Here is a 72,089-nt window from a genome sequence, read left to right as displayed (position 1 = left end):
ATGCATACCTGGTGCGACGAGGGATTAAGATAGCGATGCTCCAAGAGACTCATCTTACCAAGCAGGAATGTGCGACGCTACAGAAGCGCTGGAGGGGCCAGGTGTTCGGCACAGCATACTCTGCATTTGCAAGGGGGGTACTGATATGGGTGAGGGCAGGGATTCCCTTTCAGGTGACGAGTCAGGTGATTGACCCAGATGGTAGATATGTGGGGGTAGCGGGGAGGCTGTATGGCCGGGAGGTGGCGCTTTGTTGCATCTATGCCCCGAACACAGATCAACCCAGCTTCTTTGGCACCATCTCAGGACTCTTAGCGCATTATCTGGCTGGGCCGGTAATACTGGGAGGCGATTTTAATTCCATTACTGATGTCGCCTTGGACAGATACCATCCGCCACTGATTGAGTCTCCGGTGCGTAGGATAGCGAAACAGAGGAGGGACTGGCAGAATGAGTGGGGGCTGATAGATGTGTGGCGAGGGCAGCATCCCAAGGATAGGGACTACTACTTCTTTTCTGCACTCCATGAGCTACATGTTAGGATTGATACGATTCTTTGTGACCCCGCCACTGCTGTCATGGCAAAACACACTGAGTACTTAGCTAGGACCATCTCAGATCACAATCCCCAGCTGCTTTCCCTTCAATGGCAACGAGTGAGGACAGCGATTCCTAATTGGAGATTGAACCCGGACACGCTAGAGGATCAGGTCTTTCACGCTGAGGTCCGGGAAGGAGTGGAGTCATACTTTGAGGTTAATAAGGGAACGGCCTCCACTAGAGGGCTTGAGTGGGACGCATTTAAGGTGGTGGTGAGAGGCTTGTGTATTGGTAAGCATTCTGGGGAACGGAAGGAGGTGCTGGAAGAGGTCAGGAAGGCGGAGGAGGCACTGAGAGGGCTAGAGAAGCGGAGACCGGAGCAGGGAGCGCTGCAGCCACAGCTTTTGGAGGCTAAGGAACAGGTAGCATCGAAGACCGAAAGGTTACGATGTTATGATTACAGGCAGTACACGGCGAAGGTCCATGCAGAGGGCGATAAGGTCGGCACGCTGCTGGCAAGACTGGCAAACCCGGAGCCTAGGGGGAGTTCGATACTGAGTGTGAAGATGGAGTTGGGGGATATAGTCTACTCCCAGTCGGCGATCCTGTCACGTTTTAATGAGTATTACCCGACCCTATACCAGAGTCAGTTAGAGACAGGGGATGGGAGCTTGTCAGATTATATGGTGGAGGTCACTCTCCCGCAGCTGGAGGAGGAGGAGGCCAAGGTCCTGGGTGCTGCGATCACATTGGCTGAGGTTAGGGGGGCGGTTAAGCATATGGCGCGGAGGAAGACTCTTGGGGTGGACGGCCTCCCGGTGGAGTTTTATGCTAAATACATTGATTTATTGGCGCCTCAGTTGTTGGAAGTCTATAACGAAGCGTTGAAACAGGGCCGCCTACCCAGTTCAATGAGGGAAGCTCTGGTTGTGCCCCTACTTAAACCTGGGAAAGACAGCACGGACGTGACCTCCTATAGACCACTATCTATGTTGACAGTGGACTATAAAATTCTGAGTCGCATCCTGGCCACTAGATTGCTGCCGCACATGACGACGTTGATCCATGAGGATCAGGCTGGCTTTATCCCTACCCGGAATACTTCGACTAACATCCGCCGCCTGGTTCAAGTTTTAGGGAGCGAGCAGGACCAGGGTGACTGGCCTGCAGTGTTATCTATTGACATAGAAAAAGCATTTGATAGTCTAGAGTGGGATTATCTGGATGAGGTGTTGAAGAGGTTTGGCCTGGGGACCAGGTTCAGGCGCTGGACGAGAGTCTTGTACTCTTCGGCTACTGCCAGGGTGCGGCTGGGCTCGGTGATATCGTCCGCATATCCGGTTCAGAGAGGCACACGGCAAGGATGCTCACTGTCACCTCTATTGTTCGCTTTAACGATAGAACCCCTGGCAGTACGCGCGAGGTCGGGGACGGTGTACGGTGGGGTTGTCTGCCGGGGTGAGCAGCATTATATCTCGCTCTACGCGGATGATCTACTGATGTTTCTGGAGGACACAGCTGAAGCGCTGAGGGGGGCGATGAATGCGCTCATCGAGTTTGGAGCCCTGTCGGGGCTCAGAGTAAATTGGCGTAAGACTTGTCTCTTTCCATTGAAGGCGGGGACACCTCAGCCGCCGTTGCCTGAGGATGTGGTTTGGGAGGACTCCTGTTTCACGTACCTGGGTGTGAGGATCTACCATAGTGCTAAAGATTTGTTGGAAGGGAACATAGGTCGGTGTGTGAGAGCCTTGAGGGGTTCAGTGGCATTTTGGGCCACGCTCCCGCTATCGGTGGTTGGAAGTGTGGCGCTTCTCAAAATGGTGGCCTTGCCGCGCCTCCTGTATTATTTTAGAACCTTACCGCTATGGATCCCGCCTAGGTTCTTTAAGGACCTGCGGACCCTCACCATTGGGTTCCTTTGGGGGATCGGAAGGAGACGGGTGGCGTTGGATACGCTGCGATGGCCGAAACTCGAGGGGGGAATGGCGGTGCCAGATTTCGAATTGTATTATTTGGCGGCGCAGTTACAGATCCTTACGCAACATGTGGCTAGGGTATTTCGGGGACCAGACTTGCACCGAGGAGGGGGGATCCCGAGACATGTATTGTCCTACATCATTATGCACCAACAGCTTGATGTACGGGACCTGACGCTCGAGGAAAAAACGTTGCGACAATGCTGGAATAGAAGTCGGAAGCGAGCGGGAGTGGTACACCCGTATGCCCCGGAAATACCTCTGGGCATGTTAACAGTGCTACCGCATGGAGGAGACTGGTCCCCCCTCATGGACTGGGAGGAGATGGGGCTCCACGTGGTAGGGGATCTGTATGCAGATGGGGTACTGCTGCCCTTCCAAGCGGTGCAAGACCAGTTTGGATTACCAGCTGGGCACTTCCTCTTGTATATGGCCGTCACAGCAGCAGTAAAGAAGCACTGGGGAGAAGGGCAGTTGGAGCCAACGACTACGATGGCGTGCCAATATGTCGTGATGTCCGCGGGGTCGGTTAAGGCCGTTACATGTTTGCACTCACGAATGCTCCACAGGGGACTGACACCCCTTACCGGGTTGAAACTGAAATGGGAGGAGAGTGTGGGGAAACCCATACCAGATGAAACGTGGGGTCAGCTCTTGAGGAGGGTGGGGAAGGGCTGTAGAAATGCTCGCTTTCAACAAGTGCACTTCTTTGTAGTTCATAGGGCGTATTTAACCCCGGACAAGATACGGAGGCATTTCAATGTCGAGGGGGCGGCCTGCCCGAGGTGCTTCCTCCCGGGGGCGGAGTTGGACCACATGCTTTGGGATTGCCCGAAACTGGGATTGTATTGGACGGAAGTGGGAGAGCTCTTGAATGAGGTGACAGAGAAGCAGGTGACCTTCGATAAGGCGGCCTGCCTGTTGCTATGGTTCCCCCACACGAAGAACACGAAGGTTACCAGCAAATTTGTGGATCTAGGTCTTATTTTAGCTCAGAGGGAGATCACCTGGCGCTGGAAGTCGACGGAGGGCCCATCCAGTAGGCGCTGGGCGGTAGAATTGAGCAAGTGGGCCAACAGTGAAAGTATGATCCGGATTCGACCGGCAACGCGCGCAGCTGATGAGAGAGGATTGGAGGTGGCGCGGGCGTGGGAGAGCTTGGTGCAGGCGCTGACTGAGTACCTGGAACAGGAGGGGGACCAAACAGAATGAGGCCGACAGTGCGATTCCAGGTGACGCAAGATTGTGTGAGTGTTGCTCCCCTGGCTCCTGAGTGACAGAACGTAATCCTGCAGTTGGCCCACACCAGTGACAGTTCAGGGAGTCGGTGGAGGGTGGGGGGTTAGGGGGCCCCGAGGGAGGCATGAGGACGTGTACTGAGTAATCAGAAGATTGTGGCAGATGGGTGAATTTCCTAGTTAAGTCTACTTGGATAGATTGAGGGTTGGCCTAGCTCATTATTCCTCAAGGCTACCCGGGAGGGCTAGTTGTTGGTTGGGGGTTTTGGGGGGGGGGGTAGGTTTGAAAAAAGCAGATTCATTTGACAAGCCCGCATGTACTGGAGTTGAGTAATTGTTCACACTGTTGTCTTATCACCTGACTTGCTCCCGTATCCTTAGCTCTCGCCGCCCTGCCTCCGGGATGTGGGCTAAAAGGCTGTGTGATGTTGTGGTAACCATAGGGGGAAGATGATAAGCAGAGACGAGCTGGACTGTACAAATGGCTGCACATTTCTGATTCTGCAATAAAAATTGAATTAAAAAAAAAAAAAAAATGAGAAAATACTCGAGTGCAGATAAACTACTCAGTAACACCCTACGTAGAAGCGGTGGGCTGTACATCAATACTTACATGATTGATGGCGATATACGTCCGCAAGAGGTGCCGCCAGGTTAGGGATACAATCGGGGTGAGCGTGCGAAACCGCCATATTTAAACAGAGTGGGGGCGTGGTGGATAAAGTGACGTGACGCAATGACGTCTAGATCCAAAGCGTGTCGACAAGACGGAGATAGGAGAATGTACTTCCGTGGTTGCCGGGTAACTAAGGTCACGCCCTAATAAACATTAAAGTATTACTCGGCAAGGATTATCCGCATCCGATAAAGACAGACTGGATTGGATTAAAATTAGTAGCACACCTCGTGTTAAAATATCGAGGCGCGAAGGATGATAACTATAATAACTTATATTCCGATGCTTCGTGCTCATTTTTAGTTTTATAAAGGTGAATAGATAAACATTCTAAAAAAAGAAGAAGGAAAACGTGTGTGTTAATGGTACCTAAATGATAGTTAGACTTGGACTGAAAGAAAGTAGAGTTGAAAATGAACAGGAGAAAACGGTACTTGGAATAGATTGGACAAAAGGGAGAGCTGACCTGGCCCTATGTAATACAGTTTTATAGTTTGGATCAACCATAGTGCCAGACTCTTCCCTAATGCTAGAATATGAGTCTCATGAAAGTAGTGTAGGGGAGAATATAGTGTACTGACATTATCTGATATTGTATTTGATCGCATTTTCCCAAGGAATCTCATCATTCAACCCCTTGGTGTTTGCAGATAAGGTAAAGATCCAAAATACTTCTCGTTTTTTTCTATAGTCATCTTTATTGGTGAAAGAGCCACCATTCAGATTTTCCAAAATATACCACTTAAAATCATTCGGTTTGTGGTTATGGTCAATGCAATGTTGTACTAATGGTGCATTGATTTTCGATGTGTGTATAGCCGAGCGATGCTCAGTGAAGCGAGTCCCGAAGGTTCTCGCAGTCTCACCCACGTAACCGAGGCCACATGGACAGATTAACATTAAATGACATTTTTGGATTTACAGTTAGAGAACATGCGTGGCCGGATGGTAAAACCTTGATAGGTGTAACTTTTACCTACAATGGCCATGTCACAGGCTATACAGGTGTTGCATTTATATGTGCCTGGGATTGGTGCAGCGCCATCTATAGTTTTTTGGATAAACACAATAGTTTCTAAAAATCTAGACCGGGTGATTCAGATTCTTATTCCTACGATGTGCGAAAATAGGTTTTGGAATTTTGTCCTCATCTTCCAAGTTACTATTCAGGATATGCCAATTTGAATTAATAATATGGCGTATCTGATTGTTCATGGTAGTAAATCTGCGGATACCTTTTGGGAGATCATGACCGTAACCCAGGAGAGCAAAGAGTGGGGCACGTGAAATAATGACCCCTAGCATGTCGAAATTAGGGAGAATATTTTGGCCCTGCATTGTTCTATGTGTGGGCATGTCCAGGTTAAGAGAGCAAAATCAGCATCCGTGGCATTGGGATGAGCGCATGGGATCAATTTGCGCTAAGTTCTCTAGGTGTAGTATTGGCCCTGGTGTAAGAATTTGAAATGAAGAAGCTTGTGGTTGGGATTGATAAAAATGAGTTTAGTCTGATTGCAGCAGTAATAGCAGACTTTTTCAGGTAGCAGCTGCCCAATATCGGTTACCGAGGCATCCCTAGTGTGCCTGGAGGATTCAAATTTCATGGCTATGCAAGCGTGGTATAATCTAGAAACCAGTCACCCCTGTCAGTGTCAGAGGTAATAAACGTCAAGGGGGGAAAGTCATCAGGAGCCAAGGAAAATGAAGGTGGTTGAGAGCGTTGAGGTATTGTAGAGGTGCCTACGTTTGAAGTGGTCCATATACAAGAGTCACTAAAAAGGGTGTCATAGGAATAGGCAAGTATGTGCCGATCAAGAAACAGGTCCCCTATAGTAAGTAGGTAATGACATTGCTAGGTGGGTTGAACTAGCCTTTCGTGTGTAAGGGGGAGCCAGGGGTTATTATTAATTAAGTGCATGGATGGTGAATAAAAGATGTCTTCCCCCCAAAGAGTTTCAGTCAAGCCCAGTTGGTATTTAAAAGGGTTTGTATGTCGTATGGATCCATAGGGATAACCTTTGGCAGTATGGGAGACAGGGGGAGCCTCCCTGCTTGCGCTCTCTCTGGCATTAGATAGAGGTCTGGGAGTTCAAATAATAGCAGTAGTAGAGACACTGGCATTGTGCAGCGAGGTAATGTAACTGGTGGTCAGGCACACCAAAGCCTCCACGCTCATTGGGAAATACCAACATGTCCCACCTGGTACGAGGTCTGCACCCAGTCCATATGCTACATAAATTGGTTACAAATTAGGAGTTGCCGGGATCTGTTTATTGAGGAAAAGGTATAGGAAGCGAGGCAGACCAACCAGTATTATGCTTGCCACACATCCTGCTATTGATAGGGGAAGTTTGATTCAGCGTTCAACTTGTGTAGATAGTTTATGAATGTTAGGTCTACAGTTGAGATGGACAATCTTGGCCTTCACCCTATGTAGGTGAATGCCAAGGTATATGTAGTATCCTGCATATTATATTGTAAGGTGTTTTACCAGCCCTGCTCAGCTAGTGTCTGTGCTCTGACTCATTGGAATGTTGGAGTCTGTAAATGCCTCGGAATGTTGGGACTGAGAGAGGCAGAGTGACAGTTGGTCATGGGCTGAGCAGCTGACATGCAGCTCCTGGTGGGGCTCTGATCTACCACATATCTACTTGATGTCCTATACCTTACTACTTTTTATCTTCATGAAATTAAGACTTCATGTCTTACATCCTCTCTGCGTGGACCTCCATCACTACATATTTTGGCGGCAAGGTGACGAACCTGCAGCTACAAGCAGATCCAAGGTACCTGACTTACAAGTGGACCTGGAGATGGCAAAATCTACTGCAACTACAACAAAAAGTACAAATCCGCAGGAAAGGGTCAACAAAGAAAAAGAAACATGTGTGTTCCTCACAGGACAACCAAGAATCTACCAAGGAAGAAACAAGCTTCTCACAGAAAACAAAAGAAGACATCATTAAACAAGTAAGCATGAAGCACTACGCCTTTAAGGCCCACCAGTGTCCTTACCACTGGACAGCCCTTTCCCAGGCGTGCTGTTCTCTTCTACATTACGTACTTTGGACTTTGTTTACATCTACTGCTTGCTCTTTCATACTCATCAACTTTATATGCAGAAAATTAATCTCTACCACAACGGTACACTCTGTGGCACACACTCCACGACCCTGATTTTCACAACCACAAGCGGCAGTTTGGAGTTTTTTCACTGCCTACGCTGTTTGACCTTGTCCACATCTATGCTACATTTGGTGGAAGAATGATCTTTCTACATGTGGTTCTGTCTGTGGGACCACCATAATTCTGCTGAAAAACAATGTGCACATAATCATTGTCTTCCGTCATTTTACAGTGAGTAAGCTATGGGTGTTCTTTTACAATTTCTCTTTTCTCTCTCTGAAAAAATGAAATCTTGATATGCGGCACATATTTGGAGTCATTTCACTGCTGTGGTGCCAATCTTCACTGAACAGTATGCTTACTCTTACTACATATGCATCGCAAGTACTGTGGTGGCGATGTACCTTGGCGACAACATGATGTTTCTTTAACATTGACTGTGGTGAGTTTCTAAAAACAGTTTGCTCTTCTCAACCCACCTTGTGGCCGTTACACCTGCCATTACAATCGTTAAACGGTTGTTTGTCTTCACGCGCGCCGTTTACCTCAGGTGGAGCCGCGGTGATCTCCTCATTGCCAAGAAGCCTCTGTGACTTCATCGGTGCTCTTGAGGCACAATTTGAGTGCAAGAATGCACCGGGAGCCATCCGGCGCTACGTGTAGTGCTGGCCGCCTTCTAAGGAATTTGGCGTCTACACAGATGCGGCTGGCTTTTTTATCACCTGCTTCTGCCTTCCATTTACTGCTCCACACAACCTCCAGGGGTACGTTTCCCCTATTGTTTCTGGTTTTGGTGGACCCTTTGCGGCATCCTCCTATGTCGGTAATTTACTGGCTTTGTTGTGTCATCATGTGGATGCGCCATGGGAGACGTTCCCCTTTCATTTCAACACATTGCCGCTTTTGTCATACTGTGAAGGGCTCTGCACAACAATGTCTAGGTAGGAATGTTCTACTGGATGATGTCACACCATAGGATTTTGTAACTTACTTTTACAGATGTGTTGAGCCGTTTTTCAATGCAACGTGTGGGTGCCAGTTCTGTTATCATCCACTTCCTCTCTTCTATCAGCATCAACTTATTCGTTGTGTGAGCAAACCACTTGCTCGTCTCGCTCACCACTTTTATGAAAGAGAAATGTTTTTCAGCTTGAGAGTAAAGGTGTACTGTCTCCAAGGATTTTGAGCACACAGGGCACCGTAGTATGGGTCACTGTCCATTTACTTTTACAATAGTACCCTCGCACAGGGCACCGTCTTATGGGTTACAGTCCCATTTACTTTTACATTGTCACCCTCACACAGGGCATCTCATGGGTCACAGTCCCATTTACATTTACACTGTCACCCTCACACAGGACATCTTATGAGTCACAGTCCCATTTTACATTTACATAGTACCCTTACACAGGGCACAATTGTATGGGTCTTATACCCATTTACATTTACCCAGTCTCCCTACATAGGGTGTCACATGGGTTACAGTCCCATTCACAGTGCTCCTCACACTCTTGAACAGGAGTAGAGGACGGTCATCGGTTTAAGTCCCTTTGGCTGATATTGTTTATTTACATTCTGTAATTTTGCTGTTTTGTATATTGCAATGTTATACTTACATCGTATTGTTATTGTTTATTGAAAATAGGGGGAAGTATTAGTTATACTGTATGTATCTACTTTGCCTCTTCTCTGTTTTCCTTTTCGTCCAGCTTTCCTCGTGGTGTCATTCATATTGTCATCCTTGTTTTCTGGGTCTACACTTCTTGTTGTCGTCTTTGGTCTCCAGCCTTTTCTCATTCGCATCTTCATTATTTTCCTTCCCTGTTAAGGAGGAGATCGGTTAATTCCTCTTTCCTGTGTCTGTGTGGAGGCTGGTGTCCGTTTTCCATCATGCCTTGTTCTTTCTTCCCTTCCTGCCTGCCTGGCCAGTGGGTGCGTTCGGGGGTTAGTCTTTGGTGCGTCTGTGCCCTTTTGCCCCTTGTTCTTTCCATGTTCTGGTTACTTGTTGTTTCCTCTCACCTTTTCTATGTCCATGAGTCTGGGTTATCTCTATCGGTTTCCGCTTAACTCTTCTCTTCCTCGTCTTCTTCTTCGTCCTTGTTTTCTTCCACCTGTCTCTTCGCGCTACTTTGCTTACTCCTTTCCCTGATGTTGTTTCTGTTCCTCTGCTGTTCTTTGTTATCTCTTCCTTGGTTCTCTCTCGCTATTTGTTGAGTCCTTATTGTGTTGCCACATATGTTACACTGTAAATTGAATTGTTCGAATGATGTTAACTTCCCTTTATCTCTCAGGCAACAACCAAAGGTCTATCGCAGGACAAATGCTAGGAAAGGCCCAGTGCTCCATCACAGCCCAGCATGTTAGAATGAATTACAAAAAAAGGACCAAATATCAAAGGAAATGTTTATTTATATGGCTGCCGCCCAAACAGTATATAGCCCCTGCTATTTACCCAGTGATCACATGCTAAATAGTAGAGTTGATGCACAGTGTGACTAAGGGGCTGGATAAATATTGTGAAGAAGATGTTTATTTAGCCAGCCATGAAGAAAAATGGGACTCCAGGCAACAGAAGGAAGGTGCCCATCTTATAATGGGGATGCAGCATATTTGAAGCATTTGAGAGTAAGTGCATATACATATGTAAAATAGTTTGTACAAAGGTAAGTGTATGAATTAAGCTAAGATGTTTACAGATGAAAAATTTTGAATAAAATAGTATGTTATTTTAAAATTTAAATAAGGCATGCAGGAATCAAACTTCTGTTTCAGGAGCTTCAGGATATGGCGCATAGATATTTAGCACTGCAGTCTAGGAGTATTTGGCTGTCTGTAATAAATAAAGAGTATCATTTTAAAGCATGCTACATCAATGTTTAGGCCACACATGTGAATACATTGTTTTTTACGGTTCACAAACCTTCTGTTGATGATTTTTGAGGGATGGCTCTTTTTGGGCTTTTTATGGAAGGCCTTGTGAGAGCTTTAGGCTTTTTTAAAGGAAGATTGTGCTTGCTTCATTTATTAGACCTGCCAATACTGCAGCAGTCGACAAGGGAAGCTAACAGGGAATGCAGACAGATAGGTGGTATCTGGGCCCCAGAGGGAGGGAAAAATACTGTAGGCAATTGGTGCTTGGAGAACCAATGCTATGGGACACTTGCAGGAGGTCAGGTCAGTAGGACATAGTAATGGGGATTCTCTGAAATGGGGACGTGAAAGCAGCAGCAGGTAAGTAATGCAGCTGGGAAATTCACAGGAGGAGTTCATTCTGCTGCCCTTGATAAAATACACTTTATCATACTAATGCCCAGCAGAGTGGGTTGATATTTTGGTCACCTGCACAAGGTATATTATGAATGGTAGTTTTGATTTTTATCATGCTAAGCAGTGTTTTTGGTGGGCAGGGTCCTGTCCCTATTGAGCCCTCATTTCTGTCCTCGACTGTGTTGTTTCCACAAAATAAACCTGGAAGCCAAAAAAGAAAATCTGAATGTCAGGCTTGGAGGCTGTACCAGACCAAAGTCATTGTGGAGGGGGGCTGGCGAAGGAAGGAATAAGACAAGTAGAAGGAGGATGATGACAAGTAGGAGAATAAGTGTGAGGTAATCAACCACTTGAAATTCTAAGGCTACAAGAGCCACGAGGACAGGACAAGAGGAATTACGCTCAGGGAGGCAAAATCTACAAGGGCCAGAATTACCAATGCCAGAACCAAATACCAATGCTAGTGGGTGCAAGAAACAAATAGACAATGAGGAAAGGGACAGGGCCGAAAAAACAGGACTGGGGTTACTGGGACCAGGGTGAAATGGATCAGGGGATCAGGAGAATGTGGACCAAGGATTTGGACTCAATGAACAAAGGCCTGAAGGTTTCAGGTTTTTCATGTTTTCAGGTTTTTATTGGATTAGCGCAGTTAATTAAAACCATAGCTATAAAATATCAACATTAGCACAATTTAAAAAAGCAAAAACTGAAAAAGACAATCAGGATTTGAAGTCCTGTACAAGTAAAGTCAATCTTGTAGGTGCCCGTATAGTGGAGAAAACAATGCAGGATTTAAAGTAAAATAGATTAGTATAGGAATGCTAAGTAAGAGGACAGAAAAAGTCTGTGATAAGTTGTTTTGGGGGGGGACTGGAAGCACGGGGGCCAAAGAGGGTAAAAAAAGGTTGTCCAAGAGTCTCACAAATTTTCCAGTCCTTGCAAGTACTTGAGTGTCTGAGGAAGTGAAGCACATGGCAGATGCTTCCCAGCACGACCTGATGCCCCATTTTAAATATAAGGGTTTTAAAAGAATTCTTCTGGGGGCGTCCAGGGCAGGACAGCAGCACAGGAGATGCAGCCATGATTCAGTCTGGTAATTGCACAGTCTGCATGCCCCCCCTCACTTATTGGAGCCCATCGGTGGAAGGCAGTTGAACGCAGGCCTAGGAGACGCATGAACATTATATTCTTCCGAGCCACTGTATTTAAGTTTTCCTAGAGGTAAGATTGGGGTGCCCCGGGGAGGTATGAGTTGTTCAGGGGGAGCAGAACTGTTGATGTTTTTAAAGCCTGGAAGTCCATCCGATGGGAGATTTGTTGGACCTGCTTATTGATAACCTTTTTCCAGACTGTGTATGGAATGGTGTTTGAGGTTAGTAATGAGTTATCAATCTCTAGCGATTGTATAGCCTTTGTAACTTGACAATTCCATGGATTTCCTGTGCTAGCAAAGGTTTCTTTTAGCCGGGCTTTTAAAGTGTTGTCAGCGGCTTTTAATGTCCTTATAAAGTATTTCAGGGTGTCAGCCTCAACAATGAATAGATTGTCTTTGAAGACCCAGCTCTAGTCGTAATCTTGCCCTATGAATGAAGTTTGGAAGATGAAACTTTTTTTTATAAATGGCAACTTGGGCAAGGTCAAGGCTGGCATTGCGTGCGCCGGGGAAGGCCTGGTGCCCGTAATTTAAGGCGGGGAGAAGAGTAGCTTTAATCACCTTCAGGATGGGTTCTGCAGAAGGACTACTCAGGGACTGATTGAATCGTATCAGGGAGTATGTTATAGCTCCTGCTCTCTTTTTCAAGGCGGCTAGATGGGCTGCTGGTCTAGAGGACTCGCTAAACCATACCCCCAGGTAATTATATTTTGTCGTTGTCTTGATCTTTGCAGGCCCAATGTACCACCTTAAGCTTTTATTGTTCTTACAGCTGCCGAATATCAAAACCTTAGTCTTTTCCTGATTGATAATTAAGGTATTGGCAGTATTATATTTGTGGAGGCTGCTTAACGCTCTTTGGAGTCCCGATTTTGCCTGGTCCATTATTACAATATCATCGGCATATTGTAAAATGTGCAAGTTCCTTTTTGCAGAGCCCAATTTTGGCGGGAGAAGGTTACTTTTCTCCAAGAATGTTCCCAGGTCAGCAGTGTAGAGATTGAACAAGAGGGGGGCGAGAACGCAACCTTGCTTTAGACCGTCTCCGGTGACAATTTTTGCAGAGACTGTCTTTGGCCAGTTTTATTCAAACCCATGTGTTCTTATGCAAGGAGATAAGAGCACCTAGCAAACTCTGTGGAATCCCCCAATTTTCCAGTTTACTCCATAAGGTGTTGCGCAACACTTTATCAAAGGGGGCACTGTAGTCTATAAAGCAGCAGTAGAGAGGAAGATGATTTTTTTGTGCTGCTTGTTGGCTCAGAATAGCTAGAGTCGTGATGTTATCTATTGTAGAGGCCGAAGATCGGAACCCTGTTTGGAAATATGGTAGAATGTTGTTTTCTGCTACCCATTTTTCTAATAACCTAAGAAGACATGTACCTTGGCCTCAAGATCTAATAGGGCAATGAGTCGGTAATGAGCTGGTAGCGAGGGATCTCCTTTCTTAAAAATTGGGCATAGGATCGATCCCAGCCATGAGTCTGGTAGCCGACAGGTCATAAACGCGTTGTTATATAGGGGGACCAAAAGCTTGGCCCACTCTTCCGGGGCACATTTAAATACCACTGCTGGAAGGCCGTTGGGCCCGGGAGCACCGTCGTTTTTCATGGCTTTCAAATACTTGGAGACCTCGGCTGAGGTAGTCAGCTCCTCTGTTTCTGTCTGGGTGGTATCAACACGATCTCTTAATTCGATCGCCACAGGATCCGGGGTGTCACAGCAGTATAGATGAGTCACATGCTGGGCCCAATCGGCTTCACGAACCGTGTTCCCTCTGCTCTTATTGGAGGAGCGGAGCTTATTCATGTAGTTCCAGAACTGGGACAGATTTTTTTCCTTTAGCAAGGCAAATATTTTTAGCCACTCGTTCTGTTCTTTTTGTCTCTTGACCAACGGTAAAAGGAAAGAGGGCTCTGAAACATAACTACAAGGAGTCTGGACTGTGGTGGCCAGAAGAATCAGAACTAAAAGGACCAGAGTCAGGGGTATTTGAGCAAGGAACAATCAAATCAAGAGGTCCAGGATCAATTGCTACAGTACCTGTAGGTTTAAGAGGAAAAGGACAACCCACACCGGGAGGACAAAGACTAGGAGGACCAAGACACTAGCAGGGCCAGGGTTTCCCATTCCAGAGCTGGGAGGTTTAGGGTGAGGAGAACTAGGACTAAGAGATACAAGAGAATCAGAGCAAATTGCCACATAATTTCTAAAAGGACAAAAATTAAGAAGAACAAAAATAGCTCAACAATGGATAGGAATACCAGGGAGGTGAGACCAGTAACACAGGCAACCAAAGCTAAAAAAAAAAAACATAAGAGGACCAGGAAACAACGGTCTATGGGAACCAGGAATATCAGGGCAAAGGGGAGCAGGACCCGTACTATGGTCAGGAGCCCCTGAAAGAGGAGGAGAAAGAAGACGAAGCCATATCAGGACCAGGATGACCACACTCTGGAGCACCAGGCCACAAGGCTAGGAACAAGATGGTCAGGAAGATGACAGACTGACAGTCAGGCCCAGGACAATTAGAGCAAGGAGGACATAGTATGGTGGTGTAGAAGCACCACGACAAAAAGCAGGAGGTTAAGGACCAGATCCTTACAAAACTAAGAATATTGGAGGCTTGAGGATTATGGTCAATAGAACTAGGTGACCAGAATAAGGAAGGATAATGAGGGGGGGCAGAACCAAAGATATCAGCAGGACCACAGCCAGGAGGACAAGGACGACATCAAAAAAGATAAGAAGGTTCAGCACCAAGAGGACTCAGAACAGGCCTACGAGTGCCAGAGGGACCATTCCAGTAGTACCAGGGACTATAAACCTATATGGAGCAGAAAGACGAGGACCTGGGGGGTATCAGGGCATGGTTGAGGAACATCAAGAGGACCAGAACAACCAGATCCAGGAAACTGAGCCTGTATGTCTAGGAGAACCAAAAAAATGAGGCTCAGAAAGACCCAGAAAAGTGAACCAGGACCAAGAGGGCCCAGGCCATTAGGTGCAGTGCCAGAAGGATCATGAAGATAAGGTACAGAGCCAAGAGGACCAGGATGATCCAAGCCAGGAAGATAAAGACTAAGAAGGCAAGGCATAACGGTTTCTGTACACAAGAAGCAGGGGGGACTGAGGCGACCAACAGGACCAGGAACTGATGTACTAGGAATGGCATAGGGTGAGAAGTAGTACAATAACCAAGCCAAGTAAGGTCAAAAAGATCAGGAAGAAAGAGGAAGAGCTTAGAGAAGAGTGCTGGAAGGCCAGGATGGCCATAGGGACTAGGATAAAAAGGATTAGGCATACAGAGACCAACAAGGAAGACTAGAAACAAAAGAAAAAAGTCTAATTGGCACAGACCAGGAAAAGAACACATACTGCAATGACCGGGAATAGCAAGACTAGTGCCAGCCAAACCAGACTGAGAGTGAGGAAAACTAGGAGAAGAGAGATGGGAGATGGTCAGGCAATTAGCCAGCAGGACAGGAGCCAAGAAGACCAGGATGAGGCGGGCCAGCGGGACCACAGACAAGGGGAAAGGAAGATCAATTCAGAGAAGCCCAGGAGTATCATGACCTAGTATACCAGGGCAAGGAGGAGCTGGATGAGGAGGTAAAGAAGGAGAAGTATAGGAAGACCAGAATGACTAGAGCCAAGATGGGTGGCTAAGAACAGGATGATCTGAACATGGAAGCGCAGGACTTAGTGGCAGAATGAAGATGGCAAGGATCAGGAGAACCTAGGGCCAAGAGTATCATGACAAATTGGAAGAGCAACAGGAGAACTAATCAGGGCAAGAGCGTGTAGACTAGGGTCATTCAGACCACATACCAGATTGGAGAGGATTAGCTGGATTAAAAGGATCAGAAAAGCAGGAATAGGGCCAGGAACCAGAGGGTCGCAAACAATGGGGCCAAGACCTGAAGTACCAAGTGGAGAGAAGGACCAGGAACTGGGGTATCAGGGTGAGTCCAGCGAGGATCAAGTGGGCCAGGACACCCAGAGTCAAATGGACCACTGGGACCATACCAGGGCTAAAACGATCTGGCCCAACCCGAGAGGACCTAATAAGGATGATCAGGACCTGTGGACACAGTACCCGGTGGGCCAAGAAGGCAAGGACCCAGGCCAAGAGAAGCAGGATGACCTAAACCTGGAAGACTAGGAGTGACTGATCTAGTAGAAACAGGACAACCGAGTTGAGGGAGAAGGATCCAGCAGACCAAGGGAATCAGGGTGAGGATAAGAAGTGCTAGGATTAGGGGGCCCAGTAAGTGGAAACGGTCAGGAGCAGGTCCAGAAAGACAATGGTCAGGAAAGACTAGACCCAGGAGCTCCAACATCAGGACACCAGCATTAGGGTTGACTAGAACTAGCTGGACCAGTGCCAGGAAGAAGATCAGGAGGAGCAAAACAACTCAGAAAAGGATAAACAGGACAAGAAGGAGGATGGCGAACTACAGAAGGCACAGATGGACCTGAGAAGAAAGAAGAAGATTGGCAGTAGCAGGTCACCTATGTGATTTTATGTTGCATGTATTAGGATATACAGTTAGAAAATTGTTCTTATTCACCATACCTATGCTTTCAATCCCAAGAAACCTCTGCCTGCTTTAGCCCGCATATAGCTGGTATTTGCTGAATCAGAGCATGCAAAGGGAATAAAAAGCCAAGGCTGAAGCACCTCTGAGTGATAGTAGGTGCTGTCTGATGCTGGCACAGTAGTCTGAGGTTGGATCCGAGGGAAGAGGGACTGAAACTTAGAAGAGGGATCTAAAGGTTAATGGGTAAAAATGAGTGCAGTCGTGAAGTATGTCTAGGCTATGGGGTTTTAGGTTTAAACCTATAATAACTGATAAAACCCCACTGAAAGAAAAATAGCCCTCACCGGTGAAAACATATAAACACTGAAAAAACACCTGCACAACCACAAACTAAATGCCATTCAAAGAAAGGAAAAAGAAAGTGAAAGAGTCATTTTGTTCTTACTGAAGCGGTCAATAAAATAAACTGTAGAGAATCCGGACATATCAAACTCACATTTGATATTTTGGCTGCATTATATTCTTTCACTGATAGGTAAAATGGCTAGTTTCAAAAAAATCTTTCCTAATATGTGTCATCACATTTGCCCACAGAGAATGGGTAAAAACCCTTAATACATCAGACCATAGTTTCTAGGGGGTCAGTATTGATAGTAGGTGAATTGCCAACACCTCAGGCTTTAAACATTAAATGCAAGGTATATTGACAAGTATATATATCACCAAGCATCTGGGATAGTGGTGAAAACGTGACACCAGACTTTTGGAAAACATGGAACACAGTGTCACTTGTTATGCTCTGCAAAAAAGGTTCTTTCCAAGTTCAGCAAAGATTGGAGTGATATTGTTTGTATTTGTAGTGATTCAGCTACGTATATAAAAAATTTGTGTGATGACCTGTCAAAATTGATACCCGAGCTGAAGTGATTCCCTGTAGGAGATCCTTGCCACTTGTTAGATGATATGCTGAAAGCATCTTTACAATCTTCAGAGTTAATGAGGGATGCTATTGACTTTTTAGTCCATTCTGGTGCACTGTTTTCTTATGCCCAGGAACTAAAACGCAAATATTTATCATTTCGTGCTTTATGTGGCATCAAAGAAAGAGTCATCCCAACTGTGCCCCTTATCTGACGGTTCTCAGCCCAAGGGGCTATGAATGCTGAGAGGGCCTTTTCACAGAAGTTTACATGGGAAGGAAAGCGCAAGCGCACGTGACCAAAGACTCACTGAAGAAGTATTGTATGGTGTACTACAATAAGATTAATTTGCAAAAATCTCTTTGTACCTCATATACACTATACATACACTGTCTATATACCATGTTCTTTCAGTGCAGAAAGCAAGCAATGATAAAAGCAAAACGTTCCATAAACACCGGAAAAACACTTTTTCTGTTGTTTTTAGTGGCGTGAAAATGTGTAACCACTGATAACAACTGTTTTTTAAGATATTGAAAACACTGAAAAAACCCCACCAGAATTTACCAAAAATAGAAACTGAAAACAGGACAGCCTAAGTATGTCAGAAAAGGTTTGAGAAACTCAAAAGGCTAAAGTTAGCAACAATTATTAATGGCAAACAAAGAGGGGGTTAAAGGGCTATGCCAATGACCAAAAGTGAGCTTAGGATGATAAGACGACTCAGATGAGCAAGAGAGGTGTTGGGGGAGGCTTCAGATAGACCACACCAGATAGGCTAAAGAGGGAATGTGGGTAATGGGAATGTGGGTAACAATAGGCTATGATTGCTAGCTGTCATAGCCTTAGTCTAGCAGTGATAGCTTCAGCACCAGAAGAGTGGCCTGCAAATCTCTACGGGCCAGATGGGCCGGAGAAGATATATATGTGGCAGAAATATTAAGAAATCCATATGAGTTTCTAGACTGGTAGAGTAGTCTGTGAGACGTCCAGCCCTTTGAGTTGAAATTACATGTGCTTATATGTGTGCTATGCATGGTGAAAGTCTAAGTGCATGTATCAGTGGGATGTATTTTGCATGACATAATGGATTGTAGATCCAGCTTCCCTAGACAATGGTAGTGTGTTGGCTGCATGTCTGTGGGAGGAGGGTGAGGACCTTGACATTGAAGTGATGGAGGTTGGATAAAAAGCTACATGTAGAAATTCTTTGAGGCCCTTGTTATCAAAGTCCTGCTATTAGTGCTCTCTGAGTAACGACGTAGGGAAGATGTTGGGAGTGAGGAGTAGGTCAAGGGATTCTCGTGTTAAAGGTGACAAATTTTCTAAGCAGAGCGGCCTTTTGGCTGTGCTTGATGACTGCTCATGAAGGCTGATGATAGCCAGGTGCTGAGATCTCCTGCTTCATTGTGTCCTTTATTTTAGATACACCTGCTTGGAGCCAACATTATTGTTACTGCTGTGAAAGGCGTCACGTAGCACAAAGGCAAATTGGCAGCTGCCTTAGGAATATTAATTAGGCAGGTCATTTTTCAACCTGAACGGTACCGTTTTTTGTGAACTGACCCTTATAGTACATAGATTGGTTTGTAAAATACTATTCCGTTCATCACAAAATTGAGTGCAATTTGCAGCCAGATTTTGCAAATGAAATAATAATACATCAATCATGGCTCTAACTTTCATAAGGAGATGGATGCCAATTATATTCACTTGTTGTTTTCAGTTCTACCTAGTGATAATTACCTGGTAAAATCTGCATAAGGCTTATTAACATAAAATACAGACGCCAGTCGGATAAATACTGAGGTTTCTTACCTATTTGCATGGCTACTGCCTAGGTTATGCTTACTGTCTGTTATTTAGCAAGCCTCTAAGTGGATATGAAGTCTATTTGCAAGGCCTCCGGGCAAGCAGTACATGATTTCTTCTATTAAGCCAACAGCCTGGTAAATATTGAAATGTTTTTAATACTTGCCAGCCTAACAGGGAAAAAGTATAATTGTTCTGCTATGTAAACAACATGGCTGCTGGCAAAATTGTAAATAATATCTGCTGTTTTTCCAGCAGCTCGATAATGTGTGAAGTTTCTTAGTTGTTTGCTAGTCTGCTGACCAATTGCATAACCTCTGCATTTTCTCAGGTGGCCGGGTAAATTGTAAAGTTTCCTTGTAATTTGTAAAACTGCTCGTGAAACTATGCAGAATCACTGCTATTTAGCCGGCTGATGAGTAAATAGTGAGGTTTCTCTGCTATTTTCAATGCGGCCAACAAAAAAGTAAATAATTTCTACTATTAAGCCAGCAGCCAAGTAAATAGAACAGAAAATTCACTATTTGCCCAGTGGCCGACTCTCTAAAATTCGTTGGTGGCCAGGTAAATATTGAAATTTGCTACATATTAACACAGCCGCTGGTTAAATAATGCATAAACTCTGCTATTTAAGCTGCAGCTATGTAAATAGCGATACAAAAGGGGATGATGGACGGAGCGTTTGAGCAAATCAAACACTCACCCCCAGTCAACTGATCTGGGTTTAATCCATCAACATTCTTTAGCCCACTCAGCCACCCCAGTTCAGACATGGCCATATGCAAATCAGTCTGACTCTGTGCCTCATGGGAACAGTCCAGCCCGAACTGCCAAGCCATGTCTCCCCTGGACCGGAAACAAGCATCCTGGGACCGGTTTCGGATTAATAATTCTCATCAGCCAGGCTATCTTGAGTATAGTGGCCAAGTGAGCAAGGGACTCACGTCTGAGCATACCCTGCGAACAAAGCGATACAAAAGGGGTCCCGTGCTCTCCATGCCACTGGAATCAAGCTATCCAGGCTGATGAGGGCTGAAAGCCCGAAACCGGTCCTTGGATGCTTGTTTCCAGTCCAGGGAGGACCTGGCTTGGCAGTTCGGGCTGGACTGTTCCCATGGGGCACAGGGTCAAGACTGATTTGCATATGGCTGGGTTCAAACTGGAAAGGCATGGTGAGCAAAAAAACGATGGATTTAGGCCCAGATCTCTGTACTGGGGTGAATGCATGGCATTGTTCTGCATTCTGTCCATCACCTGTTATTTTTGCTATGTAAATAGCAGCAGACATTCAGTATTTATCTGGAGATCTGGTAAATAGTTGCTTCCAATATCGAAACCAGAATATGGTAACGCAAGTAAGCATCGATTTTCTGTACCTAACTCTACATACATATATGGAGCATATTTATCTTAAATGTAGGTAGATGTGGAGTTAGGAAGAATACATCTGCACTTCCTCTATTTACACTTACCTTTCGGGGTGTCATCTATGATATTCTAGGATCACTGTACTGCTATCTTCAATATTCAGTAGTATAATCACTGCTCACCATGAGACGGATGGTGCTTCACAAACAAATGATGTACAGAATGCTGAATAAATCATACATTCACCCCCAGTCAAGAGATCTGGGTTAAACCCATTGTTCTTTTGCTCACTATGCCACCCCAGTTTAGACCCAGCCATATGCAAACCAGTCTTGACCCTGAGCATCATGGGAACAGTCCAGACCAAACTGCCAAGCCAGGTCCTCCCTGGACCGGAAACACGCATCCTGGGACTGGTTTCTGGGTATTACCATTTATCAGCCAGGCTATCTTTATTCCAGTGGCACAATGAGCAAGAGACCCAGGTCTGGGCATACCCATTCCACTTAGGGTGAAAAGTGTTACACAAACAAATGATGGATGGAATGCTGAATAAATCATACATTCACCCCCAGTCAAGAGATCTGCGTTAAATTCATGTTTGTTTGCTCACCATGCCACCCCAGTTTAGCCCCAGCCATATGCAAATCAGTCTTGACTCTGTGCCTCGTGGGAACACTCCAGAGCCAACTCCCCAACCAGGTCCTCCCTGGACCGGAATCAAGCATCCTTGGACCGGTTTCTGGGTATTACCCTTCATCATCCAGAAAAGCTTGAATCCATTGGCACTGTGAGCAAGGGACCCACGGCTGGGCATACCCATCCCACTTAGGGTGCCATATTTTCCAACCATGTGTGAAGAGCTGGAGGTGTGGCTGATTTCCAGCAGTGCAGTATGCCCAACATGGCAACACCCAGTGCAGTGGCCAACCATGTGGGTTGTGGTAGTTGGTACCTTGGATTCATCATGCAGGAGGACTATATGTGGAGTTATGGGTAAGGACATGTGGAGTTCCGCTTGAAGATAATTTCACACATGTTGCCAGTAGGCACTGAACTTCCCATATTCCCACAGAATATGCAAAATATCACCATTAGGATCCCCACACGGCCGACAACATGAATTTGCATTATGATTTGTCCTATAAAATTTCGTAGAAGACCAATGCCAGAGAGAGAACCTCAAAAAAACTATACTTTAAGCGGGATGCCCTAGGCCATTTGTTGTGATCCATCAAGATTGTCTCACATTCGTATTCCTGAAATTCAGGAGGAAGGCCTGTTTCACACCATGTACGTAACAAAGAGGATATGCCTTGGGAAAATCGATATCTATCAGAAATATTTACAACAATGAGATAGTGCCTCCATAATTTTCAATGTATACACATAGTTTGTGTGATAGGTGGGTGTTCTTGGCTAAACGGAAATTTCACAATTTTTTCAGTCAATTAAAGTACCAATTGGGTGTGTCACCGCGTCTTAGTGATCAAGAGACCATATTCCCACAGAAGTACTTAAAAAGATTTTGGGGAACTGTGCGACAGAACATCATCAATATAATGTAGTCTATGTTCTTTCCATAGTGACCAACTGATTTCCTCCATGCCCACTGTAATATCAGCATTCCGCCATAGTGGCGCGTTAGAGTGTGTACGATCCAGGATCTTAATAATTACATCTCCATCGCTCTATAGAGATGCTTGTATAATGGGGTAATCACGGGATGAGATCCTAGGTTGGGTAATGTAATAGACTGTGAGGTTGTCTCTCACATTCAGGTTCAATTATAACCCATGTATGTGTAGTGCTGTGTGTTTTTAACATATATACTGTGTGTACCAGATTCTGCATCAACCAGTATCTTTCTAGGTGAATTAGTTTTTGGCCCCCTCTTTCAATGGAGAAGTGACATATAGATCATTTTAATCTGGGTTTATCCGCTTGCCACCCGTGGGAAAACAGCTTTAATTAGGGATTGAGTATATGAAAAGGTATCATGCCCAAGTCATAATTGATTTAAACTTGGGGGTGGCTTTAATTTTAATAATCTGGACTATATCCTATAGTGATAAGTTTAATTGGGACCATTTTAAGAAGTCCACTTCATCTTAATAATGATCTGTGACAGGTTGTCTTTTATCATTTTCTGAAGCCCTTGATTTATGCAAATTTCATTTTATTATGTAGTGATTTAAATGGATGATCAACCAGTGACGCTTTTGTGGTAGCTGAAGTAAGTGGTAGAGTTTCACATTTAGCCCAATTAATTTAATAACCGTAGAATTTAGAGAACAAGTTCAATTGAGTTATCAACGAGGTTGCTGATAGGGAAAGGTTGGAAAGGGTTAATAGGCTATTGTTTGCATATTAGAATGCTTTGACTTCCCCTGTGGATCTTGCAATGCCTCTAATACCTGTATTTACACAAATGGCTATCACTAAAGGCTATATATATGTAGAGGTGATAGTAGGCATCCCTTGCACGTGCACCAATTAACTGGGAAATAAGGGGTATTGAAGCCACCACAGTGACTGACTGATGCAGTTAGACTGTGGTATAGCCCTTTGGTTAATGTAGTTAAATCATGCCCAATGCCCATCCGTTCCACTGTCCCCAATAGGTAACTGTATTCAACTCTATCAAAAGCTTACTCACGGTTGAATGAAAGAAGAACTGTCTCATTCAATTCCTCACTTGGATGCCATACTATATGGGAAAGAGTGTGTAGATGTTTGATGTATGATGCGAGTAAATACAGTTTTTAAGCGAGTCCCTACAACTTTAGCCAGAATCTTTATGTCCACATTAGTCAGTGATATGGGGCAGTAGCTAGAGCAGTCCTCTGGGTCCATGCCAAATTTAAGTATTTCCAATATCCTGACTCTGGTAAAGTCTTCATTCTCTGAGACCAGGAGAGAAATTATCAGTGGTTTGATAAGTTTATAAAATGTGGCTAAAAAGCTGTCCTGGTATGGTGCTTGTCAAGTGGCATCTCATCAATTTCTTTTACAAGTTGTTCTTCAACTATTACACACTCAACAGTTTTGGAGTGTTCTACAGTGAGTTTAGGCATTGGCAATTGATTAAAAAAATTATCTTTTAATCTAAGGCCCTTATTGGATGAGTGTAAGGCCTCGCAAAATTTCAGGACTTGGTGCATTATGTTTGAAGAAAGTGTGAGGCGATTCCCATTAGTGTTAAGGAGTGTGGGATTGTTTTGGACTCCTCAGGTTGTCGAAATTATGATGCCAGTAACCAAATCACTTTTTCCCACGTTCATAATTCAGTTGTTGGGTGCGGAAGAGGCTTTTTTCCGCTTCTGACATGCACAGAGTGTTTAACTTCAATTTAGCGGCCAACAGTTTTCGCAAACAATTGCACGTGGGGGAACAGGTGTATTCGGGATTAAGGTTGTAGATTGTGTCCAACAATTGAAGTCTTGCAGAAAACCTACATTAGGGAGTGTGCAAGGTGTTTTCAAGACTCACTTCCATAGCAGGAGTAAGCTAATAAATTACTGTATCAAATGATGATAACGTACAGATAACCAATATTACTATGTGCCTGCACGAAGGGCGGTAGGGTATACTGCAGCAATGTTTGGATAGTGGAATTTTTTTTCCTCAGTCTTCAAATACTTTCTTACTGGCGCCAAAGGGCGATCCCCCATTCCAAGCATAACCATTCAAAGATGGCCACTAATTTCTCAGTCCACTTTCTATCCCATTCGTCAGCCCGGTATCAGCTTGTCGATAATTACAGTTTTGTTACTATTTACTACTTTTCTTTAGAACCTCTTTTAAGAGAGGGATTCAGCTTCCTGTAGGGTCAATTGCTCCAGTGTTCAGGTAGCTTTGTCAGCACTGCATGATCACCAGTCTGCTTCCCGGGGCATCATGCCTCCTTTTCCCACCACTGACTGGCACTGAGAAGCTATTACAAGTGTGCAGAATGCTGGTGGCCCTCTGTGTTCATGGGAGCTCTAAAGATTCATCACTATGCTTGCTGGAATCACTGTGATGAGTTTGTAATGGGAAACTACCTTTACAACGCAGTCATTACATCGCCCTACATATACAACACAGTCATTACATCGCAACATCCTTTACAACTCATGTCACTGCAATGCAGTCATTACATTGCATGTCACTTCAATGCATGTCATTACAATGCATGTCACTACAATGTAGGCATTACATCGCATGTCATAACGAAGCATAGTACTCCTACACTATCCAACACTGACCCTACTGTTCCACCCACTGGGGTTAGAATAGTAATTTTTTAACCTACACTATCCAACACTTATCCTACTGTTGCACCCACTGGAGTTAGAATAGTACGCTTTGCTGACTCTGTTTTACCCGTGGATTGAATTGACCTTCTTGCTCCCTGTCACTGCTCGCGGTACCCGCTGCGCGGGTCCGGCTTCGCAGGGGGTCCAACGTTGTACTGGGACTCACCCTGAGAGCTGGTGGGTCGTTTTTGCTTTGGGGAGAAGGTTTGGAGGCTGGGCTGCGAGCGCGCAGCGAGCGTGGGACTACATCTCCCAGGAGCGCTCGCTGACAAGCCCAAATCAACATCACCTGGGCTGCTCTCCCCGCCTACGCCTTCCCCTCGCTGCCTGTTATTTAACCAACTCCAGCAACCTACCAACTTGGGACGCTTTGCTGACTCTGTTTTACCCGTGGATTGAATTGACCTTCTTGCTCCCTGTCACTGCTCGCGGTACCCGCTGCGCGGGTCCCGCTTCGCAGGGGGTCCAACGTTGTACTGGGACTCACCCTGAGAGCTGGTGGGTTGTTTTTGCTTTGGGGAGAAGGTTTGGAGGCTGGGCTGCGAGCGCGCAGCGAGCGAGGGACTACATCTCCCAGGAGCGCTCGCTAACAAGCCCAAATCAACATCATCTGGGCTGCTCTCCCCGCCTACGCCTTCCCCTCGCTGCCTGTTATTTAACCAACTCCAGCAACCTACCAACTTGGGACGCTTTGCTGACTCTGTTTTACCCGTGGATTGAATTGACCTTCTTGCTCCCTGTCACTGCTCGCGGTACCCGCTGCGCGGGTCCCGCTTCGCAGGGGGTCCAACGTTGTACTGGGACTCACCCTGAGAGCTGGTGGGTCGTTTTTGCTTTGGGGAGAAGGTTTGGAGGCTGGGCTGCGAGCGCGCAGCGAGCGTGGGACTACATCTCCCAGGAGCGCTCGCTGACAAGCCCAAATCAACATCACCTGGGCTGCTCTCCCCGCCTACGCCTTCCCCTCGCTGCCTGTTATTTAACCAACTCCAGCAACCTACCAACTTGGGACGCTTTGCTGACTCTGTTTTACCCGTGGATTGAATTGACCTTCTTGCTCCCTGTCACTGCTCGCGGTACCCGCTGCGCGGGTCCCGCTTCGCAGGGGGTCCAACGTTGTACTGGGACTCACCCTGAGAGCTGGTGGGTCGTTTTTGCTTTGGGGAGAAGGTTTGGAGGCTGGGCTGCGAGCGCGCAGCGAGCGTGGGACTACATCTCCCAGGAGCGCTCGCTGACAAGCCCAAATCAACATCACCTGGGCTGCTCTCCCCGCCTACGCCTTCCCCTTAGCTTAAAAGTCTCCATTTAGCCCTCTGCGCGGGAGCGACCGGGAGAAGCCCGGGACAAGGGCGGGGCCGTCTAAGGCCGTCATAGGCCGGAGCAGGCCGGGCTGGGCCCTTTCTCTTGCGTTAGATACCCGAGTTCCGGCCTCTTCATTTGATATAGCACCTTATATACCAACACCACATTTTAGCAGATATGCCCTCTCCAGCAAGGGAGGGTACCCCCATTAAGCAGGGAGGGATCAAAAATAGGACCCTAGATAATTACTTTCCCAGGGCTGCGGGAGATGTGGATAAGGAGAGCACTTTAAACCGGCTCAGGGTAGAGCGAAGACGCTCCATAGATAATTTGAAGCACAGGCCCCTTGGCGACAACCTTATCTCACTCAGTGAAGAGCTGACTACCACAGACGATGTCCCTCTCTTGCTGAGGGATTGTACCAACACCCCACTAGTCCCATCTACGAGCCCATCCCCAACCAGTAGCCCAGGCCCAAGTAGGGTGGCCATTGACTTAATTTCCCAATCCCCCCCAGCTCCGAAAGCTAGGAAAGCCAAACCTAAGCCAGCCGCTGTACAAGGAGCACATGTGCCCCCCCCAAATAAACGTAGGAGGAGGTCGAGGGGTGCCCAGGGTAAAAACAAATCAAAAATCCCTCATTCTGAATTTGGGAGGACATCTAAACTCCCCCCACTGACTGTGAGATTAGTGGAGGAAGTTAACCCCAAACCCACTGTTCAGACTGTTATTGCTCCCGCCCTAATAAAAGATACAGAAATTAATATTGCTAATGTCCCCATTTCTGTTGTCCCGCTAGGTAACCTGGAATTCCTACTCAGGTCGTTACTACTACCAATTAGCGAGAGCATCAAAAAGGTCGAGATTAGACTCACTATCCTGGAGGCAACAATAAGTAGTATGAATAGTGCGGTTAGCCTCCAGGGAAGATCTTCGGAGTCCACTCCCACCCCTTTGGTTCCCCAGCAGCCCTCAACCAGCGGAGGGATCCCAGTCTCACCACAGGCTGTGAATGCTAAGGCTCCCTCACAACCCCTAAGGACCAACTCTGTACCAACCAAGTCATTCAATTCCAATAGGCCGGCCTCACCGGCAGACCCTGTCGCTCTAACACAATCCGCAGACAGGGTTGTTCCAGCACCCCTGATGAAGCCTCCCCCTAGGCCGCGTAGGCCTAATTTACCCCCAGAGGCAAACGATTACATGGTAGTCATGGCGGGTGTTCCTTCACTTGAAGCGGGGGAAGTCGAGGATTTTTGCTCCCTAAAAAGCAGGGTAATTAAGTGGTTAAATGTGAATAGACCCCTCCCGGTATATCTAAATAATGAAATCATAATGGTTAGAAGGGTGCCCTGGGTGGGGAGAACACATAAATCCATAATAGGGGATTGTATATTGGTGAGCTGCAGGGATGCTGGAACTGTTTCTCACATATGTCAAGGACAGAATAGATCACGGGAATCAACTATTCAAACCCTTCACGTGTCTTTCTTTTTTCCTCCTATCCCCGCCACTGTACACCCGCCTCACACTAATGATAATTGGATGAGGGTTGGTCGGAGGGGAAGACATCATGAATTTAACCCCAGGCCACTATTTAGCCGCCCAGAGCCATCCTTCCACACTTTCAACCGGTTCAATTGTCTGGACGGTCTTGAGGGGGTTGATTGACAAACGGATAGGGTCTCCCCAGGAGTTGGGGAAGAAGGGGCCTGGGCAGATGAGTTGGAGCTGCAAAGCTCCCGGGTACATCAAACGTCAACTAGCGGGGTTGGGAAGCCCGTGTTAGAGGGATCTAGGGTTATAGATATTGAAAGCATAGGCGGGAGACATGGGCCGGATAAGCAAGGGTCAGAAATTGAGATACAAATGGGGTCTCAAGGGGGAACAGAGCAGAGTGGGGAAGTATTGAGAATGATTTCCTGGAATATAGCAGGTCTGGCAGCCAAATTTAGTAATAAAGAGTGGCTTGATTACATTAGAAAATTCCATGTAATCAGCCTGCAGGAGACATGGGCCCCGGAGAACAATTTTCATTTGCAGGGGTATAAGTGTTTCTTTGTACCCGCACAAAAATCTCGATCAGGGAGAGCCATGGGAGGACTATCGATTTATATAGATTTAGACCTCCCGGGTAGTTGGTCTTCTCCAGATTGGAATTCTCAAGGGATACAAGCAGTTCGGTTCACCGGGAAGGGGCTAAGATTCACTGTTTTTAATATTTATAACAATGAGATCACGGGAGACCACACTTCATGTGCAGCGGAATTAGATTATAGGCTAGGTCAAGAAATAACAGTCCATACAAAGGGGCAGCCAAATGCGCTGTTGGTAATGGGAGATTTTAACTGCCATCTCTGTCCGGCATTGGTCACAACAAATACAGATTGGTCCCAATGCCCTATGGAGAAGGGGCCGCATTTCACCTATACGTCGACAGGGTCAGCTTTTGCCACGCTCCGGCTCAAGTATGATCTGGAGCATACTATTAATATGATAGGCACACAGAAGGATGGTACACTCCCACCTACATTTAAGGGCAGAGGATGCTCATCCATTATAGATTATATTTTGGTCTCAAGATCCCTGCAAAATAAGTTAACTAGTGTAGGGATAGAATGGAACATTTTTAGTGACCATAACCCTCTTGTATTGGAGATGATGTACAGAGCAGGCTCAAAAAGTAGAGACCATTGCACAATTGTGGAGAGGGTAATAGATCAAGGCAGGAGATTAAAGTGGGCCAAGATAGATGGGGAAAAGTTCTACAAGGCCCTTGTGGATGCTGGCATAGCCGCTATTAATGACTGTTTAGACATAGAAGTCCACGGATCAAGGCTTCTGGAAGCATTTGGGCAGATTGCCAATCTAGTCGATGGCTTGTTAAAAACTAGTGCACCCATAAAGAACTATGGCAACCCCCGATGGTTTGATAAAGACTGCTCAAAAGCATTGAGGGAGCTCAAAAGCAGCCTTAAACTCAAAACAAGGGATCCCCAAAAAATTAAGGCGTGCAGGGAGAAATATAGGAAAGAGACCAAGAGGAGGAAACTCGCTCTGCAGGGTGAAGCATGGGCAGACTTAAGAGAAGCAGGGGAACGGAAGGATTTAGCGGTTTTTTGGAGAATTATCAACAAACCCACTTTCCAGGAAAACGATACCCCCGAGATAGGGTCTAATATCCTTCCAGAACAGTGGGTTACTCACTTCAGGGGTCTGTATAACCATGAGTTAGGCACCCCCGTAAAGCCACCTGAAATACCCACTCATGTCCCACTGGTTGTATTCACTATTGAGGAGATTACTGCTGGAAAAGAGGGTCTGACTAGAAACAAAGCCCCTGGCCCTGACGGAATCCCCCCGACCTGTTTCTGAGTAGCATAGAACTTTGGGCCCCTTTAATGACCAGGGTTATAAATACAGCTATCATCTGTGGCTTGCCACCGTCCTGGTCCAAAGCTATAATTGTGCCGATTTTCAAGAAGGGCAAAAGGGACGACCCTAAGTGCTATCGTCCTATATCCCTGATTGACGTATCGGCTAAACTTTTGGGTAGGGCAATCCTCAATAGACTGTCCGAGTGGACCGATGAAAATAATATCTTCTCGGACACCCAATATGGATTTAGGACAGGGAGGTCTACCAGCGATCAATGCCTGAACCTCTATATGCTGACTGCCAAATATACCAGGGCCAGTGAAGAATCGATTTATATGGGATTCATGGATTTGGCAGCGGCATTTGATCACGTCAACAGGGAGAAACTGTGGGACATGATGTCCCACATGGGGATAGAGAGTGGCCTAATTAACATACTTAGAGAACTGCATAGTGATACCACGGCCAGGGTTCGTTTTAACAGGGAGGGGGGGCTGACCGATTCTTTTCCCTGTATGAGTGGAGTCCGGCAAGGCTGTATTCTTGCCCCTTTTTTGTTCTCCCTTTATATTAATAATTTGGAGCAGTTTCTGTTAGGTTTAAAGACAGATTGCCCAAGGGTGGGGTCGCGTCATATTCCTGTTCTGCTCTATGCAGATGACGCGGTCCTGATCGCACGCACGCCAAGGAGCTTACAAATCTTGATTGACGGATTTGTTAAGTTCATGGGTTCCCTAGATCTCTCTGTTAACCTGGGAAATCCTATGTGCTCCTGGCGGGTAAAAAAACTCCCTCAAAATTTATTTACACAATAGAAAGTCACATAGTAGAAGAGGTTAAAACGTTTCCTTACCTAGGTGTAACCTTCGATGGCACCTTAATGTTTAACTCCCTGGTGGAGGAGCGTTGCCGCAAAATGATCGCCTATAATGGGGCAATAGCAAGTTACGGCAGGAGGTTAGGTAGATGGAGCCCGGAACAGGTGATGAACCTGTACAGCTCCGTATCATGCTCTAAAGTCATCTATGGGGCAGAAGTATGGGGCTTTGTTAACACCACAAGAATCCAAAGGGAGGAAGACAAATATCTAAAATCCTTCCTGAGGGTACCCCCAAGTACTGCTGGCTTCATAGTTCACAGGGAATTAGGGAGGCCATACCTAGATGACTTGGTAAAACTCAGGCCAATAGTGGCCTGGTTAAAAATCTGGGTCAATCCTGATGCGTCTCTAAGCAGAGAAATGTTATCCGATTGTTTAGAGAGGGACAATTGCATGCGAATTCCCTGGCTCATTTATGTAAAGAATACCCTAGAGGAACTAGGCTTGGGGAATCTTTTCACTAACCCTGCAACAATTGTAGCCCAGCATAAGATGCTAGTTAAGAAAATCTTTCTAGAGCTGAAATGTCAACGCAGAGCTGAGGCTGAAGGGAATAAAAAGACAGTGAGGGCCCATAACCTGGTGAAGAGCGTTGAGGGAATGGAGCCATATTTGTACCTTATGCACAATGTACAGGATAGATTTTTGATGTGCCGTCTTAGATTGAACCTACTCCCATTTGTACTGGCATCACCAGCAGGGTTTGCAACATCAATTGAACAGAAGGGATCCTGCGGCTGCGACAATAGGTCTCCGCAGGATTCCCTTCACTTTGTTTTACTCTGCCCTTTTTTTATAATGCCCAGGCGCAGATTTCTTGTAAAAGTTTTAAAACAAGCTAAACTGGAACATGCCAGGGAGGCATTAGTCTTTTTACAAAAAGCATCGGACCCGTTTACACTGTGTTGTATAATGAATTTTATCAAGGTAGCGGTCCGTTTAAGGCTAACTAGGGGTGATGAATGAGGTGTTTCCGATTTTATTGCCCACAAAGTCTTATACTCTCTCCCCGTTAGTGTCCCATGTTAACTCTTATATTTTTGTATCAGGATCTTGAAAATGTTTAATGACTTTTTATTCATGTAATTATGTATGTGCTTTTATGATGATTTTTAATCACCGAATAAAGATTCCTTGATTGATTGATAGAATAGTAATTGCTACCCCTACACTATCCAACACTTTCCTTAAATACAATGTAATGGTATGTGTTTTAATGGTATGCATTGTAATGGTATGATGCAATGTAATGGAATGTGTTGTAAGTGGAGTTTTTAAAAAAATGCGTTGTAATGGCATGCGAGGTAAAATTATGCATTGTAAAGGATGTTGAGTTGTAAAGGCATGCGCTGTAAATGTATGTATTTTAACGTCATACATTAGTTTGTTATCCCTGAATTGAACGTGGAGACTGGCGACCAGAAAAATCAACCTATTGGTGTAGTTGTGGCTAGCCGCACCCAGGGATGTTTGGGTCCACTCTGATTCCAATGTGTTCTTAGGAAGTTGCCTATGTGCCAGCTGGCACCCCTCTGAGTCAGGTTCAGGTTTCAAGTCTTTATTTCGATTAGATAAATCATAAAAGACACATTATAATACATTTATAAAATCATTAAGTACAGGGGGAAGAATACAAAACATTAGTAAACAAGGGCTACATACAAATAAAGCAAGCCAAGTAAACCAAACGGTAATAATCCTTAAAAGAGTTGATTATAAGGAAATTAAAAAAAAGAATATTAAACATCTAAGGTGAGAAACCTGATTAACAAAAAAGTTAATAATTTCATAGCGAACCATGACAATCAATAGGACACCATTTCATACATTAGGTGCAAAAGTGCAGACAGTACAATAGGATGTTTATGCAGTAAACTAAATATTTCACCTTATGAGGTAATATTGGGGGGCTCTTATAACTTTGACATGTATTTTGACCTGATAATCCAAGCCCACCCCAGATATTTGGCTAGGCTCACTACAAAGACCTCAGAGGTGTTAGTCTTTAGTGCCCAAATGGCATCTGCAGATTTTCTAAATGGTAGACGCTGAAACAGTGGTTTTAACCATTTGTTTCGCGGCGCCAAATAACTGGGGCAGGCAAAAAGAAAGTGACCCTCTGATTCCTTCTGACCCGGGCAGCCTTTACAGAGATCTGATGCACCCATGGACCATTTATTTACAAAAGTATTCAAAGGCAAAGCACCTACCCTGAACTGGTGGTAGAGTTTCTTGTCCAGCGGTTTGTTAATGACATCCCAGTAAGATTCACGGGACAGGTCTAGCTTGAAAGTAAGAAACCGGCCCGTGAGGCTGGAAAGGCTGGAAATCGAAACTCGATTTTGACGAAGAGACGCCCAATACAAAGCTTTAAACTCTTGTTTGGAGGGAAAGGCATTGGAGGAGGGAGCTGTCCAGAGTTGTTCTAATCCCATATCTACCAGGATGTTTTTTACAGCCTGGAGCCATGGGATTTTTCCAGAACCACCAATTGACCTGACTTCTGCTAGTTCTTTCGCGAATAGGGACAGGTCAGGAGAAGTCCATATTCGCCTCCATAGGGCCACCAATCTAAATCTAGCCATCTCATTGATCGGGAGGCACCCCAGATCCAAACAAAGGGGGATTGATGGAGACGACTGCGGTAGACCTACCAGGTTCCGTAGAAACTTGCATTGGTTTTAAAGAGATTTAGGAGATCCATATAGCCCCAAAGATCTGCGCCATATAAGATTGCAGTACTGATTTTGGCGTCATAGATCTTGAGGGCAGGGGTAACCCGCTTAGGGATGGATCTCTTTTGCTCTTTTATTAGACAGCCAGTTAACCGTGCTAGCTTAAGATGTTGTACGCCAATTTGATCTTTCCATCTCAAGCGGCTGTCGAGGGTGACCCCCAGGTAAGTCATGGTCTCGACTTGCTCAAGGTTAACTCCATTCAAGCTCACAGAGCTCCGAACAGGATTGTTTCTCGAGAAAACCATGAACTTTGTTTTGCCCACGTTCACCGCAAGGTTGTTAATGGCGCAAAACTCCTCGAAGCGGTCCAGTGCCCGCTGCAGGCTGCTACGTGTTCTAGAGAGGAGTAGGGTGTCATCGGCGAAGATGAGCATTGGAAATCTCATCCCAGCCAACATTGGGGCATCAGTGGGGGTATCCATAAAAAATTTCACCACTTGATCAATGAATAGGAGGAAGAGTGTTGGTGCCAGGACGCACCCCTGACGGACACCTCTAGTTACGGGAAATGTTTCCGTCACTTGTCCCTGGCCTCCCCACCTCACCCTCGCATAATTATCCTCATGGAGTTTGATTATGAGGTCAAGTAGTTCTGATGGACAACCCAGGTTTCTCATAACTCCCCACAGTTTGTCCCTTGGCACTAGGTCGAAGGCGGACTTCAGGTCAATGAATGCAGCAAAGATGGTACCGCCACCGAGCAAGACCACTTTCCAGTAGATCAGACAAAGTCTGAACACCTGGTCAATGGTACTTGTACCTGATCTGAAGCCCACCTGCATAGGAGATAATATGTCCTCAGACTCAATCCAGCCCTGAACCCGTCCCAAGACCATACGGGCGATGATTTTTTGTATGGAATCAATGAGACTGATCGGGCGGTAATTCCCTGGATTGGACCTGTCGCCTTTTTTAAATATTGGAATTATCTCGGCTCCCTTCCATGATTTTGGGATACTAGCTCCTTTAGCTAATGAGTTAGCAATCATGGTTATATAGGGGAGCCACACGGCTGAGTTTGATTTAAACAGGTCCGCTGGGATGAGATCCATGCCAGGAGCTTTCCCTCGCAAGGTCAAGCCCAGAGCCAGCTCGGCCTCTGATTCTGAAAAAATAAGTTTCTCCCCGAGGGTGTGTAACGGGGGTGCCTTTCCCACGATTTGTAAAGGATTGGGATTTTCAGCTCTGAATTGGGCAGAATAGAAAGTTACCCACTCTTCCAGAGGTACATGATTTGCCGGGGTGCACGAGACAGGATCCTTCCCCCACTTGACTAAATCCCAGAACTTTTTCGGATTGTTCGAAGTGGAGGCATCCAAAAGATCCGACCAGAACCTGTCCTCCCACTCCCGTTTAGATTCCCACTGGGTTTTTCTATAACGTAACCTAGCCACTTTAACTGCGCCCATATCACGAGATTTGATAGTTTTAATGAGATCTGAATGGGCCTCCCTGCATTTTTTGTTATACCATTTCTGGTGGTGGGAGTTGGCTTTGGTGGGAGCACTCCGACAAGGGAGAGAGAGTAGGGACTTTAGATGGTCGAAACAGCTAGTGTGGAGATTAATAACATTATTTGCCAATTCCGGACTTCCTCCCAACAGGTCAATTTTTAACATTTCATTGCACATATTATTAGCCACTGTGTTAACATTGACCCATAAGGTTTCGTCCTCCACAACCCTGGACCATTTCAACCTCCTCCTATCATTAGTTAGCAAAACATCCCCTGTTTGTGAAATGGTGGACTCCACTAGTCTCTTTATATCTGGCAATTTCAATAGGATCGACAGGGGGTTATGGTCACTTTCTGGGCGCTGAATTACTACCATGTCCACTAATAGGGGCCAGTATTCCAATTTTAACAGAACATAGTCAATGCGGCTACGCCTTAGGCCATTGTCAAAAGTACAGTTGGCTCCTTTGTCCGATCTTGTGCGGCCATTGCAAGCCCGGAGTCCCCTATTTAGACAAAGAGCCATCCAGTTCACTGCCGCCTCGGTCGCTTTGACCGGTTTATCGACCATCAAATCAGGAATGTCCCAAGCAGCATCCTCGGCCGAACCCCAACTGTCCCCTATATCATACAATGGCTCAATGGTGCAGTTTAAATCTCCTGCTAAGAGGGTAACATTCCCACTACCCATTTCAGCAAGCTTGTAATCTATGACATTCAACAACGGGGGGCTACGACCACCGGGCATACCCCTAGCATATATGTTGAAAATAAGCAAATCCCGTTGGGTAGCCTTGCTCAGTTTAATTATAAGGAGATCCGGGTTCTGGACAGGTAGCTCTATTGGATAAAGACCCATTGACTGCTTCACCCATATCAATAAGCCACCTGAGGCACGCCCTTTGCCCCCTTTAATCGCGGGTTTAAAGAAATTAACATAGCCCAGCTTGAAGACTGGTTCAGATGCCCAGGTTTCTTGGAGTAGTATAATGTCAAATTTGTCCACAAACTCCATCCAATCTTCAGAAAGCATGCGGGCCTTAATCCCTGCGATATTCCAGGATAGTATTTTCAAGTTGTCTAAGACAGAAACCGCAGGGGAGTGTTGTAAAGTAGAGACTGCAGTAAGTACCTGATTGCACCCTCTAACCCTCCTATTCTCCATGAGCCTAAGATTATATATAGAATCCCCACTCGTCATAGCCTCTAAATCGGGTTTGGTTGCTGGTAAAATAGACTCCCTTGTGGCTAGACCTCCCCTAACTGCATCTAGGTTATCGATTAGGTGCGGAGTCTCCCTACTCCACCTTATCGGCTCATGACCAACTACTTCAGCGGGGGAAGACTCACAGGATGTTGTATGAAGTCAATCTATGGCCTCAAGGTCGGAGAGGGGGCCAAAGTGGTTGAAAAGGAATGGGCGTTGGCGGTCAAGGGGAGTTATTTCCAAAGGGTATCTTGTAACTGGGGGCTGGCCAAAGTTGGAATATGGTTGAATGGGTCTTTGCCTATGAGGATAAAAATACAATAGGCCCAGTGTTTGGACATCCCCCTGTCTAGCAAACCTAGCTTCTCTTCGAATGGTATCTACCACCCATGGGTCCTTAAACGAGATCAAGATACAATCTCCCTCCAAATCCTTAGTGCCATGGCGCACCCAGTCCACTCTCCTTACAAGTAAAATTTCAGTGGGTGAAGAGGGGGGTAGGGGTCGGTTTTTATTTAACCAGAAAATTACTTTATTACGGAGGTCCCCATATGACTCCTTACTGCCAGGTTTTAATGGAGCAACACCTGTTAAAACTATTGTATGTCGTGTTGCTTCGACCGGAAGATCGGCACGGGGAGTGGTAAACCTTCTATGCCTCCCCACCCTTTGATTAGTGTTACTGCGCTGGCCAGTTATATCTCCATGTAGTGGGAGACGGGGGGAGCAGGATTGGGTTTTACTTGTAGGGATGGACCAGGACTTTGAGGCCTAGAAGAGTTGTGTTTATCAGTAACCTTCATATGAGATGCCTGTATTAGGGTACTCGCGGATGACTTACAGGATATAGCTTTTGGCTTCCCACCCCCTATGGTCATATTGGTGTCTAACCCTGGTGTTTTGTTATGGGCAAGGATGGCCACAGGGATATTACTTGTGCCTGAGATCTTCGGGGCTGTTAGTGTTTTGCTAACTCCTATATGACTAGTGCCAGTTAGTTTTTGTAACATGGCCTGGTTTGAGTTAACTACTGCCTCCATGCTGTCTATTTTCGAGGTCATTAACCTTGTCCGCTCCAGGACGGGTAGTAATAAGGTTTTAAACATGGCCTCCATTTTTACTAACAGGATTTCATCGCTGTTAAGGCACATAGGGCAGGGGTTCGAAGAGCCCAAGGTGGTGAGGGAGGGGCACAACACATTAGAAAATACAGGGGGAATTTGTGTGTCTAAAAGATGCTCAGGGCCCAGGCTCACTTTGTCTGTAATATCTTTTGTTTTTGGGATCTTACGTTCTCTCCCCCCCGAAAGTCTTGAATCTTGTTTTCTCTTTCTAGAAGTACCGTCTATGCTTGGGGGATCTATGGTTGCAACGATGTTAGAGGCGTTAAGGGGTAAGTAACCAGATATCTGACTAGGGTCAAGTCCCCCGCTAGTCTGTAGGTCATCCCCCTGGCTAGTTTCTGAGTCATCCATGCTGTACGCATCTTCCTCCAAAATACGAACAGTTGGGCTCTCCCCCACACTTTCCAAATGGACGATGGCATCCGTGGAAGAAGTTTGGACACAATTAAAAGCGGCATGTGCTACGGGGCTGGTGATGGTGGCTAATCCACCCAGCGATGATCGCTTACCACTAATAAGGTCAAGCGAGAGTCTTTTTTCAACCATGGCAATTTCCTTCTCCAATATCCCCGTGGCCCGTGTGATGAAAGCGTCAAGTGGGCCTGATACGACTCCCTTAGTAGTTTGGATTTGAACTGTGCGTTCTTTACCTGACCTTAAAGGCATTGTGGGATGTAAGTGGAATACAAGTCCACACAGTTACTTTTTAGTCCGTCCCCACAGTACCAAGAAGCAAGAGATTGTAAGGTAAGGTGGACCGCCTACCTTAGGTGCTTCCTAACGGCCAGGGGGGTGGGCCCGGGCCGGACTCTGCCGTACTCGAACGGCCTCAAATGGCCCGCTCTTTGCCCGGTCTTCGCCCCGGTCGCTCCCTGCACGCTCCCGCCCAGCGGGTGCTCCGCCCTGTAAAATAGGGCAGGGCAGGGGGCGTTGCCGGCAGGCAGAGCGGCCACAGGTGTAGCACGCAGGGACTCCTGGACAATGGAGTCCCTGCTAGGCTGCTCGCAGCCCTGCCGGTGAACAAGGAAGTTTTGGGATATAGGGCTCCCCTTCAGCGCCCCACTGGGTGTCCTTAGGCGCAGCGGACCCGTGCAGCGGGTCCGGCAAGTCGTTGATGGTAAGTCCGGTGTCAGGCAAAAAGTCGCGTGAGCCTCCAGCAATGCTCGGCAATCCGATGAGGTTTCCCGTTTGGCAGAGGAAATGCTGCACTTTCAATCTGCAGTCTGGTGGAGAAGTGTGGCTCAGTGGTTAGAGGCGACAGACCCGGAATCTGAGATCGACCGTGGACCAGGGTTCGATTCCCCGCGGGTCTCGGGCTCATAAATTCCACAGTCTCGACAATTCTCGCTCCGGTGCCTACTCGACTCACGGGGTCACACTCTGCGACTCTGGGCAATAGCTTGCTTAATCTCCACATCGGCCCCTCGCGGCGGGATGCCTGGCTTTCACCTTGTGGACACCCTGCTGGGGTTTCTCACAGGGGAATACCAGGACGGGTTCCCTAAGCAAGCGCGGAGATGCCCCAGGGTAAGTCCTGCGCTATATAAGTTTCATACATTTACATTTACAGTCAGGGGGCGTTGCCGGCAGGGAGAGCGGCCACAGGTGTAGCACGCAGGGACTCCTGGACAATGGAGTCCCTGCTAGGCTGCTCGCAACCCTGCCGGTGAACAAGGAAGTTTTCTGATATAGTGCTCCCCTTCAGCGCCCCACAGGGTGTCCTTAGGCGCAGCGGGACCCGCGCAGCGGGTCCGGCAAGTCGTTGATGGTAAGTCCGGTGTCAGGCAAAAAGTCGCGTGAGCCTCCAGCAATGCTCGGCAATCCGATGAGGTTTCCCGTTTGGCAGAGGAAACGCTGCACTTTCAATCTGCAGTCAGGGGGCGTTGCCGGCAGGGAGAGCGGCCACAGGTGTAGCACGCAGGGACTCCTGGACAATGGAGTCCCTGCTAGGCTGCTCGCAGCCCTGCCGGTGAACAAGGTAGTTTTGGGATATAGGGCTCCCCTTCAGCGCCCCACAGGGTGTCCTTAGGCGCAGCGGGACCCGCGCAGCTGGTCCGGCAAGTCGTTGATGGTAAGTCCGCTGTCAGGCAAAAAGTCGCGTGAGCCTCCAGCAATGCTCGGCAATCCGATGAGGTTTCCCCTCTGAGTCATGTATCGCCACAATATCACACACATGCACAAACTCGGAGGCACTGTTCTTCTGATTTGCATGTACCAATAATACTGCCCTTACTGTTGTAATTGCTGTCTGTTTCCCTAATCCATCGTTTGCAAACTCTGCTAACATTGTTCAACAGATACAGAGCATGCCTCTTTGGCAGGAAAAGTTTACAATCCTCCACTTTGGGTTCAACATGTTCAATCAATCAATCAATCAATACATTTATAGAGCGTGCTACTCACCCGCGAGGGTCTCAAGGCGTTGAAGGGGGGGGGCGCTACTGCTCGAATAGCCAGGTCTTGAGGTGTTTCCTGAAGGTGAGATGGTCCTGGGTCAGTCGTAGGTGTATGGGGAGGGAGTTCCATGTCTTGGTGGCCAGGTAGGAGAACGATCTTCCTCCGGTGTTGGCTCTGCGGATCCGTGGGACTGTTGCGAGGGCGAGGCTGGCGGAGCGGAGCTGGCGGGTAGGAGTGTAGAACAAGAGGCGGTTGTTGAGGTATTCGGGGCCGATGCCGTGGAGCGCTTTGTGTGCGTGGGTGAGGAGCCTGAATACGATCCTCTTGCTGACAATAGCCATGTACGCACTGTAATTTCTGGCCTACATTGCTTTGCTTTACCACTTTGTATTTTATGCTATCAGGTTGTTCTAGGCACATGATGTGGTCTGAAAAAATGTGAGCTTTACAAACAGAGCTTTCATACTTTAGAAGCAGGCCTCATACAGAGTGAAGATTCAGTGACTTTGTATTGACTTAGCAAGTGAACCAAGCTAAGATATTTGGGATTGGTGAAATTGCTGTAGGCCCAAATAGAATGGAGGTCCTGGGATTCGAATAGTGGCTCTTGCAGTCAATTCAGTGGGGGTTCCAAAACATCTTGAAGTGGACATTGCATCTGGATGGCTAAATAAATTCATCTGGCCAGGTAAGTTCCCTAGAAAGCTTAAAGCACTGCCATGTGTCTGCATGTTGTTCTTTGTATTCCCCAAGTCAAATGAACATTCCATCCTCAGTTCACCTTTGCATGTTCAATGTGGGGCAGATGGCCAGCATGCATTGCATGTTTGAAGTAAAGGTTATTTCCAAAAGGAAAAGTCGCTAATTGGAGTTGCATTGAAGCCTCATAGTCCTGTATTGAGTGTCTATCCAACTTTACTTTAAGTTCCTTTATAGCTGGGCCACAAAGCAAAGTGCCTACTCACACCCTCTGCACAAGAGGGTTTACGTGGCACAAATGGACTAGACACCTTGTCTTCCATTGTTTCAGCATGAATACGGGGAAGGCCACATTGTTCTTGGTGAAATGGTCAGCAGATCATCAAAGGTGGGGCTAATGTATCTTTTTTTTTCTTTCAACTTTTGTATTGGTTTTCAGTTGTCAACAACATATTGCATGGGTATGAAGGCAGAGATCACTGCATATGATATATCAACATTCTGGTAGGCAAAAGAACATTTCAAAATGTTAAACATAGCACAAGAGTATGAGAGTCCTTGCAAGGCAGTGGCTGCAGAATCTGCAATCCATTTAGAATCTAATGCCTAGGTGTTTCTGACCAAACATAAAATAAAAAATAGAGACTGGGGAAAAATGTCAATACATCAGTCTGAATTATCTGAATCACCTGTCTCCAATGTCAGCACAAAATCTCGTAGTGGGTGCCATATATCTTTGGGTCTGGATGCTTGGGGCTGTATGCTTGGGGCTCTGACTGTGCATACTTCTTGCTAATTTTACCACAGTATATCATGTTTTTCAACCAGGCAGTGTCCATGGGACATATTCTGCTGCCACATTGAAGTGCCAGACCTCGTTTTGTGAGCAGCAGTGCGGTGGCAGTAAATCTGAGGATACCTTTTGGGGAAACATGAACGTAAGGAGAGCCAAGAATGGGGCACATGCAACCATGACCCCTAGCATGTCTGAAAATAAGGTGATGCCCATGTCCAGGTTAAACGAGCAAAATCAGTCTCTGTGGCATGGCATTTAAGGCATTGGGACGAGCGTGTGGGATCAATTTTGTGCTAAGGCCCTAGGTTTGGCATAGACCCAGTGTAAGAATTTGAAACGTTGTGATTGATAGAAATTAGTTTAGTCTGATTGCAGTAGTAGTGACAGAATTTGTCAGGCAGCAGCTGCCCTAGGTTGGTTATCCAGGCATCCCTAGTCTGCCTTAGGATACAGGTTTCATGGCTATGCAAGTGTGGTATGATACAGAAACCAGTCACCTGTCATCAGTGTCAGAGGTAATAAATGTTAATAAGGGAAAGTCATCCTCGGCCCGTTGAAGTGGCAGACCTCATTTTGCGAGCAGCAGTGCAATGGTAGTAAATCTGCGGATACCTTTTGGGAGATCATGAACGTAACCCAGGAGAGCAAAGAGTGGGGCACGTGCAATAATGACCCCTAGCATGTCTGAAATTAGGGAGAATATCTTGGCCTTGTATTGTTCTATGTGTGGGCATGTCCAGGTTAAGAGAGCAAAATCAGCATCCGTGGCATTGGGATAAGCGCATGGGATCAATTTGCGCCAAGTCTCTAGGTGTAGTATAGGCCCTGGTGTAAGAATTTGAATGAAGAAGCTTGTGGTTGGGATTGATGAAAATGAGTTTAGTCTGATTGCAGCAGTAATAGCAGACTTTTTCAGGCAGCAGCTGCCCAAGATCGGTGACCAAGGCATCCCTAGTGTGCCTGGAGGATTCAAATTTCATGGCTATGCAAGCGTGCTATAATCTAGAAACCATTCACCCCGTGTCAATGTCGGAGGTAATAAACGTCAATGGGGGAAAGTCATCAGGAGCCAAGGAAAATGAAGGTGGTCAAGAGCGTTAAGGTATTGTAGAGGTGCCTAAGTTTGAAGTGGTCCATATACAAAAGTCACTAAAAAGGGTGTCATAGACATAGTCAAGCATGTGCCGATCAAGGAAGAGGTCCCCTATAGTAAGTAGTTAATGACATTGCTAGGTGGGTTGAACTAGCTTTTCGTGTGTAAGGGGGAGCCAGGGGTTATTAATTAAGTGCATGGATGGTTAATAAAAGATGTCTCCCCCCAAAAGAATTTCCGCCAAGCCCAGTTGGTAGTCAAATGGGTTTTGTGTCAGATGGATCCATGGGGATAACCTTTGGCAGTATGGGAGACAGCGGGAGTCTCCCTGCTTGAGCTCTCTCTGTCATTAGATAGAGGTCCGGGCGTTCAAATGATAGCAGTAGTAGAGACACTGGCATTGTGCAGCGAGATAATATAACTGGTGGTCGGGCACACCAAAGTCTCCACGCTCATTGGGAAATACCAACATGGTACGACCAAATACCAACACCTGGTACGAGGTCTGCACCCAGTCCATATGAGACGTAGCAAAATGCTACGTAAATTGGTTAAAAAATTAGGAGTTAACGGAATCTGTATATTGAGGAAAAGGTATAGCAAGCGAGGCAGACCAACCAGTATTATGCTTGCCACACGTCCTGCTATAGATAGGGGAAGTTTGATTCAGCGTTCAACTTGTGTAGATAGTTTATGAATGTTAGGTCTACAGTTGAGATGGACAATCTTATCCTTCACCCTATGTAGGTAAATGCCATGGTATATGTAGTATCCTGCATATTATATTGTGAGGTGTTTTACTAGCCCTGCGCAGCTAGTGCATGTGCTCGGACTGATAGAGGCAGAGTGACAGTTGGTCATGGGCTGAGCAGCTGACAGGCTGCTCCTGGTGGGGCCGTGATCTACCACATATCTACTTGATGTCCTATACCTTACTACTTGTTATCTCCATGAAATTAAGACTTCATGTCTTACATCCTTTATGCGCGGACCTCCATCACTACATATTTTGGTGACGAGGTGACAAACCTGCAGCTATAAGCAGATCTAAGGTACCTGACTTACAAGTAGACCTAGAGGTGGCAAAATCTACGGCAACAACAACAAAAAGTAAAAATCCACAGGAAAGGATCAACAAAGAAAAAGAAACATGTATGTTCCTCACAGGACAACCAAGACTCTAACAAGGAAGAAACAAGCTTCTCACAGAAAATAAAAGAAAACATTGTTAAACAAGTAAGCATGAAGCACTACGCCTTTAAGCCCCACCAGTGTCCTCACCACTGGACAGCCCTTTCCCAGGCATGCTGTGCTCTTCTCCATTACGTACTTTGGACTTTGTCTACATCTACTGCTTGCTCTTTCATACTCATCAACTTTACATGCAGAAAATTAATCTCTACCACGATGGTGCACTCTGTGGCAAACACTCCACGACCCTGATTTTCACAACTACAAGCGGCAGGTTGGAGTTTTTTCACTGCCTACGCTGTTTGACCTTGTGTACATCTACGCTACAGTTGGTGGAAGAATAATCTTTCTACATTTGGTTCTGCCTGTGGGACCACCATCATTCTCCTGAAAAACAATGTGCACATAATCATTGTCTGCCATCATTTTACAGTGAGCAAGCTATGTGTGTTCTTTTACAATTTCTCTTTTGTCTCTCTGAAAAATGAAATCTTTTGGCGTCTACACGGATGCGGCTGGCTTTTTCATCTCCGGCTTCTGCCTTCCATTTACCGCTCCACGCAACCTCCAGGGGTACGTTTCCCCTATTGTTTCTGGTTTTGGTGGATCCTTTGCGGCATCCTACTATGTCGATACTTTACCGGCTTTGCAGCGTCATCATGTGAATACGGCATGCGAGGCGTTCCCGTTTCATTTCAAAACATTGCCGATTGTGTCATACTGTGGAGGGCTCTGCACAACACAACAATGTCTAGGTAGGCACATTCTACTGGATGATTGCACACCTTAGGATTTTGTAACTTATTTTTACAGATGTGATGAGCTGTTTTTTAATGCAATGTGTGGCTGCCATTTCTGTTATGATCCACGTCCTCTCTTCCATCAGCATCAACTTATTCTTTGTGTGAGCAACCCACTTGCTCGTCTCGCTCACCACTTTTATTGAAGAGACATGTTTTTCAGCTTGAGACTAAAGGCGTACTGTCTCCAAGGACTTTGGATGACCCACTACATTGTGGTTTTAGTTCACTACAACGCTCAGGAACCAGTCTCTTATTTGTATCTGTAATATTTGTATGTGCTTATGCAATTTTTTCCTGAAACAGGATTTTTGGGTATGGTTTCTTTAAGCCCAACATTCCTCGTACAAATACACTGGTTTCATTTTTTTTATCCCAGCGGTCTCCACCCCAGCTGCTCGCATCACATTTACAAATAGTGATGGGTTACACCCCGTTTGCTCACACTATATTTACGCCTTTTCAAGAACTGGGACAGGTATGGGTTCTTGCCCTATTTGCATTACACAATTTGTTTCCTTTTTGGGGTTAGCAATGGGTATCTTCCCTTCTGCTCACATTACGTTTGCCTTCATGGGCTACTTCTTTCATGTATGGACTCAGGGTACTTACCATCACTAGGTTTATGTTACTCTTACTTGTTCATAATATTTGTTTTCCCTACACAGGGATGGGAAGGGTACTAACCCCTTTTGCCTTATATTTCCCTACATAGCCCACTCACGGTTTCCACCCTTACAAAGGGCACTGTTATATATGTTTTTTACATTCACACAGGGCACCGGAGTATGGGTCACAATCCCATTTACTTTAACAATAGTACCCTCACACAGGGCACAGTCTTATGGGTTACAGTCCCATTTACTTTTACATTGTCACCCTCACACAGGGCATCTTATGGGTCACAGTCCCATTTACATTTATATTGTCACCCTCACACAGGGCGTCTTATGGGTCACAGTCCCATTTTACATTTACATAGTACCCTAACACAGGGCACAATTTTATGGGTCTTATACCCATTTATATTTACTCAGGCTCCCTACATAGGGCGTCATAAGGGTTACATACCCATTAACAGTGCTCCTCACACTCTGGCACAGGAGTAAAGGACGGTAATGGGTTTTAGTCCCTTTGGCTGATATTGTTTATTTTCATTCTGTAATTTTGCTGTTTTGTATAATGCAATGTTACACTTACATTGTATTGTTATTGTTTATTGAAAATAGGGGAAAGTATTAGTTATACTGTATGGATCTACTTTGCCTCTTTTCTCTTTTCCTTTTCGCCCAGATTTCCTCGTGGTGTCATTCATATTGTCATCCTTGTTTTCTGGATCTACACTTCTTTTTGTCGTCTTTTTTCTCCAGCCTTCACTCATTCGCATTTTTATTACTTTCCTTCCCTGTTAAGGAGGTAATCTGTTACTTCCTCTTTCCTGTGTCTGTGTGGAGGCTGGTGTCCGTTTTCCGTCATGTCTTGCTCTTTCTTCCCTTCCTGCCTACCTGGCCAGTGGGTGCATTTGGGGGTTAGTCTTTGGTGCGTCTGTGCCCTTTTGCCCCTTGTTCTTTCCATCTTCTGGTTACTTGTTTTTTCCTCTCACCTTTTCTATGTCCATGAGTCTGGGTTATCTCTATCGGTTTCTGCTTAACTCTTCTCTTCCTCCTCTTCTTCTTCCTCATTGTTTTCTTCCACTTGTCTCTTCATGCTGCTTTGCTTACTCCTTTCACTGATGTTGTTTCTGTTCCCCTGCTGTTCTTCTTTGCTATCTCTTCCTTGGCTCTCTCTCGCTATTTGTTATTCACTTATTGGTTTAATGCTTTAATGCTTCTGTTAGAACGAAAGGGGATATGTAGTATCCTGCATATTATATTGTGAGGTGTTTTACCAACCCTACTCAGTCAGTGCCTGTGCTCTGACTCATTGGAATGTTGGAGTCTGATGATGCCTCGGAATGTTGGGACTGAGAGAGGCAGAGTGACAGTTTGTCATGGGCTGAGCAGCTGACAGGCAGCTCCTGGTGGGGCTCTGATCTACCACATATCTACTTGCTGTCCTATACCTTACTACTTGTTATCTTCATGAATTTAAGACTTCATGTCTTACATCCTTTATGCATGGACCTCCATCACTACAGTATATTTTGTGCAGCCAGCAGTCGAAGTTAGAGAATAGTCTATGGTTACATTTTGTGTGCAATCAGTAAGGGAAGGAGCTCAGACTTAGCCTAGTGCATATTAAGGCTGGAAAGGCATCCAAACTGTATGATTTTATGGCTTGAAGGAGGAATATTGTCAGAGGGGCGGCGAACAAATATAAGTATGCCATCCGCATACATGAATATTAACAGAGGACCATAAGTGAATTGTAGAACATGATTTAAATGCTTTTCCCGAAGGTGGAGAACCATGGGATTCATAGCTATAATAAAAAGAAGCAGAAATAGAGGCATCCCTGCCTGGCCCCTCTGGCTATAGGGAAAGGGTCAGGGAGAGAGCCATTCACCCGCAAGGTGAGACGGGACTGGACTACAGGACCATGAAGATTAAAATGTAGCCCAAGTCAATTTGCCCAAGGCTGCTTTAAAAAACAGACCATTCTAAAGATTCAAAGGCCTTTTTGGCATCCAAATGGGTTACCGCCGCAGGGAGCTCAGGGGAGATCCTATTCAATGCTATCGACATTGTATGCAGGTTTAGTGTGGTGGATCTATGGGGCATGAAGCCCGTCTGGATGGGTGCTGTAATTTGTTCCATTAGGAAGGACAACCTGGTGGCAAGGACCCTAGCTAAAATGTTATTGTAAAAGGTTAAGCTGGGAGAGTGGGAGATATGAGGAACACATTAAGGGCCTTTTCCTGGTTTAAATAAGAGTGTGAGGACAGTTTCTCATTAATTGGGCAGGAGAATACCAATTTTGAGTGCTTTGAAGTACATGTTGAGTAGAGGTGGAGCTAGTAGAGGCTTATAAGCTTTGTAGAAACCAAAATTCCTCTACCTGTTCGTTAATGTGCCGATCCCTCTCACAAAGCATTTTTTCAAAAACATACGCTCTCAGTTGGTGTCTGCGGTGTGGGCGTGTGGACAGGCCAGGGTGTCGTGGGATCTCCTGACACTTCCCTTACGACAGGGTGGTCTGGGTGCACCGGACATGCAGCTCTATGCTCTATTTGCACAAGCCCAGTTCCTCCATTTTTGGGTGCACCAGACGCCATATCAACCTCATGTGACAGTTGAAATTGACGCTGTGGCACCAGTTCCACTTGCAGTGGCGTTATATCAGAAGACGCTATGTCCCAGGGAAGATGTGGACACAGAGGGTACTTTGAGATGGGCATGGCGGGCATTACAAAAGAGGGCTAAACTCCCAGTGCTTTATGCAGCTTCTATACCACTGGTGCGTAATCCAATGCTACCTTGCATATAAGGGGGTGTGAGTAAAGCCATGGTTAGAGACATGCAGTTGCGCACCTTTGCAGACTTATACCCTGAGGGCGAGTTTAGGCCCCCCCCAAACCAGGACTGAGGATCATGATGTGCCATTTTCAGAGAAGTTTTTCTACCACCAATTGAAAGCTGCATGTTGTGCGCTTTGGGAGGGTTTTCCGGAAGCCCCCCGACACTGTCAGCTTTAGAAAATATCCTGGGAACACCCTCCCCACGGAAACTGGTCACGCGCTTACATACCAACATGCAAAACACTGCCCCTGTGGTCCAACCAAATTCCCGGAATATGTGCAATAGTGAAATTGACCCTCCAATAACGGAGGAGCAGTGGGATTTTTGCTGCAGGCAGCTGACTGAACTCTCTCCCAACTATAGACTGCGCCTTATTCATTTTAAATTTTTACATAGATATAACAGGACACCGATCAGCCTATGTCGCATGTGCTTAAGAGAAGATGAGGGATGTTGGCGATGTGGGTTTGCACCAGCATCCTTTTAACACATGGCCTGAGACTGCCCGCAGCCGAGCACATTCTGGCAAGAAATTTTTGAAGCGGCTAATCAGATAGTTGGTAGAACAGATGTTCCCACTCCGTTGTTAGGCTTACTTGGCTATGTGCGAGACACTATACCCAAAAGACGCAAGTTGCATGCACTCCTCTTATTATATGCGCGATGGCAGGTAGCTATTCGATGGGGTAGGAAAAGGGTACCCAGATACAAAGAATGGTTGCTCGATGTAACTTATGGCCATACACAGCTCGGAGTATATTGGGATCTTATGCCTCAGACTTCAAGGCCAAAGGATATCTGGGTGCCCTTTTTACAATGGGCTCGCGCAAGAGATGTAACCCCTGACCTGACACTGAAAATGCGATGGACTGATTTGTCTATATGGTATGCTGGGCTAGTTTGGAATGGGATGGTGGTGCTGAGGTAGGACTTGTTTCTGCCTGGTCATGTATGGTTGATGCCGGCTGTTTGTTTGTCCCCAGCGATTCATGAAATGTGTACAGTTGCTAATGTGATGGTTAATGTTCCATGAAGAATGGATATAATCATTCTGCTACCTGGCCCACCCCTGTGGATTATGAGATGTAACATTTTGAAAGTGTAATTCCATTGCTTTGTTACAGGATATTCTGTATTGATGGTGTAGACTTGCTGACTGGTACTGTTTGGAATCTGTTCCTTGTATTTGTATTTGTACCCTGCATAAATTCAATAAAAAAAAAAAAGCTTTGTAGAAAGCACCACTGAGACTATCCAGACTAGGGGCTTTGGACCCTATAGGGCGTGGATGGCTATTATAACTTCCCCACTGAAAATTGGTTCACTTAATAAGAGCCGTTGACCATTGGAGATCCATTCCATTGTGACCTCAGCGAGGTAGACCGCAATAACGGGCAAATCTCCTGAAGTGTGGGAAGAGTATAGTTGTTCATATTAGCACAGAAGTTCAGCCATAATACCTACATTACTCAGAGATCTGTTCACCCATGGAGGATTGTAGATTAGCGATATACCCACTGAGTTTATTTGGATGAAGGAGTCGCACCAGGATATGGCTTGGGCATTCCTCCTCTCCGTATCATCTAGCTGTGTCGTATTTCCCAAGATATGCTATCTCTCTGTTCGCTAGGACTCGAAACTTGGACATTAAGACTGAGTGTTGGTGAAACTGAGGATTGCAATGGGAGTGGGAGTCTTTGCGGTCAATGACCCATGGCATTGTCTCTATATGAGCTAGTTGAGCATGTATGTCCTGCAGTACTCCTCCATGCTTAGAGATACACACCCAGTGAATATAGGCTATAAAGGCCTCGCACAGGGTAGCCTGTGTAGAGAACAATCCAGTATTGAAAATGAAGTACTTAATGATGGAGTTGTGCAGTTCTGAACAGAAGACTGCATCATTTAGGGTGTTACCCAGGAATCATCAGTTGTGTCCAAGCTGCCTCCGTAAGGCACACACAGCACCATTCGCACCAGTGAGTTATCTGATGACGTGCATGGCATATGGGCTACATCCCTTGTCCATTGGACAACATCCGCGGAGATCAACCAGTAGTTAAGTCTCATCCATACCCAATGGGAAGTGGAATAGAAGGTGTAGTCAGAAGTTGAATGGTTGTTACAGGTGCCAGATGTCATGGAGAGAGTAAGTGTCTGTAATGTTACATAGGGCCATTAGAGCTTGTGGCTTGCTGCTTGCTTATATGCTAATGGAGTCCACTGAAATGTCCTGTACCATGCCAAAATCCCTGCCCATAATCATTAGTTCTACCTCAACTCGGCCCATCAATGTATGAAGATCTTGGTAGAATTTGGGAGCATCTTCTGACGGAGCATAACAATTATCAGTAGAACTGGCCTGGTCGTGAAGTAGGAGTTGACTCGCAATACATACCAGATGGGCACCAAAACGCTAACATAACATAAACATACAAACTCAGAATAACTCCCCTCCGGCCATACTAGACGGTAAGACATCCAGCGAATCCCAAGAACAATCATGATAAAAGCAAAAACAAAACATATTCTGCAGTACAGTATACACCTCGGGAGAGGCAACACTATGGCCAGAAAGGCCCATTTGATGTGTGATACCTGAAAAGAGAAGAAACATTATTAAAGTCCATGGAAATTAGATGTGGACAGTGGGAGCAATATGCAAGTATAAGATCAATTATATCAGGGTAGGCACAGAGGCAGCACAGGACAAACACATTAGCAAAGTCCTAGGGGTCAGGGGAGTAATTGATCAGTCCGGGGTGGTAATTTTGTAGTCATTGTGGCCTGGGTAGGAAGTGGGGAATGCTCCGGAGTGTACCAGTAGGAAGCAGAGTTATTCATACTATGCTGTTTGCGAACGTCTGTAGCTTCTGCTGGAGTCATGAAGAAGTGAGACTTCCCATTAACCTCAACTTGCAGATGATCAGCATACTTGAAGCCCTGTTTGTGGAGAGAGTTCTTCATATCAGAGTATTTATCTCATGTTTCCTGAATGGGCTTGGCAAAATCTGGGGAATAGAAAGATAGCAGACCCTTGGTATTGTAATGGGCCTTGTTTGCAGGATTTACAAAACAGTGAGCGACCCAGACTACCCTTGAGGGCTTGGGTGATTAAATGAAAGGGTAAAACTGCCTTCAAGGGAATTTGTTTATGCAGATTTTAACAATTTCAATGTGATTCAAAAGGGTAAACTAATTGTCCCCATCAGAATTGAATTCAACTCAAAAAAAATTTTAATCAAACAAATAGAACTACATAAATGACAAACATAAACACAAGCCAGGTGTATAGAAAAAAGAAATTTATCAAAAGTTTTTAAAAAAAATAAATCATCTGATATACAGAAAAGTACAATAGGACTGCAGGTTGACACTCAATGTATTCACACCCAACTCGACAGAACCTATTAACGCCTATCCCAAAAGCATAATAAAAAAAACAGAAAGGATGAGGCGGAGGTCGACGTTTCGGTCTCCTACAGGATACTTAGCGAGACCATCTTCAGGACTGATGTCAAATGAAATCTGTATATTAAAGTGTGTAATCTGAAACAAAAATGTTTTCAGTTACCAATTTTATCTATTTGAACTTTTTCATAACACCTTAGCATGTACATTTACATTTATAACAAAACAAAAACAAGAAAACAAATAACATATTAAACATGTAAAAGAAAAATTCATATTTCACATGTAAACTGTATTCTAATCACATTCTTAATGTCACTATGTCTTGTATAGCATATCAAGACATGTCTATACACTTATCGCTGTGACACAGGTCGCTGCTGTGTTAAATAGTATCATCAACTTAGATGCATTACTGGCAATTGTATAATGATGCCTAAAACTTAGATAACAAGAGAGGCTGTTAAATCACTTTATACATAGCGACATTATATTTAATTCTACTTAAGGCAACATAAATCAATTGTCGCCCCTTGTGGATGTTTCAAACAGGCACATACATTCACCACGCGACGAAGTTTTAATTCTATTTTTAAATTTAAGAAACATTGCAGGAGCAAGAATAATCAATCTCTCGTGTCAGCGGTGTATATAGGGAGTCCGCGCCTACAAAATGCGACTAGGCTACATGCTTTGTGTTCGGGATAACTTACATAAAGAATTGCGGTAATTGCAAATTTAATTTGAGCAACTGCGACACGTCAATAAATTATGGACATAGGACTTCCGGAGAGTTTTTTTAAATCATAGCCAATCTATGGAAACATAATGAAACCTATTAGATACATAACTTAATACAAATCTGGGCACTAAGTTGGAAAATATTTTGGCTGAATTACCTTTCAATTTAATCGGACTCGTAATTGCAGAGTAACACTTTTGGTAATGCGTCCGTCAAAAGGCGATTCCACAAATTTAATCTGTTTTGTTTGCAGGATGACTGCAGAGCAGAGTCTCGGTCCCTGCAGTTAAGCATGCACACAATGATTGGGTGTGGGGGAGCAACCCATGGTGGTCTGTGGCCTAGAGATCTGGGGCTGTATTCCAGTGCAAAGGGTGATGTAAAGCTGTGGAGGTCAAATAGGTCTTCAAGGAGTCGCTCAACCAATTCCCCATATCTGTGGATTATGCGATTCCCATAATGTGAACATTGTTCCGGTGGGATCGTGCTTCGAGACCCCCAATTTTGGCTGCTACAATCTTGAGTTTGCACGGCAGTTTTTCCAGGCGTTTCACTGTAGTCGTCACGTCACTGCCTCCTTCATCACATAGATACACTCTTCTGCACCATTCATTCTGGTGGCTTGATAGTCTAGGCATTCGCCACATTATCGAGTCGATTGATAAGAGTATCAAAGTGGGTGTCCATTGAACAGAACCCAGGACGAAGTTCAGCCACGAAAGAGGCAATGTCACTCGAGGGATCAGAACTGGAATCCCAATCCGAAGCTTCACCAGTGTTTTAGTGTGATCCCTGATGCCAGGTGGGTTTAGTTTGCTCAAAGGGCAATTTACTTTGTTTGGGGTGACCACAACCCATCATGAGGTATTTGGTCGTAGGGTATATTTGGAAATACATAGTGCTGACCAATGTTCAAGGGTTACTAGTCCGGCCCGGTGAGGGCAAAAGGGCAGGCACACTCTGAGAAGTCAAACAGAGAGTGGCGTAACAGGCCGAGAGTGTTCATACAGTGCAGCCTAGCGACCTTCCACCCATATGTATTGATGAGGGTGGGAAGAACCAGTGATGACTCACAGTAGCAGGAATTGTCCATGTAGATGCTGTGGTACAGTAGATGGAACCCTCACTAGAAATGGCACCGCCCCTAAAATCCACCTCACGTAAATGAGCTTGGATTACTCCTACCACATTTACAAGGGTTCTAAACTCACACACCAACTCTCGAAGAATGCCTATCTGTAGCTAATACACAGATTAAGGGGTGGATTAATCTAGCCTTAGACACTCTAGCACCAGTCAAGTCAATTACTAACAATGATCTATACAATGCACACCCCGGTTTTTAGAGACACTTCAAGAAACAAAGAGGTCTTGCAAAAAGTTAGAGCTCGTATGGCGCAAAGAGTTTAATGAACATCATAAATCCACATACCTTGCAGCCTTAAAGAAGTACCATAAGAACCTTAGGCAGGCCCAGGCAAAGTACTACGCTCTACAAAATGAACACTCCAAATATTCCACCTGGGAGCTTTTTCAGGGTATTAAGTCTCTTATCTCCCTAGAACGCACCAGAGTGACAATCCCCCAATCTACTGAGCGCTGTGATCAAATTGCATCATCTTTTGTGAATAAAGTGAACAAAATGTATGCCTCTTTCCCGGAGAGCGCTAGGACTTTTATGAAACCACCTCTCTTCAGTTCTTCGCCAGACACCCTGGGTAAGCTCAACCTACAACCCATCTCAGAGGTTGACACGCACAATATAATTCTGAGAGTTAAATCTGGATTCCCTCTTGACACTGCATCGCCATCAATCTTGGAAAAGGGAAGTGCTGCTATTGCTCCAGTACTAACAGAACTGCTCAACCTGTCATTCTGTTCTGGCTTAGTACAGAAAGAGTGGAAGTATGCCATGGTTATTCCTATGCTCTAAAAGCCTACCATAGACCCTTTGCATCCTGAGAACTTAAGACCTATCTCACTACTTCCTTACTTTGCAAAAGTGGCAGAGAAATTTGTCAACCAACAAATAATGCAGTTTGTAGAGGAACACAATCTCCTCCATGAGACGGTCTAGTCTCAGACCCTTAGTTAGCACGGAATCAGCATTACTCCTAGCATCTGACTCATTACATAAAATTGCTGATGATGGTCAAACAGCAGCCCTAATCATGCTTGACCTGAGCACTGCCTTTGACACAGTCTCTCATGGTCTACTTGTTGACAGACTTTACCATGCAGGAATAGGTGGTCGGTCCTGGGTTGGCTGGCGATCTTTTTTTGAAGGTCACACCTTTCAAACCACTCTGCAACCCTATGTTTCATCTATTCAACATCTGAAATAGGGGGTGCCTCAAGGCTCTGCCTTGAGCCCGACCCTTTTCAATCTATATATGCAGCCTCTTGCAGGTCTGTTGAATAAACATGGGGTGCAGACAGTGTCATATGGAGATGACACGCAGCTGATTCTTACTTTGGCCAAGGACAATGGCAAAGCGGGTGAGGATTTTAAGCTCTGCCCGGAAGATATTGGCATACTGGATGAAACACAGTTGCCTCAGTCTTAACGCCAGCAAACCAGATATTCTAGTGGTAGGAAAATCACCCTCCATTTGGTTCTTGAGGTGGTGGCCCAGCTTGTTAGAACCTCCACCCTCTCCGAGTCAGTCAGTCAGTCAGTCAGTCAGTCAAATTTACTTTATTCGGTTTATGTACAAACCATAAAAGTATGCTAAAAGACATATTATGTCAAGAAGATATAAAACCATAATTTTACATTTAAAAACATTAAAAAAATATACAAATATTTACTTACATGAGACAAGATAAAAGAGCAAATTGGGTGAGTTGCATAAGACCACAACAATCAATTTAATTGATTCAGAATACAAACGTTTAGGCAATTTGGGCTTGACTTATTCTCCCTATAATTCTTACAGTCGCAGAGAGGAAGCTAGCAATATTAAAGATTTCCCATACGTATGACAATAACTTCCGGGTAAGGAGAGCCGGCTTGGCTTGCACAAAGCCCTTGTTTGCTAAGATTGGGAGAATAAAGCGCTTCCGGATACCAGTAAGGTGCTCGCAGAAAAAAATGAAATGCATAGTATCCTGACCAGAAAAATCGTCACAGGAATAAACCCCCAGGTCTTCCACCCTCTTCCATCCTGGCGACTCACCAAAGAAAAAATGAAGTTGATTTAATCTGAGTCTAACCAGTAGGAATCGATGATTGGGGTTTGTGACGATGTCCAAGTATGGTTCATTGGTCAGGGTAGTCTTCCGCAGTTGATGAGCTCTTACTGTCGGCTTTACCAACTATCTCTCTTCTCTAGCCATTGAAGCTATTTGCAGATAAGATTCTTTGACCCACTTGACATCCCCCCTCAACAACCTTTCAGGTGATTTATATATTTCAGGTCTGCCCAATCTTGCTGACAAATTATGGACATATTTGAGCCAGGGGATGCGATGCCCATGACCGAGGGCCAAACAATCTTTCAGGATTTCGTGATTTAGCCCTAGTTCAGGGTTTAGCCAGGTCACAATCCATTTTAACAGTGGTGCCATGGCAATTGAGTCTTCAACAAAACCTGCTCCGCATTCCTGATGGGTAATATAGCTAGCTGTTGATTGCAGGACAGATAAGATGTTCCTAAAGAACTTGTCTTCCGCCACCTGGATGGCCTTTACATTCTTTATACCCCACAAATCAGCCCTGTACATTGCAATGGAAACACATTGAGCTCTATATATTTTTAGAAGGGCCTTCATCGGTCTTGCTCCCAGTTTGCGGGCAAACCCTAAAACAGCCGATGCAGTTCTGGTCATAACGTTTCTTTTAGCTAAAATTTTAGTTCCCCAGGATCCCTGATCAGCAAATAAAACTCCTAAATATGGGAACGTGGACACCCTAGTTAAAACGTTCCCCTCACAGTGAAAGGTTTTGACCCTTGTGGTCCTGCAGCCAATTGGCATTACATGGGATTTAGAAAAATTTACGCTAAGGTCCAGGGATCTCATGAAAGCCGCGAAGGAATTTAAAAGTAATTTTAATCCTACCGCAGTTCTGGCTAAAAGAGCGGCATCGTCCGCGTAGAGAAGAGCCGGAATCAAACGTTTCCCAGCACGGGGATATCTTTACATGCAGCACTTAATGTGGAATCCAAGTTATTGATGTAAAGTGTGGAAAATAGGGGCGCCAGGATGCACCCCTGCCTGACGCCATTAGCAATGTGTATTCCCTCGGTGTAATTGCCCTTTTGATCATACCTCACAGTGGCAGATAGGTCCCTGTGTAGGTCTGCGAGAAAGTAAACAATGTTTTTGTCAACTCCTAAGTTCAGGAGCATGGTCCATAGTTTGGACCTGTTCACTCGGTCAAGGGCTGATGACAGGTCCATAAAGGCCAGGAAAAGTGTACCTTTTTGGCGATTGTGTATTTTCCGATCAATAATAGTAGGTTTAAACATTGATCTGTCGTACCCATGCCCTTTTTAAAACCATACTGCAGGGCTGAGAGTGTTTCTGTTTCTACTAGCCATCCGGTGAGTTGACTGAACACCACCCTTCTCAGTACCTTAACTGAAGAATCAATGAGAGATATAGGGCGGTAGCAGCTTGGGTCCCCTCTATTGCCTTTCTTAAAAACGGGCACTATTACGGACTCCGACCACGTTGAAGGCTGACCCAATCGACAGGCATTAATAAAGACATTATACAATATTCTTGACCATGTCTTGATGTCAGACTTAAACAGGTCTGCCGTCACGCCGTCCGGACCGGGGGCCTTGTTACTCGTCATCTGCGTTATTGCCTCAAACACCTCTGACTCAGTGATGGACAAGGTATAGTCCTCAATATTAAGGTCAACGTTGACACTAATATCTTCCCCATCATAGACTAGTTAAAAAATATTGTACCAGACCTTTTCCTGGATACCACAGTTGAGCTCACATTTACAGGGGTCCTGAAAGAAGGGCCTATTGACCACTGCCCAGAATTTTGCGCTATCGTTGACAACATCAATGGATAAGAGCTCATTCCAGGCCTCCTCCCTAATTTCCCTTTTCCGGTACTTCAAGGCCAATTTGTATATTTTCCTAAGTCCGGATATGGCTAGTTTATCCGTTGGGGTGGATTTCAGTCCGGCCAACAACTTCTGATGAGCTACAGAACAGTTGTGGTCGAACCATCTCTCCCCAGCCCTATCTTGATGTTTGCAAGGGAGTTTAAGGTCCTTATCAATCTGGGCACAAATTTTAGAATATGCCTTCAGGACCTCCTTATCCACGTTGCCCTCTGTCAAACAAATGGACTTTTCATGGCCAACCTTAGCCAGTAAGTTAGCATGAAACTCATGGGGCACTACCCGGCACCATCATTTTAATCGCTGCGCTTGGTCTGTGGGCCGTATATCTGAGTTGCCCACTGTTCTATTGGGTTTTTCCTTTTTCTTTACGTCGTCCACCAGGGACAGTGTGACAGGGTTGTGGTCACTGAACGTAGACCAGGATGCGCAGTAGCCACTTTCTCTATTGGCCAGTACAGTGCTTACAAAAATATAATCGATGGTTGACCCCCAGCCCTTGCCCTTAAAGGTTGGAACTAGCAACTCCCCGTCAGTTAGCTTCGGATAAATCAGGTCATTGTCGGCCACCAGTTCCTCCAAATAAAGACCTTGTGGCGAGTGCTCAAAATGTATATTCTCTTGATCAATTGGTCCCAAGCTGTCCCAAACATGACAATTTCCTTTACAGCAAGGGATATTAAAATCACCCAGCACAAGAACCGAATAGCAATTTGCGTTTCCTTTACTATATGTTTCCAATAAATCATGTAGTCTGACTAAATGTTCATTTAAAAAAGATTTTTCAAAAGAATTGTAAAAATGTACAATGAGCCAAATGCCAGCATCCCTAGTCAAGATTTGTACAGCCAAACAATGAGGTGTGCCGGTATCCACTTTGATGTAAGTGCCCTCAATTTCTAGGGAGATCAGGGTCAGCAACCCACCCTTAGCCATCCCCATAGAGGAAGCGATTGCCGGGGACCAATACGCTGCATAGCCATCCAAATGAAACGTTTGGTTAGTATCCCGTTTCCTGCAACCCAATAATATCGCATTCAGTTAGACAATCCCTCCACCTAGCATCATCGGACTTATTACTTAGACCCGCGATGTTCCAGCTAAGTATCCTTGTCCCTACATGAGTGTTCCTTATCGGGGTACTTAATACTTGGTCCTCCTTGTTTATGGTTGACCCACTATCCATATTGATCTTTGTTGGCACAGGGGGACCCAGTCAATCTATCTCCTCAAGGTTAGTAAGTTCCTCAAAGCTATTATGTGTTGGAACAGTAAATTCATGTGGGGCCTGGGTTTGTGTTCTATCAGTCAGCTCTATCCTACTTCTTTCTGTGGGTGTGGTGTGTCGATAAAAGAACCCAAAGGGTAAAATGTTAATGCCTACACCCCTTAGGTTCCTTGTCCCTGCCCTCTCCAGAATCAAATTGACAATTTGCGGGGATCCAAAATTAAGTACCACACAATCCCCACTATTCAATTTCACAGAGTCCCCTATCCAGGGAATTCTGCGTGTCATTTTAAAATCTCTGAACAGACAGCTACCAAGCCCAGTTAGATTATCCAAATGGTGGAGGGCTTTATTTCAAAGGGATGTCCAATGTTCCTCCATACCTTGTTGCAAGGGGGGGACGTTTGATAAAATAACGGTATAGGGAGTGGCCTCAGGCGGTAGATTGAACTGGTTAGCTCTGTTTGGTCGATAGTTTATTCCCTGGGCCAAACCTCGGGGTACACTCATACTAGGCTCCAACCTACTATTCATGTCTGCACGGGTGGCGTTCATAGTGCATCTATCTACTAAGGGGGCTTGGATATCCGTAATTTGCCCTCTGACGGGGCCCGTGGATGGTTTGTTTTGTACCATGACTTGTTCCCTGGTCCGGCCAGCTGGCCCGTTTAACCCTCCCCCACCAGAGTGCATTGAGGCAAAGATAGTTGTTTCTCAATTTTACTCAATCTGCTATCTATGTCCTCAAGTTTTGAAAGAAAAGGTTTAAGTATAGACTGGAATCTGTATGGGAGAGCACTGTGAATTCGTACCTGATGATATGTTTTTGCTAGGAGTGATAGCCTCTAGAGAGCGGCCTTTCCTCCCCTGAGTACCTCTGGTTTTTGGCACCTTACTAGCCTGGTGTGAGGTGACTGGAGTGCTGCCTGCCTTCCTTTTCTTTGCCGTGGCGCTAGTGCTGACAGCGACCCTACCTTTCCCTGCATGCGCTAATCGCTGCTGGCGGGTGAGAATTTTTGGTGGGGTAGGTTGATTGGAAGAAAAAAAATCTCCACCACAAGGGGGGAGGCAGCCGAGACTACACCCGGTGATGTAGAAGCTGATTGGTGTATCTGGGCCTCATGAATATTTTTGACTTCCCTTGTTTCAACTGTATCTACTGCCAATACGGGACCAGGTTGGAGTATGGCCACAGTGGCCGGATTATAATCTAGGGACAACCTCTTTTGGGTCTTCTCTATCTCCTGGCGTAGTTCTGATTCGGCCCTGATAAAGAAGGCGTTGAAGGTCCCCACGACGCCTAATCCCCCAGCCCCTGTGGTTTGGCTCCTGTTCAATTTTAACAAATAGCTCAAAACAGATACAAGGGAAAAAGGCAGTGACAACAGCCCCCAATACAGTTCCACTTAAAGTTCGTGTTCACTAACCCAGGCTCCTGGATACACAATAGTCCGGACGAAAGAGGGGTGGCCCAACCCAGCCTCTTCCGGTCACTGACGGGCACGGATGGGTCCGCCCTTGGCCCAGGCTTCGCCCGCGCTCGTTCCGCGTTGCGGGGGGCGCTGCGGTGTTTTAAGCGCCTCCGGGCGCTTCCAGATGACGGTCTTGGCGGGCGTGGCGTGGGGGAGCCTGGGAGATGAAGTCTCCGTTGCCCGAGGCAACCCCACGCGCAACCGGCGCCGACACAGGGACCACGCAAGCAGCACCCCAACTTGCCACTCGCTCCACGCTCCCCCAGGCAAACGAAGGCAAAGCGTCCTGCCCACACCACAGTCCTGTGCCAAGGGTTGAGCCAAAAGGTAGGTAGAAAGACGGTACAGTCAGGAAGTTAAAAACCTTGGAGTCTGGTTTGACTCCACGTTATCCTTCTCTGACCAGATCTCAGCTCTCACAGGCACCTGTTTAAGGATTTTAAAAATGCTGAAGAAACTCTTAGGACTCATCCCAGACAGTGCGAGAAAGACAGTGGTACATGCGCTTGTAACATCCAGACTGTACTATTGCAATGTCTTCTAACTGGGGGCACCAAAGAGGAGCATTCATATGCTCCAATGGGTGCAAAAAGTGGCAGCTCGAATGCTTTTACACATCCCTAGACTCTCTACAACAGGTAGCGCTTTGGAGACTCTCCACTGGCTGCCTGTTGAGGAGAGGATCTCCTTCAAAGCCCTATGCTATGTCCACAGAATACTGCAGGGCAAGGGCCCAAAATAAGTCCGCCCCATGATACACTCCTACCAGCCCACATGCAGCATGAGATCCGCTGGAACTGGTCTGGTCTGCATTCCTAAATTTATTAGGAAACGTTTCAGAAGTAGTTATTTAAAGTACCTTGCAGCCAAGAGTTGGAATTCTCTACCTATGTACCTTAGACAGGAGACATCAGAACCAGCTTACAGCTTACAACTTAAAGCTTGGCTGTTTAGCAAAAATCTCACAATTCAGCGTGGGGACACTCCGTATTGGAGTAACCATTGTACTTTATAAACTGCCAAATTAATAATAAATAATAATGGAGCATATAAGGTTTATCGTACCTTATTTTGCTGCGGGGCAGTCATTGGAGCTGGTGAGGAGGAGTACATGAAGCTTGTCGCAGAGAAATGTACCGCCTACGAGGGGACGACCAGTGGGGGCACTGGGTATGGCAGTCGAGTCACAGGAGCCCAATAGCGCAGACCACACCACAGTGTGTGGAGATGTGCCCAATGCAGGAGAATGAAATGGCAATGCGAAAGGGCTACTTATGCAGCGTAGCATAGCAGTCTAGGTGCCCCCTATGCGGAGACAGCAGCCCAGTCCTTGGAAAGGCAGTCATTGCCATGGCAGGAGGTTGCTGTAGGAAAGTGTGGCCTGCGGCCAACACAGGCCACCCTCCCACAACAGTGGGGCTGCGCAGGCAGAGATGGCCGTTAAAGATGTTGCACTGAGGCAGTCAGTCTAATGACCTAGGAAGCGCCCCGTGATATGGGGAAATGGCCAGTGGAGGATGTTGCGTTTTGCCCAACAGGTCTATTTGTGTTGCTAATATGGTATAGCTCGGTGGTCCAAGTGCCCCAATGAATAAACATCAGCCTACTCACAGGGAAGCAATTGGATCCACTTCAGGAGATCGCACGGCTGGGAGAGTTGGGAACAACAGATAAGTCCAATGTAATGTATCTACTGTGTGGGAGGGGGAGAGGCGCAGGGCACCAGGGATGCTTGATAGCCTCAGCCTCAGGATTACCCATGGCCTGTGTTGCTGCTGGGCCTCAAAGGCAGTGCTGGGTCAGGAGTGGCCCCTTGCGGGGGTTTCAGTTTAGTGGGCCATACCAGTGACGTTCAATGCAGCAAACTGCCTCCCCCTTATTTCAGAGACATAATCTCACCATTTGGATGGTGCTAAATGTGATTAAGGCTGCAAACCGGGCAATGAAAGGGCCATAGAAGCCGTGGCTTCACAGCCAGGTGACCATCTGGGCATGGAAAAAGAATGACCTGCACTGCAAGGCACACTGGTATTTACATCTCCTCTTGTCTCCTCTCAATTCTAACAGTGGCAGTTAAAGAAAAGTAGTTCATTGTTGATTGAAGTGCTCACTTTTCAGGTTAAGCAAACTAGCCTTTGAACCCTCAAATGGCTGTGATAGATCCAGTGTCTGCAAAAGAGGCATTTTCACAATGTAGCATAGGAAAATCATGCTCGCCTAAGATTCACACTGGCTATCCTATTATCTATAGCAAGTTAAAGAGCATGTGTTTTTTCTAGATATGACAAATTCACAAATAGAATTGTAGGGTGCAGATTTCTGAGTTTCCTCATTTACAAAGGTTAGGAGCAGTACTTTTGAAAATCTGCAGAAGCAAGAACGTTTCATGCATACATGTGAGTAAATTCCGTAACTTTCGAAAAGGCTGCTAATTTCCCAATGTGTAGATGTTCAAAGTGTATAATGACTCACTGAAGAAAGACAGCGTGGTGTGTAAATGCACATTTTTTCACTTTGCTTTTTTGCCGCAGGAAATAATTTTCCCCATTTTGAAACATCCTTTCTCTACACACCCACCAAGCAGTGGTAGGCAACACAGAAAAAGAGTGGTGGGCAGGTGGTGGAGGGAGGAATATTGTGAGTGTGCAGCAGGGCCAGACTGGCTATCGGGCTTTTCTTAATAAACAATGCAAAACAAATGTTTAAAAAAGTATGCTTTGAAGCTATTTGTTTTGCACTGATCATTTAGAAGTGCCCGCATCTCTCCAGCAACAAAATCAGCCCCTCTGCAGTGAAACTGGACCCCACCCTGCCACCACAGAAAAAAATGCCAGTCCGTCCCAGGTGTGCGGGGGGGATTTCATATTAAAACAAAAAAATTAAAAGACTCACCTGGTGTTTTCAGTGCCTTGCGCTCCTATGCTTCCAGTTCCTGATCCCACCAGTCCCCAGGACAGCATAACTGACTCTCTATTGGGATTGGCCTGAGCGGGCTGGATTAACGCTTGCTCAGTCTCTGCTGTTTCTCTAACCTGGCTGTGCAATATAGCTGGGTTGGAGAAATTAAAGTGCGCATGTCAGTTTGGCTGGCCTAAAAGGGCAAGCCAAACTGACATGCGCACTTAAAGGTGCACCTACTACTCCTCCTCCCCCTCCCATAGCCCAGCTCAGCTCCTCCCTGCACATGGTGGCTCAGCCAGCAGCTGAAAAATAAAACAATATTAAAATATGCTTTTATTTTTCAACTGCTGGCTCTGAGCCAGTGGGGCGATGCTACTCCACCATTGCAGAGAAGCCGCCACTGCCACCAAGTTTGGGGTGGATCCATTCCCCTTCCCATCTTAGAAGGAGAGCTACTCCAGCCCTTTCCAGGAATAAAACTCTAGCTGTTTCTAGGTTAGAAAGTGTCTGATTTGAGTGTTTTGATTGCCCCTAAACTCACAGGTTCTGGGAGTTCCAAACTTACAAGGCAAACCATGCCTTGATCTGCCCACTCTTCACCCCGTGTGCACAGTAGTGGTGGGAAATTACCCAAGTCTAACACAGTTTACACTTGACAGATATCCTTTTATTCATACCTGTCAGGTGAAAAAGGAGCTACTTAGGGACTAGTTGCGGTTCCTGCAGGGAAGCGCGGTGGGGTGGGCGGGGATTGGGGAGTCAACAGACGACAAAATAAGATTCATTTTTTTATTTTATTTTCCCTATTCCGTCGTCTGTCGACTCCCCCCTGCACCGCTACCCGCCCCTGCCCTGCCGCGCTTACCTGTAGGAGCTGTGACTGTTAGAGACGTGTCCATAGGGTTACAACCAGTATTAGCTCTGGGAATATGACCTATTGTGATTATGATAGGGAAAATATATGTTTCCGCTCACTGGGTGAGAAGACAAAATATTATCATAGGTATTTTAGGATGTACGCTGAAAAAAATATCCAGGAAGTATGTTGTTTAACAAAGCACATTGCCTAAACAGATACCTCTCACTTTCACGATATATGAATAGAGGCTTTTGGTTGTGATTTCACAGATCCACACTTAAGATTAGGAGAATGTGTGATAAAGAAATAAGAAAAAGTTATGCATAAAGCAGAATTTCATGTAATTTGTGCCCAATATTTTAGTGGTGACGTCCTATAGAGGTTCACACAATAAGAGGGGGAACTTTGGATTACTGCATCAAACAATGTACCAGATAATCTAGTAATGTATCAAGGAATTAAAAGGAAAATAAACGGGGCTTTAAGAAACTTTGTTTACTGTCTGCAGGAAATGTCCCAAAGAGGTTAAATGTTCATTCAAAGGGAAAGGTACATTTTACCCACTATTTAGAGTTGCCACCTGATATTTCATTAAAATTGGAATCAACAAGAAGGTACACAATCAGGGACCATTAGACTCCAAAGTAAAGAGAAACTGTTAGGGGACGAAGCTTGCCTGGCCTAAGTATGAGCGCAATCTAAGAAAGCTCCGAAAACCACCACATCAATCCGGCATGTATCCACTCAAATTGCAGGGGAAACTCTCTTGAGAAGCTGTGTCACCATTGGAACTCGGAAAGTGCTTTTCAATCCAGGAACAATCAGCCCAAGTGACCCCACTGAACAGCAGATAGTGGACCTGGCGTTTCGCTGCGCAGCATTGGGGGAAACCACGGCCTACTGTGGCGACGTCTGCTACTAGGACTGAGCTGGGTGACTGCCCATCCGTCGGACCTAGGAGCTCGGCGCGGTGACTGTCCCTTCCGACTGGAGTTCCCGGCAGTGAAGGAAGTGGACCTTAGAGGCCACTCAGGTTACTTACAACCACCTGCTATGCCTTCCCAAGAATGAAGAGTTGGTCAGACAGTAGAGAATACAAACATACCTTTATTAGCAATACTCTGCAGAGGAGTCCAATCTGACCTGCACCCTAGGATGTCTGCCGAGGGACTGACCCACCAACAGTACTACAACATGGAATGATTCTTCCCCAGAGCCTCCAAACATGTCCACAGTGGAAAGTTACCAGCCTGGCCCGAACATGAACAATTAGGGCACAGAGGGATGAGCTACCACCTGTCAGATGGGTACATGCTATCTGCAACCCAAGGTTACCATGCTGAGCCTTAGCGTCTCCTAACGTGGGTGGCAGAACTACACCCACGGATAGAAATGCGAGGGCAGAATGTCCTATTCATTAGTAAGTTGAGAAACAGCCATGAACAGAAGAGAAAATAATAATGAAATACAGTGTTCTGCTGAGGCAAGCAATACGAGTAATGATGCCTAGTTCAGGCACAGTCTAAGCAGCTTAATAGGGATTACGAAATACAAAATGGAGTCACACTCACTAACTGAAGCCTGCACATTACGGGGATAACTCAGTGGGTAGCATAACGTGAATACAAATGGCATCTATTTAGCCACACACTGCTAACCTAACATAGCATGAAATGAGTGCATTGCTCGAATGGGATTTTTAAACCTAACAGCAGAGTGAAGCGGTGAGTGGCCTGCGAGCGCATCGGTGGCCGGCATGAGAGAACCAAGGAGTTGCGTGCACCTCGGTGGTGTGTTGCGGAAGGGCTGTGATGTGCAGAGGAGACAGAAGCCCGTGAAGAGCCCTGCCCATATCTCAATCGTCCAAGTACAACCACGACGAGACACAGCCCTGGTGAGTTACCTCCCAGCACGGCAAATACACTGTGACTTGGAGGGAGCAGGATGCACTACACGTCATGGTTTAATAGCACATCCATAAAACTGACATCGGGCTGAGGTACAGGCATGGGAGACCTCATTTCAAATGAGAGTAGACGGTCGGGCAAAACCAGATATCGTCTTTGGTGCCCTAAGACTTGGTGTTTGGTTCACTAAAAGAGGCTGTTCTTCACGCTTAGCGATTGGCGAGACCTCCTCCCCAGCATAACAGAAAATCCATGCCTCGCTAGAATACTAAACTTGATATTGTAAAATGAAAGGAGCAGCTCCCAAGTACCTGCTACATTCCCGCTCGAGGTGGGGGATAAAAAAAAACTGCACATTCATCAATCTGCCATTAAGAGGTGTCCAGCGACAGGGCTGATCTTGTGTCTCTTGCGATCTGTTGGCACTGAAAAACAATGGGGAAGCTGGACAAGCACAAGTCAAGGAATAGAGTGGATGCTGTGGACTCTGCAGCATCGGGGCCTGACAGGATGCCTGATGACTCCAGTGGAGACATACTACAGATACTAGCGGCGATGCAGAAAAGCCTGTCCACGATTGATGGAAGAGTAGGCTCCTTATCCTATAGAATGAACCGAATGTCCGAGAGGCTTGATAAACACTCAGAGTGCCTCGAAATGGCGGAATGCCGGGTCATTGAGATTGAGGAAGCCCAAACCTACACCGATAACACACAAAAGCAGATGGAGAAGATCCTGGTTATGTTGCAGGACAGGGCAGAGGATTTGGAGGACAGAGCTAGGTGTAGCAACCTGCGCATTGTTGGCCTTCCCGAATCCATAGCAATGGGAAACATGGAAGCATTCGTGGAACAGTTGATAATCACCTTGCTTGGCAGTGACACTTTTTCCACCATGTTTGTTGAACAGTGTGCGCATCGCTCTTTGGGCCCTAGACCTCCACCTGGCGCCCCTCCAAGACCAGTCATAGCAAAATTACTCAACTATAGGGACAGGGATTCAGCACTGAAAAAGGCAAGAGAATCGGATGATTTAAAGTTTAAGATCAAGGTCCAGGAGGCCACAAGACAGTTTGCTCCGATGAAATGCAAGTTAACCCCTTCGGTGCTCATGATGAGCTGGACTCGTCATGGCACACAGTGGGTGTGCGCTCATGACGAGTCCGACACCCACCCACGGGGAAAGTGCTGGCATTTCCCCGTGGGAGGCCGATCCTGGATATTTTTACCGGGGAAGGCAGGGGAAAGGCTTCCCCCCTCCCCCTGTATATGTCATCAATGACGTCAGTGCGCAAGGTCATTGGAGGTTTCCCTTTGTTCCCTGACGCGCAGGAAACCATTTGCGTCCTGTGCGTCGGGGAACAAACAGGTACGTTTTGGGGCTGGGGAGAGGGGATTTAACCAAAAGAGGCATCGGGGGAAAGGAAAACGTTTTCCTTTCCCTGATGTCTCTTTTGTGCATTTGTACAGCAGAAATGCCCACTAACACCAGGGATTTTTTTTTCAATTGCTGCGTGTTTTTTGTAGTTTAGGCAAGGGTTGCTCCCCTTATGGGGTCATTAATTTTGGATTTCTCTTCCCCCCTGGGGGGACAGATTTCATTATTTATAAATAAAAAAAAGCCCACTGTACCACCAGGGTATAGTTAGTGGGGAGTGGCCCCTTGGGCAACGGTCACTCCCCTTTGTGGGCTATGTTTTTTTTATATATGCGTGTCGGTTTTGTTTGGGGGTGCGGCCCCTTAGGCAAGGGTCACTCCCCTTATGGGGGTAATCATTTTGGCTTTGTCTGCCCCCATGGGGGAGCATATTTTCATTATTTATAAATAGATTAAAAAAAAAGTTTGCTTTGATGTTGTATATATGTATATATATATATATATATATATATATAGGGGGAGGAGCATGTAGCTGCAGACGATTATTTTAAACAGGATTGAGTTAGCATTTGAAACTGACTATGGTGTTGGGTACTGAGGAAGGCTAGGAAGCCGAAATGCATTTACCGCCGCCACTGCCAGCAATCCAATAAAGCCTGCTGTTCCCTTGAAACCCCCTCTGGCCTCTTATTTCTACACAGAAATCGTCCGTCATATATTCTGCGCCTGCCAGAGACGCAGTAAAGATGGCCCTGCCTATCAAGAGACCCAATTCTAATCTGGCGTTTTCGCTGCTACAGCGTTTGCAAACATTGAGGAATCAATAAGAATTGGTGACCGCCCGGACCCTCGGATGTGAGCGGGAAGATGGAGGTATTTTATCTCGATTGGGCGACATGCCTCGCATTTGGCAGCCCCTACCTGCATTGACTCCGGAGGGAAAACGGCTTGGCAGAATGGAGGGGGCCCAGGGGCACGCTAGTGAACATTGGGGAGCTGTGTTGAAGGAGTTTCTACTCACCTGCATGCCTGCACAGACCTACAGTCTTGGAGCTGCTCGCCCGCGCCACCGACCCGGCATATACGACACAGTGCATGCTGGGATAGGTAGTTCCCTGAACATTACACGAACTGCCAAGGTGTGTCTACAACATTAGGGGGAGTAGCATGTAGCTGCAGACGATTATTTTAAACAGGATTGAGTTAGCATTTGAAACTGACTATGGTGTTGGGTACTGAGGAAGGCTAGGAAGCCGAAATGCATTTACCGCCGCCACTGCCAGCAATCCAATAAAGCCTGCTGTTCCCTTGAAACCCCCTCTGGCCTCTTATTTCTTCACAGAAATCGTCTGTCATATATATATATATATATATATATATATATATATATATGTATATATATATGTAGAATAACTCCCTCCAAAAGAAAAGAGCAGGAACCCAGGGGAAAGGTTGGAGGGACTTTATTGTTCAGAGCTCTTACTCCAGTGGCGGCGAATGCATTTCGGGCGTTCCCTTCCTCAGTGCCCAACACCGGACTCATGTAGCATTGTCACTGTTCTTCCTGCTGCCTTTAGACTGTTTCACGCGGGTCTGCTCCTCCCCATTAGCAATCGTGCTCACCTGCTGCAGTCCGTCTTCATTCTGAGACTACAACACCCAGCATGCTGTGTGGCAGCAGTGTCGGTCGGTGAAAATTGCGGGGATAGATGATGATTCCCTATTGCGGTACCGCTGTAAGCTTAGCAGGCTCGATGTCACACACCGCTGAGCTTTTGAACAAACGGACCCTCCTCGAGTCCCCAATACCGCCACATACTCTCCATCGAGGCTGCCCAATGCTAGCGCCTGCCCCAAACAGCACAGACACGGACCTTAGTTCCAGTGCAATTTTTTATTTCGAAACTTGCGTGCTAGTCGCCATAACGTTTCGGCTCTACCCGAGCCTTGTTCACATGACAACGTGAAATCTAAGAACACACCCTTTGGTAGGAATCCTTCCCTCTGCACGTGATACTGGTAAGTCAGCATAGACAGGGTAAGCAGACTGCACAAGATCACACATTTCCATATAAAATGCATTTACACATATTGTATATATGAAGAAAATCTTTGTGTTAAACCATAGTGCGATACCTTATAGAATTGCCTGAACATGAACTGGCAATGAAATGAAATGACAAATGCCGATGCGCTCACGTAATTTGTGGGCACATTTAACCTGCGAACAATATTCATACACAGTAATTCCGGCCGTCTCATAAAACGAATGCACTGGAAAATGAATAAAATACAGAATATTTAAAATTCACATTTATCAGGTATTATGATTTTAATTTGAATATCCGGATAATCTGTATGTGGCTACACGTGCATAGTTAAATCTATAACACAATAATGCAAATATCGCAAAATCCTATATTGCAGGACATTGGCTGTTATCTATACAGTAAAATCCCTGTTGGGTGCAGCATTTACGTTTACCTACAGTCAAACTTGTTGCCAAAAGTGACCAATTCAGAAATTGCGGGATAAATCCCTAGATGTCCAATCCAATTTGTACAGTACCAAGAATCTGCTGCAAAGCCTTGCAGCTTTGCAAACAAAGGGAGTGCAAAAAAAGTGCAATGTGCGTAAACAGTGTAACACCACTAAATGTGATAAATCGACATTAAAACAGGTAAGTAGAAGTTATCAATTCAAAATTGTCTTAAGTGGGCGGACTGAGCCCAGTCACGTCCATACATTTCTATATTGCACCCACAATGGAGTGTTAGCAGCAATGATGATTAATTACATAATTCTATCATTTTCTTCATTTTGTATCCTCAAGGCTCATAGGATACATGAGCAAAGTATCATTATTGAAAACCAAGATATTGAAGTATAAAGATGTGTAAAGTGCAACAGTGCCTAGGTTCTACCTGGAACAAAAATCTCCTGAGTCACATACTATCACATGAGATAAAGTGCAAAATATGGCCGTCCGCAGTAACTATACCTGATCATGTTACTTAAAAAACGATAAGATAATAAATAGTACATTAAATGATTAAAACTATGAACACAAAATGATTGAAAAACCATTGAAAGAATCAAATTCATATATATACAGGTAATTACAGTGTCCATCTGATATCTAACACATATACCAAATTAAATGCAAGTATCCTAATAGAAACCTAACCTAGACTAGTGTGCATATCTTCAGTGACATTCAGACCCCCCGGGGACTTGGAGTCTAGACGGAGTATATACTTAGTTTCTAGTCTGCGGAGCACAGCTTCCCTGTTCCCTCCACGTCTACTCGCTGGTACCACATCAATTACAAAGAATGTTAATTCCTTGTTATTGCTCTGATGTACATCTTTGAAATGGCGGGCCACCGGGTAAGTATTGTCTTGGTTAGAGATTGCCCTCAGGTGTTGCAAGATGCGTTTGTGCACCTCCAACTTGGTGCTGCCCACATACCTGAGTGCACAGGGGCATTGGAGCACGTAAATAGCATACTCCGTTTTACATGTTAAAACCTTATTTATTTTGTGCTCCCTGTCACTGAATCCATCTTTATAGGTTTTGGTGTTAACCCCATGTGTACAAGATTTACATACTTTACATTTGAAAAATCCACCATGGGTTTGTAACCAAGTGGTCTTTTCCATGATTTTGGGGTTCGTGTTAATGAGGCAGTCCCTCATCGAGGGAGCTCGACTGAAAGTGAGGGTTGCCCTGCGTGGAAGTGTTCGACCCAAAATGGGATCACTCATCAGAGTAGGCCAGTTACGATTGAAAATATGGTATAACTCATGATGTTGTTTATTAAACCCCGTTATAATTCTGAACTCATTCTGTGATTTAATATCTCCGTCAGTGACCAAATTACTGGTGATGGTTTGATCGTATTTACCCAGCAGATCCTGTCTCATCCTTAATCTGGATTTGGTTATGGCCCTGTCAATCGCTAATTCTGAATACCCACACTGTAGAAATCTGTTCTTACTAGATGCTTGGGCCTCACATAGCTCTACCTCAGTGCTGCATACTCTACGTAAATGCAACATCTCCCCATAAGGTATGCTGGCGATGAGATGGTGCCGATGGGCACTGGCAGCATGCAAAATTGTGTTCCCAGCCGTTTCCTTTCTAAATAGCCTGGTTTGAATTGCACCATTTTCAATGTACACTTCCGTGTCCAAAAAGGTGACACATGTTTGACTGATTGTGACCGTAAATCTAAGATTCAGCCTATTGATATTGATGGCCCTGACAAACTCTTCTGCCGCTTCCTTGTCACCCCGCCACACAACAAACAAATCGTCTATGTAACGATACCAAGCAATAATGTTTGTTTCCATCACCTCGCTATATTCTGTTTTGTGCAAACATGCGTAGCTTGGGGAGAAACTGGCCCCCATAGCGACTCCCTGTAGCTGACGGTAAATCAAATTGTTGTACATGTACACGTTATTATTTAAACATATCTCAAGCATTTCTAGTAGCATAGCAGTGTGATCTTTAAACTGTTCCTCTCATTGGGATAGATAGTGCTCCACTGCTGCTATGCCATCTCTATGCAGTATGCTCGTGTACAATGATGAAACATCCAATGCTAACATCCAGTAGCCTTCCTCCCACTCAACCGCTTGCAGTTTAAACAGGAAGTCCCCAGTGTCCTGGACATAGGACTCCAGTGATGTTACTGCCCCCTGCAAAAAATAGTCTATATAGACTGATGTTTTCTCCAGCAATCCATCCCTGGCCGAGATGATAGGCCTGCCAGGGGGGTTCTCCATATCTTTGTGGTCTTTCGGGATAAAGTATATGAGTGGGATTGTTGGGTGATCATTTTTCAAAAATGTATATTCCTCGTCAGTCAACATTGCCTTGCTTCTCCATTTAGATCGTTTTCTGTGGTATTCTGCTTGAATTGTTTTCACCATTGTCATATTGCTTCGCTCATAGTGCTCCCTGTTGTTTAGCTGGGAATAGGCCTCTTTGTCATACATTGACCTTGTCAGCAGTACGATGTTTCCACCTTTATCACTTCCCCGTACTATGGTGTTCTTATCCTTACTTAATTTGTGGATTAGTGTCTCATATTGCTTGCTCCTCATGTCAAACCTAGGATTCTTGTGACTAACTTTCTTGTGCAACTCTTTGATCTGAGAAATGACATTCTCATTGAATATGTCAATGGAATCCCGTGGCATAAGGGGACTGAAGGTTGAAATGTGTTTGAACGGAGTAGTCGGAGATATTTGCTTTGTAGCTTCCTTGTTACCCGTACCACTCAAACTTCCAGCTGTTATTGCCTGGGAATCCATCCCATCAGTCATCCATAAACCAACGATCCCGCTGGGCATGATTGTTCCAGATGCCGTGACATTGTCAGAGATCTCTTGTACTCTTGCCACTGCCAGATTTTTGTTTCTCATTAGGTGGAACTTCCGAAGTTTTAACTTCCGCACAGCTTTGTACACATCCACTCTTGTATCCGTATAGTTCATATTTGTTTGTGGGGCATAGGATAGACCAAGTTTCAAAATGTTCTCCTCATCCTTGGTAAGTTTTGTTGGGGTCAGGTTAATAATAGTGGTTTCATCAGCTGTTTTGGCTACTGATTCTTGGCTTTCCATTGTCCCCTGCCTCTCTTTTTGAAGGAT

The sequence above is a fragment of the Lissotriton helveticus genome, chromosome 5_1 (assembly GCF_964261635.1).
Source record: "Lissotriton helveticus chromosome 5_1, aLisHel1.1, whole genome shotgun sequence".
In the NCBI taxonomy this organism is placed as follows: domain Eukaryota; kingdom Metazoa; phylum Chordata; class Amphibia; order Caudata; family Salamandridae; genus Lissotriton; species Lissotriton helveticus.
The sequence above is the reverse complement of the archived record's forward strand: the minus strand, read 5'-3'. Positions refer to the sequence as shown.